Raw genomic sequence first — 56726 nt, forward strand, 5'->3', positions numbered from 1 at the left:
TCCAGGAAAATTCCCATACTGGGCCGTAGTGTTTCCCACGCGCCATTTCCTCATCACAGTTGTTCCATGTCCCCCAACAGAGCTGCTGGTGGTGCTGGGTCCTCCACAGACAACAGGTCTTGGGAGTCAGCCCAACTGGTCAGTCTTCCCAGCTTGGCCCAGTCTCCTCACTTCGCTGAGCCTCAGTTTCCTCATGGATAAAACGAGGATTATAATACTTGCTTGGCAGAGTTGTTATAAAAACTAGACATAAAATGCGTGAAGTGTCTAGTACAGTACCTGGCACATAATAGGTGTTCAATAAATAGTTATTAAAAATAGAGTTCAGGATTCTCTTTCGCTTTCATTATTTTCTCATTTGCTAAGCCCTTGCCCGCTGAGAAGCCTGAGGCTCAGAGAGGGGGGTGGCAGCCAGGTTCCCACAGCTCCTAGTTAGCAGAACCAAGGACTTTGCCTGAAGTAACCGTTCCAAGCTTGGCTTCAAGTCTGGGAGCCAAAAAATGGCTCCAGATGTGGAGTGAAAGAGAAGAGGGCTGAGGTGGGATTTTTATCTCTTATGGAGAAACAAGTTCTTGAGATGATCTAGTCTGACAATGGGATCTTTCACTTCTAATCCTCAGAGGCCAAGTGTAAATACATAAATAAATAGTGTCATTTAGCCTCACCAGCGAACAATGACATCAAGACAAAGTAAATGCGTTGAGACAACAGTGAGATATCGGCTTTCACCTGTCAGATGGGCAAACATTGCAGAAAGGGGACTCACTGTCACGCCACTGGTGGGACCCAACTCTCCTCTTGCCGGTTGGAATGCAGTTTGTAACAATGTATCAAACATTTTAAAATATGTATGCCCTTTGGCCCAGCGATTTTGTTCTGTGGCTTTACCCAAAGAAGTTATTGGAAAATTATACCAAGATAAGTGTAGGGATATTGACTGCAGCAGAAAATTGGAATCACTTAGAACATCCAACCGTCTGAGACACGTTACATGAAGTGTGGTCCATCCATGTATTGGAATAAATGTCACGTGTCATTAGGAATGCTCTCATACCCTCGTAGGTGGTGGTAGTAGTGGGAAGATTTTCCATGGGTGGCCACGTTCCCCACCTTGCCCCAGCCTAGTGCTAGATTCTTGGGTGTTCATTTTATAATTATTTTATTACATCACACTCTTACATTTGATGCATGTTCTAGTGTATGTATGTTGTATTTTATAATACGAAAAGTGAAAAAAAAATCTGTGACAGATTTTTTTTTTCCCAAATGCAAAGATGTATGGTTATGTGGGGAAAAAAAAGCAGGTTATAAAAAGTTAGTATAGTATGAGAGCATTTTTAATTGGTGGCATCAAAATACTATTCACACCTATAATAAATGCTATCATAATTTTTTAAAATAGATATGTACACACCCATGCATACACGCATACCCATAGAAAAGTGTCACGAAGGACAAGTATCAAATATGAACAGAAATTATTTTTGGGTGGTGGTTGGTTTTATTTCAATATTGTGTGATTTATTTTCTTGGATGTACATATGTATCTATGCAGTGAGTGTGTTTCTGAATTTTCTCATAGTTCTATATGGGACATTTATTTCTGAAACATTTTTTATTTTTTTATTATGAGAGTAACGACCATTTCTATAGCATTTCCTAGTTTATAATATGTTCAGGATTCCACCAGGGCCCACAGATGCTAAATTACACTAAAAGTAAAGTCACCATCTACCGGGACAACTATACCTTTCAACCTGATATAAACCAGGGATGGTCTGTTTGTTTTAGGCAGACTGGGAGACTGAGAATCCACTCCGCCCCAGGTGTGATTCTGGGGCCCTGTCCCCGGCGTCACCTGGTAGGCCTGCTGGGACTGTGGCAGCCATGTTTTCTCTTCTCTTGACACTCCCTGGTTGTAATTCCTCCTCCTTGAAGATAGTAGTTATCTAGAAGTTTCCATAAGGTGCAATGGCCTGCTCACGTCGCCAGCATCCTGTCCAGCAATGATGCAGTCTGCAGGTGATGGGGCCAGCTTTCCAGCCCTGGGTCAAGAGTTTGATTGCTTTGTGCTACTAGATAGTTTGGGCTTCAGTTTCCTGATCTGTGAAATGGGTCTAAAAGCACCAGCACTGCGCACAGAACAGGTGGGACCTCCCTCTGCAAAGTCTTTATGCTCTGCATTGGCATGAAAGAGTGTTATGTACCAGCCTGTCCACCTGCTGGGGCAGCAAATTGAACCTGGTCAGGTTTTAAGAAAGGACTTGCTGTTTTCCTCTCCCACCCCTCTCTTCTTTGTTTAGGAACAGGGCAGCTATGCCTTGATCTGTCTTGGACCTTGAAAATAGCATTAACTCCTCCTGTTCAGCCCACGCTTCCCTGTACATACACACATCTGTTGTCTCATTCCTCGTAATTCACAGGATGAATGCTTGCATCGTGTCCCCTCGAGTGGGAGTCAACTGTAGAACCCTCTCCTCCTGCATTGGATCCTGGCAGTGGTCAAAGGCACACATTGCTAGAATGCTTGTGTGGGGTGAAAATTTCAGTCTGTGTCCAGAAAGAGGGAGCAACAGGCCCCTGAGAATCAGTGCTGCCGCTGAGCTGTGGTTTAGGAGACGCTTAGCAAAGGGTGAACTTAAGAGTCACTTTGGTTTAGCTTCAGAAAGCAGGCGAGTGAAAAAATAAATAAGGCAGTGGCCTTGCCTTCCTAACTGTCATAACATTGAGCAGGATAATTTATTGACATTCACACCTTGACTTTCAATTTATGGAATTTACCACCAGCTCCAGCAAAGAGGGCTGACAGAGATTTAATTTAACATAAGAAATGCAAAGTCATGTGATGGTCCTTCTATAACCTGGTTGAGACCTACATTTCATGATTGCTACAAAATTCTTTTGCGTTTCTTCAGCCTGGCCTCAGGTGATGGTGGACTGGAAACCATCAGTCAAGAGCCGTAGGGGAGAGCTACTCAGGCTCAAGTCTAACTTCTCTACCCACAAAGACAATCGTTGGCTCTGAAAGTCAGTGAGCACCATCATGGGTAAGGTCAGTGCAGCCTCGGGAGGCAAAAGGAGCAGATTAAATCTTAGAAAATGCTAAAGAACCATCCTATCTCCTCAACCTAGATGAGTGATGACAGTTTTAAGCCACTGTCTGTGCATACATTCAAATATTTGTCCTTCCTTCCCATTCTTTCTCCTTCCTTCCATTCAATTAGCAGACATCACTGAAGTCTTGCCTGCCTTGTGCAAGACAGAGGAGTGGCTTCTCCCCTGCCCACCTCTGTCCCCTCCCCCCCTCCCTTTGCAGGGAGCTCTGCCCTGCAGAAGTACCTGCAAAGTCACAAAGGTGTGAAGCTGCCTGGCATGACTGGGCGGGGCAGGTAGCAGGTTCAGCTGGAAGGTGAAGTTGATGTGGTGCTGGAGGAGACAGCCAGTCAAGCCAGGGAAGGTAGGTGGAGCCTGAGGGGCCAGCGATTTCAGGATGAGTAGTGGACAAGCATGCATGCTGGATCCTCAAAGCTCCCAGGCCCTCTCAGAGAACATGAGGGAAATGTCCCAGGGTTCTGCCCTCCCCAGAGATGAGGAGCTCTCTAACTAATGGACCTAAAATTACCTGACAGCCTTCTGGTTTCAACTAGCAAGGACCCACCTGAGAACAAAGCCAACATGGAGTAAAACCGATCTGGGAAATACTGAGAGCTAGAGAGACAGAGGCCTGGCGACATCGGGCCCTGGATCCAGCTATGCCTGAAACCAGTGCTTCTGCTTTACTGCTTCATGAGCCAATAGGTATGCCCTGCCTTTTATTGCTTAAGCCATCTGAAATTATATTTATGCGTCCTAACTAACAAATAGAAAAGAAAACATGCCATGCTCTGGGGATGAGAAGGTAGTAAGGCTGTATTCCCCCATGCCTAATCTAATGGCTACCTGCTTCAAATATCCCTTTTTCAGGAGGCCTTTTCCAGACCATCGAGTGTAGGTGAGACTCTTGGGTCATAGAGCCCTCTAAGACCCTATCTTCTTACCGAACATTTGCAACAATTTTTGTAATTACTTAGTTGTGCCATTTTCTATTCATCCCTGTATCCCTAACATCTCGCACAGTGCCTGATTGTAAATGCTCGACAATTAGTTATTGAATCAAAAAAGAAGTGAATCTAGATGGAGAAGAACAGGGAGGTTTACCAAAGGAGGTGACATCTGGCATGGCCTCGGAGGATGGTGAGTCAGTCAGGATGGGCTGAGTCAGGCTGCCGTGACAAAACCCCTGAGAATCCTAGTGGCACATGGCAGCAGGGTTTATTTCTTCCCCACGTCACATGTCCATTTGGGGTCAGCTGGGGGCTCTGCTCCATATTTCCTCCCTCCAGGCCCCAGGGGATGGAGCCCCCACCATCTGGAGTGTATCTCGTAGCTGTGGCAGGAGTAAAGAGAGCGTAAGGCACGTGGGGTGAATCACACACTTCCATCCGGAAGTGACACAAGTCACTTCCACTCTCCATTGACAATGCAGGTCACAAGGATACACCTAATTCAGAGAGGGAGGGGCCAGAAGTGGAATAGCTGAAATGGGTGGTGAACAACCCACGTGTTTTCCCCAAATGAGTGACATCTCCATTGGGGGGGGGGGGTCTTTCTAGAAGGAGAAAACAGTGTGGTCAAAGATTCAGAGGTGAAGACGTGAGGGGTATATTCCAGGGAAAGCAGTGAGTAACCCAGGGATGGGCGGGAAGAGGCGACAGAAGTCTGGACATGTGCGGGGCCATGTTCATTGCCGTGCTGGAAGGGGTTGGTGACCTTGGCAGGCAACAGGAGCAACGGAAGGTTTAGTCAGGCAGGACCTAGGATTGAGGTGGTTCAAGATGACAGCCAGGCACGGGATGAAGGGAATTGGAGAGGGCCGATGACAAAAGTGGGGCAGCTAAAAAGCCAGGGCCGGGCAAGAGCTGTGTCATCATTGCTGCCAATATGCTACAAATATTTGTTAAATACAGATTCAGCATGTACTGGGTTGAATCTTGTCCTTCCAAAATTCATTTCCACCCAGAACCTCAGAACCTGATCTTATTTAGAAATGGGGTCTTTGCAAATGTAATTAGTTTGGTTAACATGAGGTCACACCGGCTTAGGCGAGGCGCCTTAATCCAACAGGATCGATGTCCTTATGAGTAGAGGAGAGATACGGACACAGAGACACAGGAGAGGAAGCCATGTGAGGACAGATAGAGACAGGAGGGACGCAGCCACAGCCAAGGAAGGCTGAGCATGGCCAGCAGCCACCAGAGGCTGGGAAGTGGCAGGAAGGATTCTCCCCTAGAGTCTTCAAAGGGATCAGGGCCCAGGCCACACCTTGGTCTCTTACTTCTGGCCTGCAGGACGGGAAACAACACATTTGTTTTGTTTGAAGCCACCCAGTTTGTGGTAATTTGTTACAGCAGCCCTGACAAGTTATGACACACCAGCAGCGAAGAGAAACTGATTTTCTACGGGGCAAAGTATACACCTCTTCATTTATGTTCCCAAGTGAAGGATTTATTCTGTACCTTGAACATAAGCTAACGTCTAACCACTTTTGGAACTGCTTTCCTTTCGTAGTTTTCCCCACTGCTCACAACTAGGTATTATATAGGTCAGTCATGCTCTCAGAGGACGGGGAGAATTTACACAGGTCCACAGATGGAGGTCCTTCCACTAGGGCTCCTGAAGCAAGAAGGAGCCCTTCCCTCCCAAGAGTGTCCGAGCAAGGCTGCATAACGTTGGGAGAGGTCAAAGAGAAGCACTTGTTCAACCAATATTTACACAGTATGTGTATGTATCAGATACTGTGCAAGATATCAGGGGAGATGGGATATAATGATGTCGACGATGGTGATGATGATGGGAAGGGAGACTTGAGAAAAGTAGGGTGCGAAGGCTACTGTTTTTCCTAACCAGCTAGTGGAATTATTTGGCCAGGTCCATGGGGAAGTTGATAAATTAAACACTGAAAAAAATAACAGTAAGGGGAGATAAGAAAATGGAGACCATGTGCATAGACACTTATTTAGAGAAGTCCGGGGATGAAAGGGTGTGAGAAATTGGACTATAGTGACTGGAGTGGGACTGCAGATCGAGACAGGATTGGTCTGGGGGGGGGGGGGTCATGGATTGCAGCAGATGTGTACTTGTTGATTAGAATGATCCAGAAGAGAGGGAGCAGTGAGGGGATTGAGGGGGAGCCCAGACCTGGAGCTGGGAGATGCTGGTTTTTCAGGGACACTTTCTCATCTTAATAGGAGGAAGCAGAATATGGCACTGCAGCAGTGGGCTCATAAATTGTGGTCGAACTATCCTATGGCTCCTCTCTCCTGTTTCCTCCATGTGTGTGTGGAGGAGATGGATGCACAGAGAGGCAGGGTAACTGCCTAAAGCAGCACAGCTCCAAGTGCTGAAATCAGGTGTTCTTCTGCTTGAACTCCAGCTGCCACTTGGGTCTCTCTCAACCCCGAGTAACTACACACTCCAAGAAATAGGGTTAGGAATAGATGATCCCTACGGTTCTTTCCGTTCAAATAGTCTAAGATAAAGTTTAAGGTGTTGCTAAATAGAAATTTCCAGGGGATGTTAGTCTGGAAAATCCAGTCTCATCCTGTGATGGGTTTGCAGCATGTGTGCATTTACAAAGCAGTGTAATTCTATTGCTGACCAGTGAGAAAGAAATCATTTGAACAGCTCAGTGCAATTGCACCCGCATTTGGTTCCAAGAGCTTCTGCTGCCGCAGCTGGCCTGGCCAGAGGGGACCTGGAGGTATGGGCAGCAATCAGTTCCTGGGGAGCCACTCCGTACATTGAGCAGCCTCCACTGTGTGTGCGTCCAGGTCCGCACCAAAGTCAGTCTTTCCTAGAGTGTGGCCACCTTCGGTAAACACACAAAAACGGCTGCATCTGAGGCTCAGTGGAAAAAACACTCCGTTGCAACAATGATCGGCTCTGCGGGACCTAGGATAGAGGGAATATGAGATCCAGTGGCACCTTTCTCAGAACTTCACCAAGCTGATTTGGACTTTGCAAGGATCTCCTTTCACCCTGGTTTTAGAGCGTCGTCGCTGCACTGAGAAAATTCTCCACCATACCAGTTCTTCTTTTCTCCCCCCGTGCCTGTGGCGCCTTCCCTCCCTGCCCCCTAATTTATTTCTGTTCATCATCTTCTGGAAATTCAGGGTCCCTAAGCACAAAGCCAGCCTCCCACCGGGCCACTTTGGGGCCTCTGACTGCAGGTCTGGGCTCCCCCAAAGACATCCTCAAGGGGGCAGGAAGCGGCCTTGCCAAGCAAAATGCCCTTCTCCTGCCCCCGCAATAGGGTTTGCATTTGTTACTGAAGGAGCAAGCAGCCTCCTCCATGCTTTTGAACTTGACCCTCTAAATCTTTGGCAGGTGGCACACCACAGGTGTTCAATAAATATTTGTTGAAAACCAAAACAGTAGAGGTAAGGGAAATGGCTGTATATGAGTAGGGTAAAAGACATTTGTCATACAGATTGCTAGATCTGGGAGGGCCTTCAGACAACAGAAAACAGAGCGGCTCTGGAGGAGGCACACTTTTGGTCATTAGCATATCCCCATGTCTGGCATGGTGCCTGCACATAGTAGGTGCTCCATCCAGTTACGGAATGAATGAGCTCACCTGACCCTTCTCCTTTGGATGGGGTAATTGAGACTTAGGGCTGCTAGACTGTGCCCCTGAGGGAAAGGACTTGGCCTTTTCAGTCCTTTCCCCAGTGGCTGAGCATGAAACCTGACTCGGAGCAGCAGCTCAATAACTATTTGTGGAATGACAGAATAAGTAAACATCAGGGCCTAAGGAGGCAAATGGGATGCACAGAGGAGGGCCAGGTTCCCTGCTTTGAGCAAAGCACGGAAAGGTTCATAACCAGTCAGAAGAAGGAGGGGGGAGGAGGGACACCTCAGCCTGCAAATACAAGGTTGGGCAGGGTGTCTGGGGACAATGACAAGGTCCAGGCCTGGGGACAATGACACTTCTTTACTATACAATGACGTTCCTCCAGTGCAGTGGTTCACACCAGAGCTGCACATTAGACCTACCTGGAAAGCTTTGAAAACACCCCAATGCCTGGTCTGCACTCCCTGAGGTTCTGTGTAAACTGGCCTGAGAGTGGGCCCAGGCGCGCACCTTTTTAAAGAAAGTTCGGCTGGCTAGCGATTCTAATATGCATTGTGGGTTAAAAACACAGGGGCAGTCAGTCATTAAGCAAAAAACGAGACAGCAGAGGACAGCTAAGGGTGGAAAGGTTCCTGCTCCTTACAAGTTCTGGGAACTAGAAGAGGAAGGAGTGAGAATACTCCCAAGCCAGGCTCCTGGGGGAGGGTACTGGGGGAGGGGGAGAGAAGGCCACCAGGGTGGAAATGGGCGGGTAGGTTTAGAACTGGGGGGGGGGGTGGGGAAGGGGGGGCACTTAGGCAGTGGGATGAGGTGAGCAAGACGGACGAGGTTAAATGGGATCCTAGATTTCTGAGGAGAGCTGATGCAACAAGGAGGGGACATGGAGTGAGAATCGCAGGGCGCTGCTCCCCTGGGGGCACAGGAGACAGCTAAATGGGATTCCGGAGTTAAGACCTGAAAGCAGTGCGGGAGTCATCCGAAAGGGATATCAGCTCATGGCGCAATGACACTCGGAAGAAGAAGCTTGGAGACGGAGGTGGGAGCCACTGGGACACACTGAGGTCCACATGCACACGCCTGAGGGCGCACGTGCATATGCACACGAACGCATGCCCCGCGCACACACGGCCGCTGCACACGCCGAGGCCCTGGCCTTCCGGGCGAGGGAGGGGCCAGCAGAGTCAAACCGCAGCCGGAGCCCGGAGGTCCCTCCCCGCCGCGCCCCTCATAGGGCTTGCGCAACAGGCGGCGGCTCCGGCGCGCCGCGGCCACACGCTGCCTGAGCTGAGCCAGGCTCGCAGGCTGGAGCGGGAGGAGCGCCGCGGAGGAGGGCGCGGGCAAGGGGTGTGTCCCGGCGGCGAGCAGGGCCTGGGAGGGGCGGGGCGGGGCGGGGCGGGGCGAGGCCCCTCCCCCCCGAGGCGCGGGGGCGGGGTCGTGGTGCCTATAAATTCTCCCTCCTCGCGGGTATAAACAAACCTCGCCTGGCTCTCTGCTGCGGCTTGTGAACGCACGCCCATCCTCGCGACTCTCCTTAGTTGCCGCCTGGCACCGCCAGCCTAGCTCCGGCTCCTTTAGCCTTTCTCCCTCTACCTTAGGTAAGGACCACGCCCTCTCCTTGTGGGGCGGAGTTGGGTATTGGTGGCCCATGGGTGCTGCCGCAGCTCCGGGACCGCGCTTTGTGCCCCCCCCCCCCGGAGCTACAAGTGCGCGGCAACCCCGTGGCGCGAGCGCGTGGAGGGCTTTGGGGCGCGGGCACCGCTGGAGTGGGGGGTTTCAATTGAGGAAGAAGAGGAAAAGAGACAGGTCCCGGCTCGTCTTTCTCGAAGCTGGGGAGGGCTGGAGAGCCGGCCGGGTCGCACCTGGATCGCGCTTCCCAACATCGTCCCACAGTCAGAGCTGGCAGTGCCGGCCAGGGAGCGCGCTGGAAGTGAGAGCAGGAATAGGGCCCAGGAGTGTGTGTGATACGGGTGGGGTGTGTGTGTGGGTATCGCTGGAGTGGCGTGTTTGGGGAAGGAGGGATTGCGCGCATGTGTGGAGCTGGAGACGAAGCTGGGGAGGAGGCGTGGGTGTGTCTGGTTCCCAAACTGAGCTGGAAAAGATACGCATCTGCGGGGCGGGGGCTGATTGAGCCTCAAAGCCGGGGTGATCGTGGTGTGTGTGTGTGTGTGTGTGTGTGTGTGTGTGTGTGTGGTCTCCGGTGTGTCACAGCGCGTACGACACGCAGAAGAGCAAGTGCCTGTCAGCGCTTCTGGTTAGGGTGTGTCCCCCCATGTGGCCCCGGGTTGGCGCTGTGGCGGCGCTGGAGAAGTGGCGTGGCCCAGAGGGGTCTTGTGGGCAGCTGGTGGCCCTACGCTGGCTGGGACTAGGAGTGGCGTCATTTTCGCCTCCGCCCATCCTCCCCCGCTTTCCTTCTCTCTTGCCTCCCTGGCCTGCCTCTCCTGCTCTACAGGGGGGTATAACAGCTGGAATTGCTCGGAGGTGGACGTTTCCTGGAGATTCGCCTCGGTCTCTGATTCAGCCTTGGGCAGGGTGTTTGCGATGTGGCAGATTCTGGGGTGGGGGAGGGGAGGCGGGAAGGCGCTGTCACTGCCACTGTCCAATTGGTGGCCGAAGCTGGGATTTAGTGGATCCTTTTCTTAACCCTTCTCCCCGCAAATTCCCCTACTCTCCTGTCTGTCCACTGTTCGCAGAAGTCCGTGCAGGTCAGGAGCAGCCACACCAGTCTGTGTGGCTTGGAAGGGGGAGGTGCCTGGCAGCCCGTGGGGGAGGGCCGGTTACCTTGTGCCCAAGAGCAACTCTTCATGGATACCCTGCTCACTTCAGTTTCTTTGGTTCCTATAAGTTACTGGGAAAGACTGAAGATTCAAAGAGAACTCAGCCAGTGACCACACAAGAGGGCTTTCATCTCCTCCTACTGTCCATCAGCCATACTTAAGCTTCTCCTAAGCCACTTCAAAGGAACAAAATATCTAAATACTTGCTATGAAAACCTAGTTTCAAGGCATACTTTCCAGCCCAGGCTCTTCCTGTATAGAAATTCTGACTCTTGACTGAGTTTCCCAAAGGTGAATTGGAATAAGCAAGGTCCAGAGAGAACAAACCCCAGTACCTGCCTTTAAGGGGCTCACCAATGGGGGTGTGTGTGCAGGGTAAGGCACAGACCACAATCCTGGGTGCTAAGTGCTGGGGTGGCACAGGGTGGGAGGTGGGGCTAGAAGGAGGTAAAGATGGTCAGGAAGTGATGGGAAACCTCCGAAGAGACAGTGCTCTGGTACATGGAGTGACATCTAGGGTGTCCCCTGACATGTGACTTCTTAGTTTTGTGGTACCTTATTTGCCACTGCAGGATGAATGAGCTGGAGGTGGGTGAGAGGGAAGTTTTGTGGACCTCGCTGTATAACCTGGCACCTGGTCCAGGGCCTGGCCCTTGGGAGAAGTTCAAATACATGCACTGAATGAATTCTACGGCTTCTTCCCCAATAATCACTCAGGTAGTCGCTGGTGATAGGGTTGGATTTGGCTTTCCAGGGAGATCTTGGAGCATCTGTTGGGGTTCCCTCTCCTGAGAGGGAGTTCTCCTGGGATGATCTGCAAATCCAGGATCACTGACCGTTGGTTTGATCATTTGGAATGGACTTAAATTTTCACACAAGTTCCTGGTCCAACTTTTTCCCGTTTTACAGCTGGAAACTGAGGCCCAGAGCCAGGGAGCAACTTGCCAAGATTGAGCTAGAATTGGAATTCACTTCCCAGACCCCTCTCCAGGGGTCTCCTGGTGGGAACTGAAAGTTCTATCAGAGGGGTAAAAATAAATTGGATCTTGACTGAGTTTCTGGTGAAGAAACTTTCTAGACAGAACATGCGTGATTTTTTCTATTTGCTTATTTTTAGTGTAAATCAGGTGTTCTTAAGTGATTAACGAATCAGTCTAGTGAGAAAGGGCTGCAGCCCCGCTGAATGGTGGCTGGCTGGATTCAGGCTGCCCCCTCCAGGTTGAACTGGAGATCTGAACAGCACTGCCCCCACCCCACCCTGACCCAGGGTGCTTGGAAACCTGGCCTGAGTTCCCCACCCCACAGCGCAGGATGGGAAGAAAGATCCCATTGTGTTTTTCTGATAGCGTGAAGCTGCGCTTCTATGGTGGGACCCAGCTCTAGAGAATCCCATCCAAGGCATTACTCAAGTTCCCTGTGCCTCAGAAAGGAAGGAAGCCAGGGTGATGACTCAGCATCTAAGATTCTAGCAGGGAGGGGGCAGGGGAGGGGCAGGACTGTTCTCCTGATCAGCTGCCTGCCCCTGCCCCTTCATCCATGCAGCAAGAGCTCTGCCTGGGCTACACTGGCTCTTTGAGTGGATGAGGAAACCGAGGCCAGGAGAATTTAAGAGAGGTGCCTGTAGCCACATGGCTGAAAGCTGGAGAGCCAGGCTTTGAGCCCAGAGTATCCAATTTCAAAGTCTTTGTTCTTTCCCACAACAACATGCTGGGGTGACTGGAGAACTGCTAGAATGAGAAGTGTAGACAGGTAATTAGGAGCTCAGTGCCTCAGTTTCCGTTCCTATAAAATGAGAATAACGTACCCTGTCTCATCAGGACGTGTAATATTGAGTTCATCCATGTTAAAGAGTTGAGAACAGTGCCCAGCATGTGGGTACGCCATGTAGATGTTTGCTGTCAATAATTTTCACAAGGGACATTCTCAAGGCATCTCCTTGGCAATCAGTGTCAGGGACCTTTGTCCTAAGAACTTACCCAGGCCAGTGAAAATGCCTGCTCATGCTGGACTCATGTTTTGCTCCTTGAGGTTCTTCCAAAAAGCTCAGCTTCTGCAGATTGCATAAAAATGTCCTGGGAATCTTGTCTGAAATACAGATTTCTAGGCCTGGTCTCCTGATACTCTGATTCCGTAAGTCTGGCATTATTTCAGAGCTCTCTGGACTGGGTTGGGGTCAGGGAGTGCTGAAGGTAGCCAGAGTTGAAGACATCTGCTCCAGAACCATGGGAGAGGAAAAAGGAAAAGAGTGGCCACATGTCATATACCTTCTGAGCTGCTTCCATGAACCCAGGGTTCAGCAATGAGGTGCTCTGCCAGTGGCTATTATCTAGCTAAAGTGCCTGCGATTATTCAGTTGAAGTAGGAGACATTCTTCCATTTCTCAGGTCAGAAAACTGAGGCTTGGGCAGGTGACTTGCTTATTCAGTATCCAGTGAGTGGTGTCCTATCCCTCGTGAGCTGCCTGGATCTTCCTCTGCAGCGTTGCCCTTCAAGGACCTGTTTTTGGAGCATGGACTTGGTCTCCTGGATTCATTTCAGGCTGCCCTTCCTGCCTCCTGGTCTCTGGTTCCCGGCATGCCCTCCTAGCTGTCGCTTGTCTTTACATTTGAAAACAGGGACAGGCTAGATGGCAGACTGCAGCAGAACACTCACTTGGCCTCCTGCTGGGCCAGCTCAGGCTTGTTGAAGGAGGGGGTGCAGAGCGGTGGGGGACTCTGGGTGCATGTGGAACCCAGTGCTCCAGGGTGGGCATCCTGTGAGAAGAGACCTGGTCCTCTCGGGGGAAATCCTGGGTTGTCTGATTTCACACTACAGAATGGAGCAGATTACAGAATTCCGGTCCACAAACAGTTATGTGTTTGACCCAGACTTTGACCTCTCGCCTAATGTTTACTGCAGACCTGCTCCTCCCCCTACCCTCCTTCTTTAGGATTTTTCAGCCCAGTGAGATATTCGTCCAACAGGTGGGAGGAAATGAGAGTCCTTAGCAGTCTGAAATGCCCTGTAAGGGAGTTCATCTTTTATTTTTTACAGGTTTCCTCCCCTTAAGCCCGTGGAAACTTCCATCCAAGTATAAATTTTACACCCATGTGCAGCTTGGGTTAAAGAGGTGGGTGGGGATCAGGGCTCCATCCCTCAGCTCCAACCTCTTGGCTTTGAGAAGGTTCTAGGCAGCCCTCTCCGAATGTGGGTGCAAAAGGCATTCTTAAGAAGTAGGTAATTGTAAGGACTCTCCCAGCTGGGAACCCGTACTCTCTCCCTTCTTTTCAATCATTGAACTTGCCACCTTTCCCCAGACGCCATCCCTGGCTTTCCCATCTGGGCTTCAGGCTGGGTTGGATCCCCTCCATGTTCCCATGTCCTCCTTGGATCATTGTGGGCTGTGTCTCTCTACGCACCCTTTCTCCCATTAGGCCCGAGGGCCTGGCGCTTAGTAGGCACACAATTAATGTTGGGCAAAAGGAAACCTCCATTTATGAAGGAAATGACTTGGACGATCTTCTGTAGGAAAGATTGGAAGGCCACCCAGAGGGTCGACGCAGAAGACCATTTCGGGGAAGGGTCCCGTCACGGTGGCAATTGTTCTGTCTCACGGACAACGGGTTTTGTAGGAAGAATCTATCTCCACTTCCTGTGCTAACCCTGGTTCCAGTTGTGTGCTTTCCAGAAGTGATCTCCCAGACCATCCAATGAAGCTCACGCTTGTCCCACAGATTCACAGAAAAATCCTGTAACGTGACCAGTGTCCTCCTTTGGGCTTCTGGTTCCACTTCTCCCCTCAGACAGTCGGTCATCTTTTCTCTGCTAAAACTCCTCTGAGCACCTACCGGAAGATCCCGGTGGTTTTGCAGAAAAGAGGGTGGGTCGTGACTGCTGGCCCCTCCTGCTTCCTGTTATTGTGTCCCCAGACCCTCCCCTGGCCCCTCTCGCTGGTTCTGAGCTCAGTGGAACACAGAGAAGTTCCGTTTCAGCTCCAGGCTTGTCCCCAGGGAATGAGAGCAGCTGGCTTGTTTTTTGCCTTCTCTCCAGTGATTCCATTTTCATTCTTTCAACATCAGAGGGATCTTTGAATGCTACTGATTTCAGGCTCCGTGCAAAGCACTGGGGCCCTCCAGGAATTCCTAGTCTGGTTGTCTTCTCAGTATTGGCATCGTTCCATTGAGTTCCAGCGCCCTATTCTTGACTTTCCTTCCCCTAAACTAGAGCACTTTCTCGAAGGTCCAAAGTGTTGACTAGGTTGATTATATAAGAAAAACACAGAGTTAAGGCTGTCAACGTCCTCAACCTCCCCAGAGCCATGAGATTCAAAAGGTCCAGAAAACATCGAGAAAACCCATGAACTGCCTTGGAGCTTGATGCCAAAATCTCTTTGGCAAAGAAAGGACAAAACAACGCATCCACAGCAAGGCGGGGTACCCAGGGTATACCCCAAGGCTATTTTCTTTGAGGTAAATGCGGACGTGGGGCTGTTTTCTGGAACCTTCTGGGGATTGCTGGACTCCGGGATTTCTGTATTCGGGGGAGATGCTAAGCCAAACAGCTCCAGCACACACTGATCCCCTCCCCGCCCCTCTTTTCCATTGTCTTCTATAAAGAGCCAGTGTGCTGGAAAGAACACTGCATTCATGTGGCTTTGACACCAGGCATGCTGCGGAAGGGACAAAATCTGGGCCACTTGCTGACAGTCACAATCGATGCAAAGTTGTCAGCAGTCTCCCCGGGCCTGCCTCTGTCTCTGCTTCCCTGAAGGACTCCAGGAGGTTATAGTCTGCCCCCCACCTCCACACTTGCACCCACATCCAAGGACTGAGTTTTCCACCTTTCCCTTGGTGGTGAGGAGTCTAGGCCTTTAGGAAGTCATGTGGGCCTTTGCTTTTGAGCCTCGGGTTGCCCATCTGTCAGCTGCAGTGACAATACCCACCCTCTCCTAGGGGACTCCTTGACGAACACATGGAAAGACACAGTGAACACTCTTCCAAAGGATTAAATTTGCGCTATCAGGAAGGTGCTTTGTGGGGGGAGCTAAAAACAGGAACCCTCCTGGATGCTGTGAAGGGAGAATAGAAAATCTAAGATGCGGCTTTTGCCCAAAGCCTGGCCTACTCATGGTGGATCACTGGTGACTATGGAGGGAGAAGCAGGTGACACCCCCAGCAGGCCCATACAGGACAAGTCTCCCGGTCACGTATAGCCCTTCCTTAGAACATTCTGCCTTAGATCCCTTCTGACAAAGGGAGGGCGCACACATGGTGTTTGTGCATATTTAGGGGAGCTGATGTCATGGTCAACGTCACCCTTTAACGTGGCTTTAACCTGTGCCAGCTTGATGCTTTGTGACTTGGGACACATTTCTTAACCTCTCTGTGCCTCAGTTTCCCCTCCACTCAAAGGTGAACATGATCGTGCCTACCTCCTGAGGGTTGCTGTGACACTCAAAAGAAGTACAGAGTTTGGAGCCCAGAAAGTGCCAGCACGGTTGCCCCTGTTGCTGTTGCCTTGGTGTGTCTGTGTAGGATTTCCCTGAAGCCTTCTTCCCATGGCCACTCGTGCTGGGGTGGGAGCATCCCGGAGCTCCCAGCACAAGTCGTGGAGGTTTCTCTTTTGGGTGCCCCCTCGGTCCTACCTCATGGAAGTTCCAGGGGCCCAGGAGACCTTACTGCAGAGGGTGTACAGATAGGTGCCCCTAGACAGCGGGGTAGAAGAGTGCCAGAGCTGGAGGGAGGCTCCAGTCTTACAGACAGGGAGGGGTCTGAGGCCGGGAGCAGGCCAGGGACTTCCAGATCCGCAGGGCTGCAGGCAGAGCTGAGCTGGGTAGCGCCTTGGTGAGACCCCCACATACATGGCCCTTTTGTCCTTGGGCAGCACTTTCCCACCTAGGCTCCCATCTGCCCAAGTTTCTTATGGACCGTGTGATGTCTGTGGAACACAGGCTGCATATTTTACAGAAGGAAGCAGACAGAGACCCAGAGAGGGGATGAATAACTGGGTCAAACTCATGTGGTGAGAGAGTGGCAGGGTTCCCATGCCCTGACTCCACAGCCAGTGTTCTGCTCCTCCAACAAGGCTTTTGAGAACCGCAGGCCGTGTGTGTCCCCTCACTCCCCCAGTGACTGGTGAACAATTCTCATGTGGCATCAGACTGTCCGAGAATCCTCTGTAGACAGCCCTCCCAGTCTTTGGGGTGATGGTCTTCCCGTCTCCAGGCAAATCCCAGCAGTTAGCTTCCTCTGGAACCTAGGAGGTCCAGCTAATTGCTGACTATCTCCTGGGTCTATTGAACTGGAAAGGTATTTGCCCAGGCGGTTGGGCCTTCGTTACTCATTGACCAGCGTTGCTATTGGAGACGAGACTCACATGGTGGTGCATTGGCTCTGATCACTGGAAACCCATGTGGCATTTGCTGAACGTCTTCTGTGTGTCCCCTTCCTTGCAGGGACACTCTGGGGCTAGCAGTATATTAGACACAGGCTGTGTCCTCATAAATGTCCCTGGGTCTCTGAGGCAACCAGGAAAAGAAAGTGCACTGATTAAATAAGCAGCTATTGACCAGATTTCATGTGCCACTGTTTAAGCCCCACTGCTCCTCGCTGGGAGCAAGAAATATGCCTATTTTACAGATGGGCAAACTGAAGCTACGAGGGTAGATCGCAGTGTTAATAAATGGTGAGCGCCCAGGTCTCACCCTCAAGTTTTCCCCCATCTCCTGGCTACCTTCCACTTCCTTGACATTGGGTTTCTCTGAGTTCCTTCTGGGGAGGGCAGGTGGGAAAGGAAAAAGGGTGATAGGAGCCAGTCTGGCGCTGGTATGACTTGGAGGCCAGTTTCTGGCACAGAGTGGGGTTTTCGCAGGAACCCTGTCCTGACCTAATTCCTGTCCCTGCACGATCGTGCCTGGTGAAGCGGGAGGGCTGGGAGTCTGACCCAGGGCTGCCTCCCACCCACTGTGCCCCATGTGGCCTTGCCCTGTCACCCTGTCTGCTGAACATGGGCTTGGCCCTTTTCAGTCCGACATTCTGTGCAGGGGCTTTCCAGGAGGCGGAGGAGAGCGCAGGGCCTGGCATCCAGCGCTCGGCTTCAAACCCAGGGAGAGACCTCGCTGAGCCAAGCAGGGCCTCAGGTTGGCTTGTGGAGTGATCCCCTGGGCTTCAAGTGGTGGCCGGCAGGGGTGAGGATGGGGACAATAGCCAGAGCACCCCAGACCAGGTCACCTCCCCACTGTCCCTCCCTCCTGGTGCAGGACGTCATAGTCGCCTATGAGGTAGCATCGACTACTGGAACGACTTCCTTGAAGGAGCCTCAGGTCTTGGGGTTGTAAATTTGAACCCCATCGAGAAAACTTTTTGAGGGGAGAGTGTGGCAAAGAAGTAAGTGTGAGCGTCAGAAGCCTGTCCACCTCTGCCACACCATCTGTGCTGGCCGTGCCAGCTCAGGACAGTCACTCACACCCCTGCGGCCCCAGCCTTCTCCTTGGTGGTGGTGTGTGTGACAGAGTGTGTGCATGGGCACGCACACTCGTTTAAATAAGAATTGTACCGAATAGATATTCTCTGGATTCATACCCGGAACTGTGATTCCCAGTCAGGGGCGATTTTGCCCCTGGGGGACATTTGGCAAAGTCCACAGACATTTTTGGTTCTCACAAAAGGGGGTGTGTACCTCTGGCATCTGGTGGACTGGGGCTGGGTGAGGGAGCTGCTAACCCTCCTATAATGTAATGCCCGCCTCCACCACCAGGTGACCTCCCCCAAGGTGAGCAGTGGGGAATGGTGCCCAGGAGATACAGCATTTGGGGAGGCCACATCCACCCTGCCCTGCAGGAGAGCGTGGCCTCCTGGGGTGACAGGACTGTTACTCCTGGCCTCATGGGTGAGTGGGTGTTGGGGGACCCCAGGGGCGGCATCTGCCCCATGAGGCTGTGAGCTCCATGGGGCAGGACTGGCCATGTTCCTAACTTGTCACATAGTAGGGCCTTGTCAACAAAGCTATTATTGGTACTTTGGCACTTTGCTCAGTGCTGGGTATATGAGAACCTAGTACATTCAGGAAGCAACCTCTGCATTCTTCCCCCACTTGGTGAACTCCGATGGTCGCAGGCCAGGTCTTCCAGTGTGGGGGAGTGGTGGGGGCGCAGATGGCAGGGAGGAGGGGAGATGAGGGCTGCTGGGGAATGAGTGTCAGGCCCTTTTCCCTCGCTTCATCCAAAGCATGTCAGCTTTATCTTTTTGTTTTCTTTTGCTTTTTTTTTTTTTTTTTGTATTTCTATATTGAATTGTCTTCTAAGATTTCCTTTAGCTAAACAGCTTTTGAAACCAAAGTTTGCAAAGTTCTTCGGTAGAGGCAGGGGAAGGGCTGGCCCTCCACTGGCCCAAGTCAGTAGGATGGGGCTGAGGACAGCCAGCGGTCTTCCTGCCCAATGCTGGCTGATCACCAGCAGCTGGGTGGGGGTGGGGGTTCAAGGTGCAGAGAGCTCGCTCTGCAGCCCTGGTTCGGGCAGCTTTGGTCCTTGCGGGCAGTGACCTAGTTCCAGGTCCTGGCCGAGCTCTTCCTGCCAGGACATTTGCACTTATTAACAGCAGGCTGCCCCAGGCCCGCAGCACCGCCCCCCCCCCACACACACTCCCCCAGGGACAAAAAGTACAGGTGCTTTCTCTGCTGGATCCAGTCTCCCTGCAGACGTCGGAGTCCCAGGGCACTTCCTGGATGCTTCTTGGTCTAGCCCAGGGTGTCTCAGCCTCAGCCCTGTTGATGTTGGGACCAGATAATTCTGTGGGGGCATGCAGTGCACTGCAGGACGATTAGCTAATTATCAACATCCTTGGTCTCCCCCCACTAGACGCCAGTCGTGTGGCCCAGTCATGACAGATAAAAAGGTCTCCAGACATTACTAATGTCCCCTGAGAGACAGAATCACCCTCGTTTTGATAAAGATTGTAATAGTTCTCAGTGGCCTTATCTCAGAGCCTCCTCATGACCTTGAGCACGAGGAGGGGCTCCGTGAGGCCCCCTCCAGCTCCAAAATTCAGGGATTCTCAAATATTTAAGGGAGACGGGCCATTTTTCAGCCTCTGCCGCAGGTAGTCTGGGAAGCTGAATTGTAGGAAGGAAAAGAAAGTGCGGGGTAAAGAGGTGTCACCAGGAGCGAGTTCGGGAAATCACGATGGCTGGAATCAAGTCCTTTTCTGTTCTGAAGGAAGATGAGGGCGCGGGTGGAGGCTGACAGTCTGTCGTCGTCATAGCATCCGGAAGTCAAGGAGAGCTGACCGGACCCGGCAGATATAAAGCCTGGGTCTGAGTCCCTTACGAAGTGGACTTGTTTTCAAGGTGTTTCACTCACGTGGATTCGTGATCATTTAAGAGTGAGTTTAAGTAGAAGCATTGCTGTTAAGTTGCATCCGAATTGTTCTCCTACTCAGCAAGCAAGTTGTGACCCAACTTTACACCTGCTCTAATGCCAGGAGCTACAGGGAGGGCAGGGAAGTGAGACCTGTAGGCTCCCTGTCCTGGGAGCCCCTGGGGAGTATGGGGGTGGGGGCTGCTGGAGCCCACCCAGGGGACAGTGGGAGACCCCGCCCTCACCCTGGGTTCTGGGAAAGGCGAACTCCTTTTATACGCAGGGTGGTGTTGCCTGGGCTTCTGGAAAGCTCCCTGGGCTGTGTAGGCGAGGTGTCCATGGGACCAGCATCTCGGGACCACAAACATGCTGACTTAGCAAGGCCGACTGGCCTCAGCTTTGCGTGCCTCCTGCCTCCGAGCTGGCCACTGCCCAGGAGTGCTCACAAATATAAAACCGACTTTGTTTTCAGAATGTTCTGGAGCCTAGACGCCAGGGGCTGCATAAAGGCATTCTTGTGGGGCTGGTTATCTCCCGGGGGAAAACCGTGCTGTGACCTCAGCCCAGAGAGTCCCAGGGGGTCCACCCGTGGAATGCCATGTGCTGGCACCGGGGCTGGTGGGAGGTGGCCCAGGGTCGGTGCCTGCTGACCCCTGAGAGGTGTTTCACAATGAGGATTCTTGTGGGTTCTGGGAGCTGGATCTTCAGAGGTTGGGCAGCTCGGGGTCTGGGTGTCTACCCTGGAACGTCGCAGTGGAAGGAGCTCGCTCAGGCTGTGTTTCACCAAGTTTCCTGATTTAGGATTCAGAAGGTCTGTGTGCACTGGAGGGTACCTGGACTCCTCCCTCTGTCACTTAATTCTTCTCCCCGTCCTCTGCCTGTGGCACTTAGCCCTCATTCCGGGTTCTCTGTGCCTTACCGATATCGGTGGGCCCTTCATCCTTCTGTTTACCCTCCGATCTGAAAGAATAAATGTCCGTACCTCCAGCTCCCAGAAGTGTGCTCAGTACATGTCACCGCCCAAACCTTGCTCCCCGGAGAGTCCATTAAGGCAGCGTTCCACCAGCTGGAACTTTGCCCCAGGCTCACTCTGAGGCTGTCGTCTGCTGGCCCTTCTCCTGCCTGTGTCACAGCCAAAGGGGACCTCCTCTGGACCACTTGCCCACTCTCCCACCCTCCCTGCTCTCTCACCCTCTGCTTTGGCTCAGAAACTGCTTTTTGCCTTGAAGGTCCTTTTGCTTTGAAAATCCTGCTAAGCGTTCAGTCCCGTCAGACCCCTGGCTTGAGGTCTTTCCGCCCCCTGTGCCTCGTCACCCCAGCAAGTAGCAGACAGCCCTGCACAGAGGTGGACACGGGGTATCTGTGTGGACACCCACCCCTCTGTGGGGACTGCTTTGAGGGTGAAGCTTGTGCCATGCGGGCACATGGTGGGCTGGTCTCCTGTGCCCTTCTGTCCCCTTTTGGTTGTCAGCCTGGGGCTGCCTGACTTTGGGAGCAGCATGTGCGTCTCCTAAAATGCAGCAAAAAATGTTTTGGGTGTGGTGGTCGGGCCTGGACCGGACGCGAGGAGCTGGTGTTGTGTTGATCCTTTTCATTGGAAAGGCGGTTGTGTCCCTAAGCATCAAGCTCTAGTCCCCGGAAGTCTATTGCCCGGCCCCCAGGGACAAGGCTGGGAGGGGGCTGTGGGGAGGACAGGACTTACCACCTGTAATGTGCGATGCAGGAGGTAAGAGCTGCTGGGCAGAGTGAAGACTCGTTCCCTGGCCTGGGATTTGCTTCCTTTGGGAAATATCTCTCAGCAGGAAGTGCTGACCCCCTGGCCTTTGTCCTCTCATAGGCAGGTGACAACAGAACTATGTCTCGGGAGCTGCAGGATGTGGACCTCGCCGAGGTGAAGCCTTTGGTGGAGAAAGGGGAGGTGAGTGGAGATGCTCCTGGCTAACCCCCATCACATGCACACTCACACATGGACACACGTATGTGTGTAACGAACACATGCATGGACACACATGCACACATACATGTGTCCACCATTCCCTTGTTTCCACAGGTCACCTTGTCCCAGAATGCAAAGGGACAAGAGGTACCTGTTCACGTCCCAGCTTGGCCACTAAGTGCTATGACACCATGGGCCAGGCCCCTTGCTCACCTCTCTGGGCTTTTCTGCCCATATCTCACTGATCCCATTTGTAAAGCAAGGGCATTGAGCCAGATTTCCTGTAAGCATCCCCTACTGCTGATCCTGTGGTTCTAGAACCTGCAATAGGAAGCCCACAGGCTCTATCTACACCAGGGTACCTGTGTGTTATGATATTAGTTCTCTGCCCGAGGAAACTTGATGAAACTGACCGACCATCTCTCTTATCTCTCCACAGACCATCACCGGCCTCCTGCAAGAGTTTGATGTTCAGGCAAGTAGAGGATGTGTACTCTCATTCCCCTTCCCGACTCTCTGTTCTCTCTTCCCTTCTTCCTTCCATTGGCTCGAAGTAGATCACTGTGCAGACATCGGGGGGCTTGGGGAGAGAAGGAGCTACTTTCCTGTGCTCAGATCCTCCCTCCCAGATAGAAGCTGGTTTGAGTTCTGGCCAAGGAAGCCTGTCACTCCTTGTAGAAGCAGGATGGAGGCACAGCCCCCGTTAACCCTGCCGAGCTGGGCAGAGCTATGGGGCATGTGCCGAGGGGGTGGGGAGGCATTGGGTGGGCTTGGGACCCTGTGATGGGAGGGAACGGAAGCAAAGACTTGATGTTCTTGGCTCTGTTTAGGAAAGTGAAACTAACCTTCTCTGTGGCTTACTGGCTCCATCCCTGCCCAGGGTTGGCTTCAGGGCCCTGGCGGGGGGCAGTCTTGAGATTTGTCCAAGAACAAACTTTCAGAAGGGTGGGCTGGCCTCTTTTGGCTGAGGACCAGGTCAGAGCCTCAGTAACTGTAAATCCTGGACTCTTTAATTTTCCCAAACTTTGCATGGGCCCCAGGCTCCGGAGGTAGAGCACAGTGGGGTCTCGTAGGCTCCCCCAAGAAGAGAGAGGAGAGGAGAGGAGCAAATGCAGGCCAGAGGCAGGCTGGTATGCTCACCTGAACCTCTCCTTGCACATCACACAGGTATCCACGGCTTCCAGCCCATTCTGAGCTCTGCATCTCTATCCTCTATTCCACCCCTCCCCACCCAGAATAACTCTACTCTTCCTTATGAATTTCTTATGTCAGTGATTGGCCCACCATCCATCCAGAGGCTGGGAATCTTAGCATTGACTTTGGAAGGAAGGGGAAAAAGTGGGGAGGGGATGGAAATGTTGGCTGGTGCGAGATCGTGGTTGGCTTGAATACGACATGCGAGGTGTGTGGGCTTTAGTGTGTTTAAGCGACATCCTGGCTGTACCAGGCTGTTCCTAGAGCCCACCCTGACCTCAGGGACCCTGTGGGACCTCTAGGGTGAGTCCTAGGTTTTGGCCTCTGTGTGACCATTTGTTCTTCTCTGAGGGAGGCCAGTGTGTCCCCACTGTGTAACATTGAGTTGTTCAGAACACCACGTGCACCAGCCAGGCCTGAGACACCCAGACAAGCCGGAGACACCCCACTTCACCCTAATAGCCCTATAAAGTAGGGATCCTTGTCTCTATTCTCAAAGCTGTGGAAACTGAGGTTCAAAGAGGTTAAGCGTGCCTGGCCCTTGTTTGAACAGCTGGCATGGCGACCTCTGGGCTTTGGCCGTAACCCCGCTTTTACAGCCTCCTAGCACTGTGTGCATGGGCCAGTAGCAGGAGGCCTGACCCGAGGGCTAGTGGCCATGATGCCACTTCGGTTAAGATAGGCACTGGTTTGGCTTGAGGGTGCCACCGTGAGCTGGCATGGGCACTGCCTACCCGATGGACGTCCTTCTAACCTGGGGCCCTTATGCCTCCCTCACTGTCTGAATGTCTGGGACAGTCAGTGGGAACACCTGGGGCTGGGGCAGGTCATTTCTACCCCAGGAGTTTGTGATTAAAAGCAGCTGAGCATAGAGACGCCCTCTCATCGCGAAGGAGCGTCTCTGACTCATCAGCTCCGAGTTGATGTGTCCTGACTGTCCCAGCTCTCCATGCGTCTACAGTGGATGATTTCAGACCAGGGCTGGCTTCGCCCCATTTTATGACTGAGGAAATTGAGCCATCAGACAGTGAACCTTGCCACACTTAGGTGACAGCTGAGACAGCATGCCATTATGAAAAAAAAATAAAAAATAAGCATCTTTTTTTTTTCTTTTTCCTTTTTTTGGAGTTACTCCCACACAGATTTAATTCTAACTGACCCTTTCACTCTGTGTGCCCTTTTCCTCCATCTATAAAGTTAGCAAAATTACTACTTTGGAGCACTTACTATGTAAGCACTTACTTATTAGAAAAGTATGCTAGGTACTTTTCTAATAAGCATGCTGCATTTCATTTCATTCAGCCCCGTTTATTCAGCCACGATGTGTCTCTGCAGTGCTAAACTGGAAGGGCCACGCTAGACCTTATGGACTTAGATTTCAGTTCACCTTTGTACTTTCTATCAAACATCTGGTCGCGCAAATAGTCTGCACCATACTTTGATGGGCTAATGTTTAACCCACGGAGGGTGAGCTGATGTGGGATTCTGGAGTCAAAGTGCCCTCATGGGGACCTGCTTTCCTCTACTCGCTTAGAAGGTTCTTACCGCCCATGGAAACCGGGCCCTGTCTGGCCAGTTCTCTGGGAGTCGAGTTTAAGGAGTCAGCAATACCTCACTATATGTGACCATAAACAGCTAGTGTTATTTCTTAAAAAGTGTTTTGTGTTTCAGCATTTTCATTAACGCAGACAGACTCTCTCTTCCTTTCCTAAAGTAGTCGAGAATGTGTGTTTGAGTGTGTGTGTGTATTTCATGAATCATATACACCACTGCCCAGAGCTCGGCAGTGAAAAGCTGCTGGAGGGGTCTGCCTCCCAAGCCGTTGGGTTGTCTATCTCAGGAGGCAGCCCAGCTGCCAGAGCAGATGGCATTGTGTGGCCTTGTCCTTCCCTGGGTGACATCACCTTAGGGTGCGCAGTTCATTTTGGCCTGGGTGACATTTTAGAGCAAATCGTTGGGTGCCCAGGCATGTGAGGTTCTGCCAGCTTCTCTCAGGACTCTACTTTGGCCCCTTGGAAAGGCTCTGGAGGCCTCAGAGCATGGGGCTGGGGGCCTGCTGGACAGAGGTGCTGTGGCTGCAGGAAGGACACGGTTTGACCTGGCTTGGCAGGGAAGGTTCTGGCATCAGGTTCGAGGCAGTTGTGTTTGCAACTGTAATGAGTGGAGTAGGTGGGAGTATTTTGGGTTCTGGCTTATTTTCTTGGGCTGGAATTCTAGAATCCAAGAATATCAGAGCTGGCAGGTGTTTTCTGATCCAGCCCTACCCCTTCTGCCTCAGGTGGGGAGGCTTGCTTTGTTGAAGGCCACTGAGGGGAGGGGAGGGGAGGGGAGGAAGCGAATAAATAAATATTTGCATGTCCACTCATTGTCTTGGCAATGGCTTCCTTACCAAGGTGGGGAGTGCTTCCCTCCTTTGCAGATGACAGACCAGTTGGGAGATGTTAAGAAACTTGCCAAGGGATACTGTTGAGCTAGTCCTACATTTCGGCCCATTTGACTCTTAAATATGTAATAAACGTGGGAGCCGGAATAGCTGACTTCTTTTGAGCACTGACTGTATACCTGAAACTGGGCTGACCTCTTTCCCTGTATCATCTCATGTAACCCTCACAACAACCCTTTAACAGAAGAATGATTGCTATCCTCATGTTATAGTTGAAGGGTGAGGCCCAGAGAAGGTTTAGGGCTTTGCCAGGTGTCACTCAATGATGAGATACATGACGAAATCTGACTTGGTCTCCACGTCGGAAGCCGAAGTCCATGTAACCAATGGGGGAGGGTGGCATAGTTGAGTCCACAGCCATCATTCTTGCGATGGCTTCCAAATCGCCTCTCCTATTAGATTTGCTGTGTCTCACTCCTTCCACCTGGGTCTTTAGTTATTCAGATGGTTTGATTTGATTTGGTTTCCAAGGAATCTGTGTTTGTGTGCTCACCAGGGCTCTCCTGGCAATGAGCTGATGTTACCCGCAGGGCCTCGGTGTGGAGGGAGCAGAGGGCCTGGGGCAGGAAGGGTGGGGGGCAGGGTCTCCTGAAGCCGGGCTCCAGCTCCGGAGCTCCCTGTCTGGTAGAATTGGGCCAGGGGGACATCTGATCCCTTTTGGGGGCTGGAAGTGGGGCTTATTTCCCCCTCCCCCTTCTCTTGGAAGCGGATCAACTTCCGAGGAACATGGAAACGGTAACCTCTTACTAATTTCTTGCCACACAATTGCTTCATGTTTTCATGTCCCCTGACTGAAGGTGGGCAGAACTCAGAGGCTTGGAAATCCTCAACCCACACATTCCCATCCCTGCCCTCCCGCAGCCGCACTTCCCAGGGAGGCCATTGGGACTTAGAGCAAATCCTCCGACAGATGGTAGTGGCACTCATCTGGGTCGATGCGAAATGAGGCTTTACCTCTTCTGTTCTCTGTGGGCTTTCTAAGAATGTCCTTCTGGGGGAGTGGGAGAGGAGTGCCCCCCCCCAGCACCCCCATGGCGGGACTCCTCTGATTGTCTCCAAGGTCTGTTCAGTCCAGGCCATGAGGCTGGCTGGCCGAGTGTAGACAACCATCTCCTGGGGTCACAGGACAAAAGCAGGTTCAGGTCAGCTCTAGCGTGACTAGCCATGTGTCCTTGGCCAGTCGCCCGGCCAGTCGCATGGCCTCCCAGGAGCTCAGGTTTCTAACCTGTAAAAGTGGAGGGAGTGTCACTGACCCGGAGGTGTCGTAACATGAAATAAACAGCCTCAGACTCAGCACGCAGCCTCCTCTGCCCTCCTCCTCTGCTCTGGGAATGGCCATCACCCCACTTTTTCTCTTGGTGCCCCAGTTGCCTGCTGCAGCCCTGGGGTTTGGGTGAAAATCGGGGTGTGGAGGCCACAGGGCCTATCTCAACCATAACTCTACCTACAGCGTGTGCCCTCGGGGTGCAAAGCTTTAGCCCACTCTGCTGGCTGTTCCCGTCTGGGAAATGGCTTTCTTGGCTTTATAGTATTTGCTCAGTAAGGGGTTGACTGTCCTTATATGCAAATACCGTTGTCTTCCTTCCGTCCTTCTTGATGTGCTCCTTACCTAATGGAAAGGATAAGATCAATGGCACTGCCAGGCCTACCCCTCAACCACTGTGGGCGCAGGAGAGGAATCAGGAAGCTGGGGGGGAGGGGTATGTTATTTCACAAATACATGGTGGTAGGCAAGACCCTGGCATTTTCTCTTGAGCTTCTGGTCTCACGAGTTGCCTCTTAATTAACGCTGCGTCTGCTTAGCCCAAATCAGCTTGCTTTGCCTTGTCCCAAAGGGTGCCCTGTGCCCCCAGGCTGGGCCTTGACTAAAGCGTATTAGACTGAGGGGAGGGGCAGCCCAGCACCCCAGCTGATGTAGGCCCCTCTTAGAGTCCACAGCCTTCAGCGTCTCCCCAGGGCGTGTTGAACAGGCGGATTACCGAGGGAGCTGGTCTCAGAGCTCCCTGGGTCATCCCACCCAGTGACTTAAGCCATTGAGGCTGGGCCTTGTGGCTTCACAGTAATCGTGTCTGGGACAGGCGTCCATAGCAATGCACATGGAGGGACACACTGCAATTTGCAAAACCCTTCCCCGTTCCCACCATGGGTTAGTCTTGGGAGCCTCTCCATGACCAGATGAGCTTGCTACTGACCTCATTTTATAGCTGAGGGAAGGAATTCTCAGAGAACTCTGGTACCTTGGCCGAGGGCACAGGGTGGTTGTATCATTAACGTTCATAGCATTCAACAGTGTCCTAAACAAGGAATGTTCGCTGTATTTGCTGACCTAGAAGGCCTAGGACAGCAGTTACGAAAGCCACCCAGACTCAGACTCCTTCCAGCTTCCTGCTCTGTCAGCCTGAGCATGGAACTTTTGTCCTCATGCGCATGAGGTGGCTGCTGAGTCCCCAGGCATCTTATCTATGTTCCAAGTAGCAAGCAGATGGAAGGGTGAAAGGAAAACATCAAAAGGCTCAGTTTGACCCTGCAAAAAATGTCTCCTCAAAGCTCCAGCAAGTTCTGCTGACATCTCATTGGCCAGAACCAAGTCTTCTGACCGGTTTCGGCTACAAGGAAGATGGGGAAGGGGAGAATTTTATCAGGCACATTGCTGGGTATTCTGTCATAAAGAAGGAAACAACAAGTGTTTGCGAGGCCACCCAACATAGTCGGCTGTAGTTCATTAAGCTCCCAAGCCAGAATTGGCAGCCAAAGAGATGAAACCTTTGAGGACTTCTGAGGGGTAGGTGCTGTTTTCACCACCTGCCAGCTTACGAGCATTTTAGACAGTAGGAATGGGTGCCGTTTTACCACTTAGCAGCTTACCGGTGTAGACTGCAAATCTCTCCGCTATGAAACAGGTATTTGTCCTTGTTAGGTGCTATAAAGAAAAGAACAAGGGACTGCACGTCACATGTTCAGCGGGTGGCAGGAAGGGCCTCCCCAAGAAAGTGGGGAGCCTTTGTGCTGGGGCTGTCGCCAGTCTGACACACCTGAGGCACATTTCTGCAGTGTGGGGCTCATGCACATTTGGGGAGGGGCAGATGTTAATTCTCTATTCTCCGTGTCAGTGTATCCCAGGACGTGTGTGCCCCGCGGAGGTGCTGGGGAGATAAAAAGCCATTTGCAGTCACATCAATGGGGGACCTGACTTACTGCGTCCCTCTTTAGAGAGTCACAATACACGTTACCTATTAAAGGTTTCCTTTCTTCATGTGACACCTGGCACAGAGTGTAAAACAGATGTCAAAGGGCACAGGATTTGGACTGGGACAGTCTCGGGTTCTGATCCTGGTGCACCATTCCAGCTGTGTGACCTTGGGAAGGTTACTTACCCTCTCTCGGCCTCAGTCTCCTTATCTGTGAAATGTGGACAGTCGTTACCCGACAGACCCTGAGTACCTGCTGTGTGCAGGCACCTATGCCAGGGCCCAAGGACAGAACTGTAAACAGAGGCAGCCCCTGTCTTCTTGAACAGATTTAGTTCTGGTTCTGCAGCTGTATGACTGTAAGGCCTCCAAAGAGGTGAGTCCACATCTGTTACCCACCCCACACCGGGGGCCGCTGGCGAACCCCTGACACCACCTGGAGCTGGGTGTCCCATACCTGCCACCAAGGGGGTGCCGAGGCACCTCATTAGAACCCTCTGCCACCATGTACTGAGGACCCCCTTTTCACCAGACCACAAGATTATCTCCTCCGGAGCCTGGGGTGAGGCGACTCACTCCTATTGTACAGGTGTGAACCCCGGGCTCAGAGGGGTTGGGGAAGGGTGGCACGTGGATTTGAACCCTGATGTCCCAGGCTGATGGGGACACCGCCTGGCCTGGCCTATTTTTAGAGAGTGCCATGTAGGTCAGCTGGGGAGACAATAGAGAATGTGGCCATTGTTCCTACGGCGGCTTCAGGACCAGGGCTGGGCCCAGCAGATGACCCGTGGCCCCCACTGGGGGCCGGGCCCTTGCTCCATGGTCTGGATTTTTCCAGTGCTTATATAGAGAGGAACAAAGTGCCGCAACCTGAGGGGGATGGGGGACAGGAAGACGGGGGTGCTCTGTGGTCAGGGGGTCTCATTTTGTTGGGGTGATAAAGCAGGTGGCCCAGGAGGATCCCTGTGCTGGGGGTGGGCCTGGGTACTAACAGGGAGCTGAGGTTCCCTCCATACTGTACCCTATTTACACCCATCGCCATCACCTGGGACACTCACTTCCCGGTGAGATTCCATTATGCTCCCATTTCACAAAGACACCGTGGTAGGCTGCGAGATGCGCCCCGTTCGTTCCCAGCTTCAGTCTAGCTTGCTTCAGCCGTCTTCAGAGTGACGGCCAAGGGCGGGTTCCTGTGAAAAACACAGATACTGTGCTTTCCTGCTCTGGAGGTGGAGCCTGAGAATTGGGGTGTATTTCTTTCTTTGTTTTTGAGTTATGTTCCTCAGATTGACAACCATTGACCTCAAAGGATGGGGAGCTTACCCTGGTCCCCCTCCTTCCCCGACCCCAAAGCCCTTTCCTGGGTTAAATCCTCTTTCCTTTGGTCAAGCTTTCCTTCCCCTTCCCTCCCTGACTCTGGGAGAAGGTCAGAGATCTGCCACCCAAAGCCCAGTGTTCTTGTGACCAAATGAGAAGGGTCCTCAGAGCTCCCTCAAAACAGTTAAGTGTCTGCAGTCAGTATTTATAGCCACACCGACACTGCAAGTCCCATGTAATAGGCCCCTGTATCTATTCTTTCCCCAGGAGCAGGACATTGAGACTCTGCATGGCTCCATTCACGTCACGCTGTGCGGGACCCCCAGGGGAAGCCGGCCTGTCATCCTCACATACCACGATGTGGGCATGAACCGTAAGTTTCTAGGAGCCACAGTTTACTTGTGAGCTTGTTCCTGCCGAGGGTGGCAGAAGAGCACGGTAGGAAGGGCTGGTCGCAGGGCGTCTGGCTGTTTCTCTTTTGCTGAGACTTCCTGGAGCTGTTCTGGGAAGAAGTCTTGCCACAGACTGGAAGAGTCTGGAATGCACTGCATGGGGGCACGGCATTGTCTGGGTGCCTGGAGCTGCTCGGAACTCAGGGAGCCCCCACCATCTGTCTGTGTGACAGTGACTTCTTTTAAGCAACTGTACAATGGTTTTTAGTATTTTCACAGAGTTGTGCAACCATCATCACAATCAATTTTAGCACATTTTTATTACTCTGAAAAGAAATCCTATCCTCTTATCTATCTCCCCCCACCCCGACACCCACACCCCGATCTCCCATAGCCCCCAGCCCCTGGCAAACACTGGTGTACTTTCTGTCTCTAAAGATTTGCCTATTCTGGATACTTTATCTAAATGGAATCACACAAAAGCTGACTGGTTTCTTTCATGATGTTTTTCAAGGTTCATCCACATTGTAGCAGATATTAGTACTTCATTCTCTTTTGCTGAATGACATTCCATTGTATGGATGTACCACATCTTGTTTATGCCTTTAGTTGATGGATATTTGTATTGCTTGCACATTTTAGCTATTCTGAACATTGCTGCATCAAATGTTTAGACTGTGAATTCTTAAGATTACCAGGAAGCGTTACCACATGTGGGTTCCCCATTTTTCACAGATGGGAATGGAATAAGATCTACTCACTGTTAGCATGACACAGAATAGAAGTGAATCTTTCTGTGATGATTCAGAAGGCACCGCCCTTCCTGGTCCAGTGATCTAAACTTGAACATTGCACCCTGGATGCTTGCTTGAGTTTTGATTGACAGACTGCCTGATTTACATTTTTCTCCTACAACGTTTTAGTACCTTGAGGCTGGGGATGATGTCAGCTACTGAAAACCATTTTTCTCCTTCACTCTGATGTCTCTTTTTCATTGCTTCTTCCTCTGTTTGTCCCCCCGTATTCATTATGTACCAAATCCCATGCTAGCTACTTTGATAGAGATCACTTTATGTCACTGAACTTTGACGAGGAGGTGGAATTGCATGTGATGGTGTTATTCCCCCATTTTAGAAAGGCTCATTGTTAGTTAATAGTAAGCTAACTGCCATAACAAAAGACCCAAGACCTCTGCGACTTAACACAATACATTTATTTATCAGTTATGTAACAATTCAGTGGGCATTCTGTGGGAAACCTTCCACGTGGTGATTCAGGGATCCAGCCTCCTAGCTTTTGCTCTGCCATCCCCTGTTGCCTCAGAGGCTTCTGCTGGCCCCTCTGCATCAGGAAGATACATGATAGGAGAGAGGGAAGCTTAGAGGATTGAGTAGCAGGTGTTAGGAGGAAGTGGCGAGCATCACATGCTATTGGCCAGAAGCTGATCACATGGTTGCTTCTAATTGCAAGGGAGGCTGGGAAATGTAGTCCAGCTGTGTTCATGGGAAGAAAAGGGAAATGGTTTGGTGACCACTGGCCATCTTTGCTTCAGGCCCTCAATAATTAGGAGACTCATCCAAGGCCATGGAAAAAGTGGGAGGTCCAGGCTTTATCTCCTGTGCTCCTCCTTGTTTGAAAATCTCATGTGCCCTGACCAGTGTCTCTGATGTGAGGGTTTAGGAGACCCGGAGACGAGAGTGTCAGAGGAGCAACCTCACCTCACACCAGGGCCGTGACAGCCATGCCTGACTGGGAAAGAAGCAGAAGTCCTCTTCCAGTGCCAACTGGACGTTTAAGATCGTCCACCAGCCCGTGCAGTAGCGTTTATTGACCATCTCCACCTCCACCGCCACTCCCTTTCCCCATGACTTATTCTTGCTTTTATCACCAGAGGAAAGTGGGACAGGAGAAAAAAAAAAGATAGGCATTCTTTCTTGTGAGTCCGTTTCCTCCTGCTGAATAGGAATGAAACAAACAAGACAAATATGCTTTGCCATCGAGCAACCCAATTCATTTTGTCCTAACTTCTTCCTCTCCTCTCTCCCCTGCCCACTCTGCAGACAAAACCTGCTACAACCCCTTCTTTAACTCTGAAGACATGCAGGAGATCACCCAGCACTTTGCCGTCTGCCACGTGGATGCCCCTGGCCAGCAGGACAGTGCTGCATCCTTCCCCATGGGGTAAGGTGGGGGTGGGGGGCTCATGCCCCAAGAGAGGGAAAAGCAAAGTCTTGCAGAGTAGAAACAGGTGGTGGTGGTGTAGGCATTCAACTGGCTTTTGATTTTTTTTTATTGCAGTAAAATATGTTCTGTGAAGCCAAGTCGCTGATCTAACCTTCAGCCTCCATGATATTTGTAAACTTTATATTGGGGGAAATCATAGCAACCTCATAGAGTTGTTGCAAAGGTTAAATGAGCTTATAATGCTCAGCAAATGCTGGGGGTGGGACCTGGAACATAAGAAGCCATCGATAAAAGGGTCACTTTACAAAGTGAAAGGGGGAGAATTAGGGATGGAGAGCATCCTGGCTCAAAGGAGCGGGCTGGTGTACACTGTGGGGTGCTCACAATGAGGGGCTACAGGGGGACTCCATGGGGAGTCTGGGCGCAGGTGGCAGGTTGCCGCATGGCCCCTGCCCCTCCAGTGTGCTCTTGTTGGCATTATTCATTGCCACCGGGATCTGGGCTCTCGCTAACTGCCTCCATGTGGCTTCTCCAAGGTACATGTACCCCTCCATGGATCAGCTGGCTGAAATGCTACCTGGAGTCCTTCACCAGTTTGGGTAAGAGTGAGCAATCCAGTCCCCCACCCGCTGCAGAGAGGGGTGACTTCTAGCTTCTGTCTTTCCTTTGGCCTTGCTCTGGCCTGACCACTGAAATGTAGGTTAGAGTTGAAAACTCAGGGAAGGAATTTGCTTGTGCACACTGTTTGTCAGTCTCTTTGCTCCAGTCTGCTCCTTATAAGTTGGGCTTTTCTCCTTGAGGGATGACATCACCTGATGACAGACACCCCACCCATCCTTTCCTGCCTCCTGTTCTGTCATTGCTTTCTCTTTCCCATGGAACATTCTAGAACAGGGTTGCCTGAGCCCTCAACTTCTCTCTCCAGGACCTTATTGCTCCTGTGCTCATTTCCTTCTCACTTGAGCCTTTCGTATAATGATGATACCTCAGTTCTTTCCCAATTTATTTCATTCCAAGTTTTAGAATTCCAAATAAAGCTGACGAGCGGGAAGAAGTAGTGTAGGAATGGGCCTTCCCGTAAATGTCAGATGGTCTCTCAGAGCCTGGACTGCAGTCAGGAGAGAAATGAGGAAAAGAAACAAGTCTCTCCAAGGTCATGGCCTTCTGTGAAGCCATAAAGCATGATATATTTCAGGTCATGAGGGCACATCTCGGCAGCATGTTCCCACTTTGTCTAGCTTGTCAGCCTCCCTCAGGGATGACCAGGACAGACACGGGGTCAGCGGGAGACGAGGTCCCTTAGGGACAAGGAGCTGGCAGGTTGTACGAGGGCTCTTAGGGCTCCCAAGTGCTCGTTCCTCCTGTGACGTGAGTTTTTATTTCTGTTTCCAGGCTGAAAAGCGTTATCGGCATGGGAACTGGAGCCGGCGCCTACATCCTCACTCGATTCGCTGTGAGTTCCTAGGCATATTTTAAAAATAAATTTTAAATAAAATTAATTCAAGATGAAGGAAGAACAGTGGAAAAGCATCACAAATCCCAAAAGAAAAAAATAAATGGCCCATCATTCCATTTCCTAAGGGAGAGCCGCAGTTCACATTGTGGTGTGTGGTCCAGAAGTATATACTTGTGTGTGTGTGTGTGTGTGTGTGTGTGTGTGTGTGTGTGTGTGTCTGTGACGCGTACATGCTGACATTCTTTTATCATCAGCTTTGTGCACTTAGCATGAGGTCCTCACATCACTGAGGATTCTCCTATGCTACTTCTTTGAGACAGCTTTTGTACTCAGGGAACTCTGGGATCCTGACTAATTATAAACAAGAATCAGAGATACATGTGTTAACCTGACAGTTGTCACATTACTGTGGGCCCAAGGCAGGTGCTGCTGGATCCTTTGTATCGGTGCCGAACAATTGTTTAAAAATGCAGTGATGCTCATTTTATTCAGTCATATGTATTCTGCCTGCTCATTATTTTCTGGACTTTGCTAGAGGTTAAAAATGCTGACATGAATACACAATGATCTGACTATGTAGATTTGGATAAGGTCTTACCTGTATCATGTACGTATATATGTGCATATATTCTAGAAGTAGTAGGACCCTTACTGATTGCTACAGAGCATGTATGTGCCTGTCTGATTATGAGGTTGATGGTCTGATAGGCCCATTTCACAGCTGGGAGAGCTGAGGTCAGCGAGGTGAAGTGACTTATCCAAGGCAGGTCTGCCGAGCACTTGTAGTTCTGCTTCTCCTATGGCTTACTCTTTTTGATCCTTCGGGGACCCAATCCCATATCTACTGAGCTGGAACCTCCATTTTCCCCAGGGGGGGGGGGGTTGCTGAAGACTCTTGAGAGCAGCAGCCTGCTCTGGTGGCTCACACAGGCCCTTTCCTGGTCTTTCCTGCATCTTTGGTTTGACTTTGGTCTATAGTATCTCAGTTTGCTGTGCCGTCTCTCTTACCTCATGTCTTGAATTGCAGCTGAACAACCCTGAGATGGTGGAGGGTCTGGTCCTCATCAACGTGAACCCTTGTGCAGAAGGCTGGATGGACTGGGCTGCCTCCAAGGTGAGTCCAGGGGCCTGGGCCAGGCAGCCGGAGTCCCAGCATGCAGCGGGCAGGTGTGCCTGCCTCTGCCTGGAGTGGTGGTGGCCCTGAGATCTCTCCTAGCCCCACCCCTCCGTCACCCCCACTCCCCACGCCCAGCTAAGAAAGCAGGTTTCCTCTGCTTTGCTTAGAATAGTAACCAGGACCTCAGCAGTTTGCCATTCAGATTTCAAAAGAACACTGCTGTCTAAGCCAGCTATACCTGTGGGCCATGGATCCCCGAGCCAACTTTGACAAGTGTAGTCTGGGTTAAGAAGTATTTGCTGGGGACATAACATCTGCTGGGCTTTGCTCTAGATGCTGAGAATAAAAAGATGAGCAAGACAAATGTCTCTAATCTCAGGAACCCACATATTATTAATGAAAAACAAATATGTATTTGATACTGACTATGCCACCTTGTTTAATGACAATAGTAATTAACAAACATGTAATGGGTGGTTATCAGGTGCTATTTCCACTCTCCGTTGCTGTGTATGCATCACTTCATTTAACCCTCATGGTGCCTCCAGGAGGTGGGGTTGTCATACCATTTCCAGAGGGGGGAGCTGAGGCTCACAGTGGCTCAAGAAGCTAAGGTCACACAGATCAAGGCAGAAGGAGAACTGGGGCCGAATGCAGAGCCCTTGGACCCGTGGTCCTTGGGCCTTCCCTCCGTGCCGTGCTCACCCCCTCCCTGGGCTCCCTTTCAGCAGGTGTCCGGTGCTCACCTTGTCCCAGGCACAGAGGGGGCAGGACCTGTCCCTGCCTGAAGGACAAAGGGCCTATACTGTCTCGGGAAGCTCTGCTCTGGCTGGTGGCCTAGGCTTCCTTGTTTATCTTTTTAAAATAATTGCCGTGTTTTTTTTCTTGTTTTTTTGGGTTTTTTTGTAAAAGCCCCAGTATTTGCCAAGGAGGTAGGGAAACTGGTCCAGCTGAAACAGGACAGAGCCTTTCAAGCTGGGGTCCTGGTTTCTCATTTTGAAAGGGTGCTTTTGCCAAGTTTGGTGGGGGGGTGCTGTCAGGGGCAGAGGGATTGAAGGGGTCATGCCCCTCTCTCCACCTCCCACCCCTGTCCTGGCCAGCCAGTCTGATAGGCATTTCTGCCCGGAATATTCTGCCAGAAGGCAGGAGCCCTTCCCTCCTGCTTGCGTGACATTCAGGAGCAGAATACACTGCCTGTTTTTTATTTTATTTTCCAGCAAAGGAAGTGACATTCCAGTCAGCTAGTTTGGCTCCTCGGTAGCTATTCTGAGCCAGACGTGGAGGGCTGGGGACATTGGCCACTGGCTAAAGTGGAGCCTGAGAAATGTTTGCGGGGTTTAATATCTGCAATATCCTTCCTTTTCAACCCCAGCCCTGGGAGAAAAAAGGTGTCAGGCTTTGGGGTCAGATCCTGTGACGTGTGCCGCTACTTTACATAATCCTAACCTGGATCTGTGACTTGGAAGTTCCTCGCACCCCAGGTTACAGATGAGCAATCTGAGGTCCAGAGGCTCTGCAGCCTACACAGGGTCACACAGCTGGCATGTGGCAGTCAGGGGTCAACTCAGGACTCCCGCCGGTCCCTGCCTGACACTGAAGTCGGTCAGCACACATTTATGGAGCTTCTGCTGTATACCTAGCATTTTTGGAGCTCCTGCTGTATATTTAGCATTTATGGGGCTTCTGTTGTATACCTAGCATTTTTAGAGCTCCTGCTGTATATTCAGCATTTATGGAGCTCCTGCTGTATGCCTGGCATTGTCGTTGGAGAGAAGTAAAGAGGAAAAGGTCGTCAGTAACCTCAGTATATTCAGAGAGAAGAAACTAGCTTGAGGGGAAATCTGGAGGCTGAAACAGGAAGGGTAGTTTGAGGTAAGCAGATCCTGGGGTGTAGACTAGGGGAGCTCCATGTTTGTTTAGAAACAAATGGACAGGGCCCTCCTGGTTGAGGACTTGCTGCATAATGGAGTAGAGAAAGCTAGGAGCGAGCTGGTTCTTTGTTTAGCATGCTCCGTGCATCTTCTGTGCCCATGGCTCTGAGAATAAGGAATGAATGGAGACCTCAGCTGCCTTCTAGAGGCCCCAAGTCCAGTAAGTAACCAGAGACAGGTAACTGAGTTCCCATCAATAGGGCTTCCTCAGACCTGAGTGCCAAGGGACCCCAAGGGCCGTGGGGTTTGGCTGACCTCGTCTCACTGCTGCTGATGCCTGCTTCCTAACTCCACCTGTTTTTGTCCTCCCCAGATTTCCGGATGGACCCAAGCCCTTCCAGACATGGTCTTGTCCCACCTCTTTGGAAAGGTGAGTAGCATGGCCAGGCATTCGGTCATTCACTCTGAGCAGTTGTGTGCTGCCAGGCACATAGGGCATAGAGACCAACAAGACATGAGTGAGTGGGCGCCACGTGCTGATACCACCAAATAATGTGACATTATTCATAATCACCAAGTCGTTTGTTCTCTTTTTAACATGTCTTTTTGAACAGTTTGATCGAAGTATAATAAACAGCACATACGCAAGTGTAAAATCTGACTAATTCAGACTGGGTTGGAAATACCCCTCAGTTGCCCAGCTAGAGGTGACTTGCCCTGTTTCCTGTGCGGTGGCCTACTCACCAGTGTCTGCTCCCGAGCTAGAAAGTAGGACCATGTGAGGTGTGATCGTATAATACGCCAAGGAAGTAGATATTCCGTCGTGCAGTTGTGAAGTGTGTCATGCCTTTGGTCCTTGCATTGGTTTCCTGTGGCCGCTGTCACAAAGGACCATACACTACATGGCTGAAAACAACAGAAGTTTATCCTCTCACAGTGCTGGAGGCCAGAACTTTGAAACCAAGTGTTGGCCAGGCCACACTCCAAGGGAGGATCCTTCCTCGCTTCTTCCGGCATCTGGTGGCTTCGGTGTTCTTTGGCTTATGACCTCCATCCAGTCTCTGCCTCCATCTTTGCATGGCTTTTCGCTATGTCTGCTTCAGATCTCCTTCTGCCTTTCTCTTATAAGGACACTTGTCATTGGATTTCAGACCCAACGGGATGATCTCATCTCAGGATCCTGAACTTAATTACATCCACAGAGACCTTTTTTTTCCAGATGACATTCACAGGGTCCTGGGACTTGACGTGGACAGATCTTGGGTGGGGGAGGGGGGCACCGTTCAGCCCGCTGTAGTCCTCTCCTCTTTTATGGTTCATGTCACAGTTTGTGATACACGTTCTCCACCTTGAATATATAATCTGAACGTGTAGGAACACAGAAAACAGTCAGAGCCAGTTTCTGAGTTTCCTTGGAGGAGGGCTGTCAAGTGCAGGGTGAGAGCCAGGCCTGACTGTACCCTATTCAGTGTATCTTGGTACCCCACGTTGCTGCAGTTGTGTTTTGATCTGAAACCCCAGCATCATTCCTCCGGCTATTTTTCCTTGAACAGCCAGTTGGCCTCTTTGTTGCTTAAATGCTCGTGGACTGTTTTGACGATAGCTCACGCTTGACATCGGCCCCCCGGCTTCCTCCTGCTCCGGCTCTGGTTGCCTCTGATCACATCAGGCCATTTTGTGAAACCTGCAGCATCTGTCGTACCAATGAGAAACAGAGCCAGTTCCTAACGTGTGTGTTTGTCCCAAATGACGTTCAGGAAGGAGCCAGGGAGAGGGGAGGCTCTGGCTGGGCCTCGCGAGCATCAAGATCGTCCTTTGCGGCAACTTCCCATTACATGCGTTGGATTTGTTTTCAAGCCTGAAAAACTTATGTTCAACTCTCCCTATTGAAAAACGATAATTGCTAACAGTTGCCTTGATGGTTACTGTTTACAAAGGGCTTTCCAAAGTCTACCACCTCTGTGAAATCCCACAGTCTGATGAAGTGGGTAGTAGTGGATCCGCCTCTTTTTTTTTTTTTTTTTTTGAGAGAACTGAGGCTCAAAGAGGTTAAGGCATTTGCTTAACACTGGAGCTGTGGGAGAGGAAGAAACTTTCCTCTACCCTCAGGGTTCTTTCGGTTAGTCTAATAATTAAATAGACATGAGACACATTAGCAAGAGAAAACAACCAATTTAATTACATACATATGTGTGGGAATCCCACATATATGAGAGGTTCAGAGACAGGAAGGGGACACGGGTATATAAGACATTCTGAGCTAGGGAAGACAGTGGGACTTCAGAGGGTAATTGCAGGGAGAGCACGTGTCCAGTAATTATTAGTTTGCCCTGCTCTATAGGTAGGTAAAAAATAATTTCCAGTGATAGCTCTTATCATGGGCCAGGCTTATAATTTAAATTCTTCTAGGTAATTAAGGGAGGGGTGGGAAACAGAAGTTTCTCTCGCAGGGTTTCAGTTGCTTTTAGTTTAAGATAATTCACATCCCACTGAAGCACATCTTGGGGTGGCTCTCTCTGAACCCCTGAGATCAAGCTCCAGATCCAGGCGGACTGACTTCTCATTTAAACTCCAGAGTCATGAGCCCAGAAGGGCCTGTGTTGCTTGTCCAAGTTTGCGTTCCTTTGTGCTACTCGCTGAGAGTCGGACACCAGCCTGCATCTGGGGACTGGCTTCCACTTTCCTGACGGTTTCCTTAGTCTCCAGAGCAGTCCTGTGGATCAGGCATCATTATCTTCACTTTGTCCCTGAGTAACCTGGAGCATGGAGAGGGTTGTGAGCAGCCCAGGGCCACAGTGCCAAGGAAGGACGTGTCTCCCTCTCTACATGCAGGAGGAGATGCAGAGTAACGTGGAGGTGGTCCACACCTACCGCCAGCACATCATGAATGACATGAACCCCGGAAACCTGCACCTGTTCATCAACGCCTACAACAGGTACAGCTGCCACACAGCCACGTGGCCGCCATGTATACCGGGCGCCTCTTGTAGGGCTAGAACAAGGGGTGGGGGAGAGAGAGACCATGCTATTAGTGGAAGACGCAGCCCCAGAATTTGAGCAAATCGAGTATTAGGTGCCTCCTGCAGTTCGGAGCACTTTGCAAGGAGCTGAGCTACCACTCCAGTCCACTGGGGATGCAGAGATGAGTGGGATGCAGTCACGTGCCTGTACCCATGGATGGCCGTAGGAAAGGGCAGATGGAAGGAGAGCTAAGAGAGAGAAGCAGAGCACTGGGGCATGAGAGGAACCCAGGGAGGCTTTGGAGGCGGGTGAGTCATTCCCAGGAAAAGGAAGACCTGCACACAGCCTTTGGCAAGGGTACAGCCCTTTTATCCATAGCTAGATGCTGGTCTGGAGCTCAGATAGGGAAGGGGACAGCTCAGGGCCACTGACAGAGCCCACGGGCTCTGTCACTCTCTCCTCCCATGTGAATAATGTGACTTCATGAAGTACATAGTGTCTGTAAGAAAGTCCAGTGCTCGTTTCCTTTTATCATCCTCCCAGCCTCTCAGGGAGGGAGGGAGCAGTAAGGTCCCCAGTGTGTGGCTGAAGACACAGAGGCTGTGCCATGGATTTGGCAGACGCTTTCTGAGAATTAGAGTGGGTCAGGCTGTTTGCTGGGCAGTAGGCGTATAGCAGGGATTAGCAACCACCCCCAAAACCCCATACACTGCTTTGCCCTCATGGAGAACATAGGAGTCAGCTGCTTCCTCCCAAAAACCCCTGTGATGAGGGTGCTATCATCACCATCATTTCCTGCTATGGAAATGAAGGCACAGAGAGGTTCAGCATTCTGCCCAAGGTCACACAGCTAGGAAGCAGGGGAGCATGATTTGAATCCACCCTGTCTGGCTCCAGGCCATGAGCTGGAAAAGGGCATCTCGTGTTGGGAGCTGCAGGCAGCAAGAGGCTGGGTGTATATCTGCAGGGGAGAGTGGTGGGGTGGCCGGGCCTTACCCTACTACAGTGGGAAACCACTGAAGGGTTTGAAACCATCAGGTCTGAATTCTAAAGGGATCATTTTGGTTACAATGATATATAGACTCGGAGATGGGGGCAAGCGTGAGACTCAGATTAAGAGTGGAGGCTGAGACCATTTGGGGCTGTCCGTTGGTCAGGTGGGGGCGCTGACAGGGCCATGGGAAGTAGGGACCCTCTCTGGTGGAGGACATGGTTTGTACTCCTGTAACAAGCAAAAAAATAAATAAAAGCACACGTTAGGGACCATGCGGTGGGCTCCATGGGAAATGTCCCTGAAACCACTTGTATGAACCCCAGAAGGCTGTGGTGTCCCGAAAGCCACGTGACTTTGCACAGGCTGACGTGTGGGTGGTTTGCTAGCACCCGGATGGCTGGGCTCAGGGGCAGGGTCGGCTGATGTAATGGTGCTTCTGTTGTCTGCAGCCGGCGGGACCTGGATATCGAGCGACCGATGCCAGGAGTGCACACGGTCACCCTGCAGTGAGTTGCTTTTCTCCCCCTCCCTGTCTGGTTAGCCTCGCTCCCGTTTGCGGGGAGGGTCTTCTTTCGGAGTGCGGGAGGGCTACCGCGCATGCGCTAGGCTGTCACCATCAGCAAGAACGGGGCGTGTCCTACACAGGGGGCTGGGCACGGGCCAGACTCACCCTTCGTCTCCCTGGGCGGGTGCCCCATTCCCAGGGTGGCCCCAAAGCCTAGGTTTGGGACAGAATTTATTAAGCACCTACTGTATGTCAAATACTGTGTTAGCTGTGCCTCACAGAGTTTGGAATAAGACTCAGGACCCACCGAAGTAACCTATAAAACTAGGTGGAAAAGACAGTGTTGGATACAACCAACTGTATTCCACCAGTAGCACCTGTGCCATTTTATATCGTTCCTTGAGTGACCCATATTATTTGACACCTGAACTTGGTACATGCCCTTTCCTTTGTCAGGCATGATCTTTTTGTCTCTGATCTTGATTGCTGGCAAAGTCCTACTCATCCTTCCTGGAGGAGAGGGTGCTTGAAAAATAAACACCAGGACCTAGATATTCTTTAGCTGAAATTCCTACTATGGTGTAAATGATTACCAACCCATTTTATCCTAAGAACAAAGCTGAGGGTGGAGGGAAGACAAAGGACAAAAAGCAGAGGGTACTGGGGAACCCAAAATGCATTGTCTTAGTGTGAGCATCTTGAAATGAACCTGTGTTAACTCCGCCTTCTTTCCCTGACCTCAGGTGTCCTGCTTTGTTGGTGGTTGGGGACAGTTCTCCTGCCGTGGACGCTGTGGTATGTAGAAATGAACTACTGGTGTCTGTGCTTAGTTTGACAGTGCAGTCTGGTCGACTTTATCTAAAGTCTCCCTGCCCACTTTCTTTCCCTTCTCTGCCACCGTCAGGGCAGGTAATGTCTTCTAAATGCCATGTTGGCCTTTGGGCGGAGGGCCCAGCCACCAGCCTCTTTCCCTGGTGACAATCCGGCCCTGGTTACTTGGCAGTGGGCCCTCAGTCTCCTCTCCCTGCCCCCTCACTGCTGAGCTGCCGCCCATTGGCTTGTTTCTATGAATGTGTTTTTCACTTGGCTTCCTGGCCAAGACGCTCTCCTCCCTTTTGGGAGACCTGGTTGGTGCCTGACGGTCTGGCAGGAGAAGAGGCACCCAGGAGCTGGGCTTAAGCAAGGCTTTCTGGCTCATTTCACCCCTTAATTTCCACCTGTGACACTGTGGATGCTAATCAAGGACTCCACCTTTCCAACATCCCCATAGCTTGGGACATGAGGGACTTAGGAGCTATTAAGCAGAGTCCTACAGTGGGTACATGCCGTGGGCTGCACAGCGGGTTCTGCAAATGTTCATTTAGTAAAGACCTGGATGTCTTAATGAATGAGTTTCTTGTGATCTAACCCACTGGCCATAATCATAGGACACATCAATAGAGATACATTGTTCACCAAGGCAGATGATAGTTCTGCTGTAGGGATTTTGAACATCACAGATTACAAGTTGGTATTCTGCCTAGTTCTATATACACTGGTAAGAGGGTCATTGACAAACCGAAGAGAGAAACCAGCTTGGTGGGGGTGATTTCATATGAAGAATAGTAGTTGGGACTGGGGGTGTTGAACCTGTACAATCACTGGCCATTTATTTAGCAAATATTTCTAGAGCATCTTCTACATTTTAGGTATAACAGCCCCTTTAGAAAGACAGTATCCCCATTTTCTTGAAGAGGAAACTGAGGCTCAAAGAACTTGTCCAAGGTCACACAATAGTAATAGCAGGGCTGAAATTTTAAGCCCCAAGTGTTTCATCCCAAAGCCCGTGTTCTTTCCTTTGTGCCAATAGGGACACTGGAGCTTCTGATGATGGTGGCAGGGAAGGGAGAAAGGTTACGATGTTAGCTCCAGGTAGAAAATTAACAAACCTCTCCTCCCTTTCCTCATCCAGGTGGAGTGCAACTCAAAATTGGACCCCACAAAGACCACTCTCCTCAAGGTACAGGGGAATGATGAGCGTTTACATTTGTTCGTTCTTAGGAGCCCCTGTGTGTTCTGCACACCTGAGTTGTGCCTGGTGGAGGCAGAACTGGTAGTCAGAAACCACAGAAATCATTATTTAATGTGTCTGCTCACACACATCTATTGGGTGCTGGCTGGTAACCCAAGGCTGCCAAGATGAGAGGGTCCCTCCCTGGGACCCCAAGAGTCTGCAGGCTACTGCTTGCAGCTCTTGGGGTCTGACCTTGGGACTGGGCTGTAGGACACCCGGCCTCGTCTGCTCTCACTACCTCCTCCCAAAACCATCCTCACCCCCTCCTCGTCCTGCTGCCGAGGGCTCCCGAACCCGGGCACTGCTCATCTCCACTTCTGGGTAAATGCCCACAAGTGCCTGGAGTGGCTTTAACTAAGGGCTGATGCCTTTAGGTTTGGTGATTTAATAGGAACTCAGGGAGTTAACACGTTTACCAAGGGTGGGCAGTCAGGAACCCGCGGTCTTGTCTAGCAGTTTCTTTCTGAGGGAATCTATAGAGAGAATGTGTGTACAGGGCCTCGTAGAGTGAACACTTTCTGGCCAGACAGACCCTGGCAGGAACCTTGCAAGTTCCTCAAGCTCTGTCTGACCCAGTTTCTGCCTCTCAAATGAGACAGTCATACCTTCCAGGGTTCTTGGAAAACAGAGGGATACTATCTACAGGGATAGCACAGTACCTGGCTTATCAGAAGCTACAAGTCAGGGTTGCCAAGAAGACACAGCTCAGTGCTGAGCCAGGTAGTAATTAAAGCAGCCTTGCTAGTGAGGTTGGGTGTTTCCCCACCCGTAGTATGCCCAGTCCCCCCTCTGTGGGGCAGGGCAGTGGGCAGGGTGGGCGTCCACGAGGAGCTGATTCACAGAGTGTGGATTGCCTCTGCTGAGGTGTCCGGCACTAACCACCTTCCCTCTCTTCTAGATGGCAGATTGCGGTGGCCTCCCACAGATCTCCCAGGTGGGTCCCACCTGTCACCACTCCCCAGGTGGCAGACATGTACCTCTGACCTTTTCCCTCTGTTCCTCCTCGTCCCCCACATGGCTGTGACATCCGATGGCACTCTGTGGCCGTGTTACTGTTTATAATGGTGCTTGCACATGAGGACTCCTTTGATCCCCCAGAAACCCCTGTAGAGTAGATGATTCTGGGGCCCACAGGGGTGAAGGCATCTGTGCAGTAGACACAGCTCGGTGGAACAGACCCGGGTGTGCCTGAGCCCCAAAACCAGAGGCCTTTCCCGTGGTGCTACAGCGAGCTCTAGGTGAGGAAGAGATCAGTGCTTTGATCAATTCCATGTGGCCCCCGCCCATTTCAAAGGTTGTCTGATAGGAAAAGGAGAGTTGGCTCTCAGGCCCCCAGCGAGTGGATGATGGGATGGCTTTGAGGTCCATCTGGGCAGAATGAAATCTTAGCAGCTGGGCCACGCTCTTGGTAGAAAACCGTCTTCTGTGTGGGGTATTGAAGAAGAGGCTGAGTGACCCTGGGGACAACCTGAGCAGCAGATTTCTGCATCAGGCAGGTACTGGGTCTTGGCTCGTTGCTATGGGTCCCATCTCACTGCAGCATTTTACTCAGAACTCGGCACAGAACCGTGGGCACAGTGGCCTTTGGTGGCTCTCTTAGCCTCCCGTTGCCTGTTTCCACAGTGTCTCCCTCTGCTCCCATTAGAAAAGAACAAAGATATTTTGAACATTTTGTCTGCTCTGGTGTTCTGCCCATTTGATAGCTGGGAATAGCCAGCAGAGCACGGGATGTCCCAGTCGCCTGAGGGAACAGATGGGCTCCCAAGTAGAGCCCTGCTTAGGTGTGACTGTGAGTTACCTGCACGTGATGGAGCCACTTACCCATCCCGCCAGCTCCTAAGACTCCTGCGCAGGCAGCGTGACTCCAGGACCTTCCTTAGGTTGGCTGGGGACAAAGGCCACCATTTTTCCTTCTCTCTCCTCCCTCCCTTCCTCTATCTCTTTCCCTTCCTTTCTTCCTTTCTCTACTTGAAATGAGAACAGATCTAACCCTTGCCATAACTAAAACATGGTTTAAATGTTATGAACTAGCCCAGGCTTCCAGGAGATGAGCCCAGGGAGGACCAATTACTGTGCAATCCCTCCCCCTTCCCTCACAAGTTGGGCATATGTTTACAAAGGGTGTTCCCATCCTTTATTCCATTTGATCCTTGCAACAGTTCTTAGAGATAGAAGAGCTAGCATTGTATCGCAGTGTCGTGGAAGAGGAAATTGAGGCTAAAAGATGGGAGAGATTGCCCATGGTCTCCTAGGGGAGCTGAATTTGGGCCCAGCTATTCTCATTCCCAAGCCTACACTCTTGTTTCCCTCAGCCAAGCCCTCCCTAACTCTCTGCAGCCCCAACCTGCAGCTCTTGTCACTTTCTTACCATTGTCACACAAACCCCAGGGGGCAATTTGATCACAGCCTCTCTTTTAAATGTCAGTTGGCTCTTTGCAGAATAGTAGCAGGAGTTGGTGGAGGTGGGTGGGAACAGTGCTTTGGCTGATGACTTCTCAAGGGAGAAATGAGACAGAGGAGAAGAGACCCAAGGCAACGCATTTGAGGGTTGGAGTTAATTAGACTGTGAACGTGGCCTTTACTTGAGCATTCACTCCCAGTTTAATTAAATTTTTGAGAGCAATTGGTGGAAGTGGGTGTTCTCAGCATTCCCAACTCATTTCACTTAAAGTTGCCCTGTTGAATGATTAATTGGTTTGTCTGTCCAACTACCTATCTGTCCATCCATTCATCTATCTTCTCTGCATTTCTTTTCATCCATCCATCCATTTTTTTCCCTTGCTCCCTTCCTTCCAAAATGAATTTAAACTTTTTCTCACAGCCAAAACTCATTTCAGTGCCTATAATGACCCCATAATCTTTCATTTACTTTTGTGTATTGTCCTATCAACACGTGGTGGCCGTCTCTCTTGGGCTGGGCTCTTTAATGAAAGTGACCCCGTGCACAGCGCCATGTGGCCATTCGTGGTCTAGACCTCAGGGGACTGACTGCACTGTCTCTCCTCTTGTCCTGCAGCCGGCCAAGCTTGCCGAAGCCTTCAAGTACTTCGTGCAGGGCATGGGATACAGTAAGTACTGCACTTCCCTGCAGGTGCTGGGCTGAGGGGCCGGGGTGCAACCTGGGAGTGAGGTGCCCTCGACTGGGTTTAAGTGAGTATTCTGCATTCATACCTGGGAATATTTTTAGATTTAGGGGAGGACTATCCCCTTAAGCACCAAGGAGACAACAAACAATGGAACAATGAAAATCTTTTTAATTTTGACTATACGCTTTCCTACAAGACTGCTAGTTGCAGTGATGGTGGTGATGGTGATGGTGATGATGATGATGAAAGATTATTAATAAATCCTTTATTTTCTTCTCATTTAATCATCACAATAATCCTATGAAATACTCTTATCCCCATTTTACAAATGATGGAACTGAGGCGTTAGAGATTAAGCAAAGAGCAGAGTGAGGTTCTGTGAAAATCCTTCGAGAACCGTGGAGCTCAGAGTGAGTGGGCGATCAAGTTGCTTATGTTCAAGACAGAGGGTGTCTTCACTAAGTCATTAGATTTGGGAGTTGAAGGACTAATAGCAACATAATTCCAGGAACTTGCTGCTGCTGCGTTATTAGACACAGCCCTTTTTGAGAAATACAGTCCCATGACCCAGACAGACAAAGCCAAGTTTAGGCATCTGTCGGATGGTGCCCATAGTTGGTACTCACTGGTACGTCAGCGTGGTTCTGGCCCTGATGTGGTGCTTTTGGCTTTTTCTGCCTACTTCTTGGAATTATAATTTATGTGCCTGTCTTTGCTAGGAAGTCTCTGTACTTCCAGTCTCTCTTGCTTTTTTCTTTGAGACTTAAACTCTTTGCTCATTGAAAATAGTAACGGTGTGCTTGGTAAACTGACCACAGTATTAAAATTGGCCTCAGCCATGTTTCGTTTCTAGCAAGGCTGAGAGTGGATGAGCCTGATTTATATACTTTGGGCAAGATCCATGTCCCAAGGTGCCCTCTTCCAACAGAAAACATCTGCCTGTGGGTCTCCTGCTTTTTGAGCTGCTTTCCCTGTGGGAAAGTGTGCAGGGAAAGGCAGTTAGGAGATAGCCACTGGACAGCCCGCATTTATCTCACAGGGCGTGAATCACAGCTCGTTTGTCTTGGCCTTCCCTGGGTTTGGATTTCTGCTTTGAAAGTGTATTTTAGGGAGAAAGGAAGTGAAAGGCAGGCTTTATTTATTCCCCCAAATCAGCCGAAGCATCCTGCAGGTTAAGGGGAAGACAACAGGAAGAGCTCGACCAAAGAGAAAGAAAGTGATCCTTTATTGAGCATGTACTCAAGCTGGCAGGTCAGGCGTGACTAGCCCTTTGCATCCAGGACACCATCCTATGGTTGAGAATGGAATTCTTTACAGCAGTGATTAATTCTCTGTGTGAGACTCTGCCACAGAAAGCCAACCGTGTGTCCACTGAGTGAATGATGTCACCCTACGTGCCTGAGAATATTTCAGCTGCCACGGTGTGTGATGTCCATTATTCAACGTGGCTTTGCAGTGAGGCTTCAATTAGCTGCTGTATTGTCACTGCTGCAGCAGTGACAAATCGCCACAAACAAGGTGGCTTAAAATAACAGAAATTTATCTTCTCACAGTACTACTGTTCTAGAGGCTATTAGTCCAAAATCAGGAAATGGGCCGGGCCGTGCGCCCTCTGAAGGTTCTAGAAGATTCCTTCTCTGCCTCTTCCCAGCTTCTGGTGTTGCTGGCAGTCCTTGGAATTCCTCAGCTTGTAGCTACATCACTCTGATCCCTGTCTCCATCTCCACACAGCTTTCTCCTTGGTGTGTCTGTGTGTTCCCTTCTTGTAAGGACACCGGCCACTGCATTAGAGGTCATCCTAATCCACGGTGACGTCACCTTAATATATCTGCAAAGACCTTCTTTCCAAATAAGGCTACGTTCTGAGGTTCCAGTGCACATGAATTTTGGGGAGACACGATTCCACACAATCCATCTTGGGGGACCATGCTGTCTTCATTCTACTTGATCAGCCACCTGCCATGTCCAAGGGCATTTTAAACCCCAAAGAATGGACAGTGCCCGTGATAATTCCCTGGGAGTTCACGGGCTTCTCGGGGAAGAGATGACACTACAGCTCTGCCACAAACTTGCTGTGTGGCCCCAGCTGACCTTGAGTGTCCTCCCTAGACCAGTGCTGGTTGTAGGGTCAATATTAGTATCCCCGTTTTATAGATGGAGCCAGAGGGCTCAGAGAGGGGTGCTCCCAAACTCGCACAGCTGTTAAGCAAGTGGCAGAACTGGGATGGAGACTCACCTCTGAGTTCCAGGCACTACGTGACTGCAGCAAGCGCTTACCCCATCTGAGCCTCGCTTTCTACCTGTGTGAGTGATACAGCAATGACAGTGCCCAGTGGCTGGATTACTGTGAGGATGGATGGGACACGTAGGTGCCCAGCCAGGTCGGGCACAGAGAAGGCACCATTGCTGGTGTGCAGGTGCCCATCCCTTAACTGGCCCTCTCTCTCCTCAGTGCCCTCTGCCAGCATGACCCGCCTGATGCGGTCCCGCACAGCCTCGGGCTCCAGCGTCTCGTCGCTGGATGGTGCCCGCAGCCGTTCCCACACCAGCGAGGGCAACCGCAGCCGCTCCCACACCAGCGAGGGCAACCGCAGCCGCTCCCACACCAGCGAGGGCGCCCGTCTGGACATCACCCCCAACTCTGGTGCCACTGGGAACAGCGCCGGGCCCAAGTCCATGGAGGTGTTTTGCTAGGCGGCCAACATGGACAGCCCCCCCTAGACTCTGGGATCGCTGTAGCTGCCCCCTCCTCCAGCCCCTTCCCGTCCCCTACCTGCCACACCGCACGTAACTCGGTATTAATCCAAAGCTTATTTTCTAAGAGTGAGCTCTGGTGACGACAAAGTTAGATGGGGTTTGTCGAGGGCATCCTTTCCGAGCGCAGGGCAGGTGGACCAAAGGAAAAGAAGCATCTCAGCATCCTGTTTTCATTAATGAGTGGCCTTGTGGCCACCCTCTCACCAGCCCTCAGTGACACCCAACTGTTGAAAACAAGAAAGAGCGGTAAACACTTAATAAATCCGAGCCTTAGGCTGACCTGGGCATCCTGGTTCTAAGGGGCATTTTGTCGGAAGCCCAGCCCACCTACTTCCTATTTCCTCTCCAACTAAAGAAACACTGACCATTTTGTTTTTGGAAACAAAACTCATTTCTGCTTTGGGGAGGAAGAGAGCAGCGAATCGTGGGTTACTCTTTTTACTGGGTAAAACAGAAAGCGGGAGAAAGGTGGAGTTTATGTGGAGACTAGAAGAGTTTGGAAAAACAAATCTACATCGTTAACTTGAAATGATTTTTAAAGTTTGTGCATATATACACTTTGTAATGGCGAAGTATACAAGCCTGCTTTTCTGGCTTTTTTTTTTTTTTTTTTTTTTTTTTAAATAGACACAACAAAAGCGGGCAACAAAATCCGGTTTTGCAAAGAAATGGTCTCAGCAAACATTTGGATTTAAGGCTTTGGCTCTGCTCTCTGCCTCCTCCTCCACCCCAAATACATGAATGAGTGATAATTTCATTCCTGGAGAAGATAACTTAGATTGGCAGTTGCTTTCCTTGAAATGGGGGGACATTCCAAACAGGAGTTAAATCCAGCTTCCAATCTTTGATAACTGGGGTTGAATCTGACCTTAAGGGCCCAACGTTTCCGACCTGGTAACATTCCTGGATCATCAGATAGAACCGTGTGCTCTTGCACAGGGTGGGGATTCAGGCGGGGAGTTGTGGCTGAGAAGATGGAAGGATTCTGGAACGTGATTTCCATGCTCTTTCCTTCCCTCTCCCCTGCCCCTCTAACCTCCTTTCTCTGAACGGGGTGGCACCACTGACATGTTGGGGCAGCGTCAGCGTAGCTGTCAAGTTCCTGTACTACTGCCTTTTGATTTTCATTTTGGCTAACCGTGGATCTTATAAGGAGTTTGATCAGTGAATGGAACATTGTGAATCAGTTGCTGGGACCTCGTGGTTTCTGGGACCGTTAGAGTTGGTAGAAGGATGTAGTCAAGCCTTCTAGGTAGCTTGAGGGGTAATGACTCAGTTTACCTGCCACCTACCCCCTGAGAGGCTCCCCCTGACATTGTGCAGAAAGGGCAACGGTCAGGGCAGGAGTAAATGAATCGAGACAGGAAACTGTTGTGGACAAGTCTTTCCGGAGGACTTTCTTAATGAGATATTTGTATTTATTTCCAGACCAATAAATTTGTAACTTTGCAGTGGCTAGTGTCTTTCCCTCTACCTGAGAGATCGTGTGTGTGGCATTGCAGTGTAGGGACGCGTCTGTCCTTACCTGGGACCTCCTGACACCTGCCCCTTACCTTTGCTTTAGAGGATCGCCGTCCAGTAAAAGCACAGTGTGAGCCACAGATGGAACTTCAAATTTCCTAGCAGCCACATTAAGAAAGATAGAAACAAGTGAAATTAATTTTAATAATGAATTTCATTTAGCCCAACATATCCAAAATTTTACAATTTCAGCATAGAATCAGTGTAACAATTATTAAGATACTTCACGTTCTTTTTCTTCATACTAAGAAAACCAGTGTGTATTTCACATCACAACACATCTCAATGTAGATTAGCCCCGTTTCAAGGGCCCAGTAGCTTGGACAACATAGTAACAACGGGATAGAGATTTTCAACCTATAATTAGAGGGAAACATTTTTTTTTTTTACACTTTATTTTTGTTATAGAAACGTATGTGGACAGACTAGTCCTTTTCTTATACCCAATGACAACCACTGTAATGCTTGTTTCTACTGAAGAAAAAAATGTAAACAACAGGCTTTAGTATAACCTCCCGTTTTTATTTAAACTTTTAATCTAAGATTAGTTTAAAATTAACAATTGCAAAGATAGTACAAAGAGCTCCCATATACCCCACACCTAGTTTCTCTTATTATTTTACATTATTATGGTTGTCTCAGGGTCTCAGCTCCCGCTCCCCACATAAGAACGCAGGACATGGTGAGGCCAAAAAGGAACACCGACGGAGCCATAGATAGGGGTTCACACCAGTATTTCTTTCTGCCGGCTGGTTGGAGACACAGGAAGCAGGAGCCACACGATGCTCAATCTGCCATCTGCTTCTCTGCCAACCAACCAACCCCTTTGCTAACTGCAATCCGTACTTGCTAGCTCAGCCACGGCAGTTATATCAGTGGCTAATGGCTAACCGGTAACAGCTGATGGCCATCTACTACCCGAGCCAACACCTTGCCACATGAGGCCGTGAGCCTGGAAACTGCTTTTTGGGACTCTGTCCCCACACTCCACCCCTACAGGGTCTCGCCTCACAATCTACGTGACAAGCATCTTCCGCGAGGGACCCTGTGCATTATTAGCCTATAGGCACCTACAGATAGAAAGAAATAGCAGTCTTAGGAACCAACAATGGCAAATTCCTTCCATCTGGGAGGATACATGCTAGCTTCTCGTCCTGGGAAAGGAGGGTCGCTGCCACTGGCACCTCTCCCAGTGGTTTGTGGTACCAGATTTTATGGCAGTGCTTGGGGTCAGTTGCGTAGTTTCAACATGTAACAGAACAGGGGACCCCATAATAGGCCATAGTGAGAGCACATAAGTTCCCTAAAAGTCATCCCGGCATCGGGACCTCCATATACCACAGTCATTTGCGGTGGCCACTCAGCCACCACCCCTGGCGTCACTTGCAAATCATGGGTCAAACCACCCCCCATGGGGCTATCAGGCCCAACCACCCACTATGGGGGCTTTTGACCTGCCTGGGCCAAGTCCATTGCTGCCGTTCCCTTGCTTTCAAGCATGTGGGTGCTGGCAGCAAAATGTTCCCATTTCTGCCATAGCCTGGCTTTAACAGAGTCTCACTTGTAACCTGTAACTGAATGGGAGCGGTCATTCGATGTAGCAGAGCTTCTACTGGTGCAGGCCCTCCCTTCCGTGGTCTCTCATTCAGGACTCTCAAGACGTCCCACAGACGCGAGGCCCAGTCACGCATCGTGGGAGGGTTTTTTGACACCCAGAGGCCCTGCTTCAAAAGGCTGTTGTAGTGTTCAATCATGCCAGCTGCTTGTGGATTGTATGGGATATGAAACAACCATTGCACGTCCATCCCTAGAATATATTCTGGAATGGGGTAGACATACACCTTGTAGGTTCGGGGGGCGGCGGGGAAGTCTTCCTATACCCAGTGGTAAGGAAACAGCTTTTACAGTCACAGTCTTTCCTCCTTAGCCGTCATTGCAGACTGCTGGTCCAGGGAACAGGTCTGGGTTCCCATAAACAAGACTGCAGTCTGTGCCAGTGTCAACATTAGAAGGGGACCAGTGTATGGACAGTTCCACGTGGGGCCTCCGGATCCCGCTCCTCCCCTCTGACTGGGTACTTTGCCCCTGCCTGCTCCCCCCACCCCAATCAAGCTGAAAGGAGCAGCCTCAAGCAGCCCCGTGAAGTCCTGGAGGGCCCTGGGTCGCACTTTCCCTGACTTCCCCTTTGGGCCTCGCTGGAATTGCTGTTCCAGATGCAACTGTTTCCAAAGTTCCAACAAGAGTGCATTGGGTTGTCGGTTTGTTTTTCCCTGATCGACCCCTGCTGCCACGAGATCACGCCACATCTGTGCGCGTGTTACTCTCTGAGGCCTGCGACCTCTCCTTACTTTTGACTTGGGGTTCCAGGCCTTGTCTTCTCAGCCCTCCTGTCTTAACTTCCCTGGCCACCGGCGTTTAACATCCCCAAGGCAGTGGTAACTTCATGGATCCGCCGCCCCACATAGGGCGTAAGAATGGCAACCAAGGATCCAAAAGCACTCGCAGGTGCAGTATCCAAAACCAGATCTCTCATGCTGGCTATAAAAAGCTCGTCATCCGGCCCCTGCATATTAGGGTTGAACATAGCCTGTCTCATACCCATTTCACGGATTATTTGCGTAAGTCCTGTATATGACTGCCATTGACTCACAGTGTCTGGCAGCTCGCCAGCCTGTCCCCATACTGTGCGTACCCCAGCAGTGAGCCTCTCCATTAGAGAGTGGTTGCCCTGGTCTTGGGCCAACCTATGGCAGTTCTGTAACCTTTGTCGCAGGGATGGATGCACTCTCACGAAGGCTAGCTTTTCCATCTCGCCTGGGGAGCAGAGAATGCTGTCTGCTCCCTCATCCCATAAACGTAATAGCCAAGCCGAGACTGGCTCTCCAGGGCGCTGTCGGTACTGCCTCCCCAGCTCCTGCAACTCAGTGGGAGTGTATGGGGTGTAGGTTGTGAACTCAGGCAGCAATGCTCCGGGGCCCAAAGGTTGCTAATGTTTTACCTTTTGCTTCAAGATGGGCCGGGCGTGGGGGATGGGATCTCTACCTCAGAGTCTCCACTGTGGGGCTCCTCCTCTAAGAGGCGGACCCGAGCTTCCAGCGCCTGCCACCAGGACTGCTGGTCCCGCACCTGGGCTATTTCCATAAACACCTCTTCCATGCTAGGACGCAACGTGGCGAGAAACATCCAGCCCACACAGCCAGCTATACCCTTCACCTCCTCCAGCAACCGCTCAGCTAGAACCTGCAGGGCCCTCTCCACACTGGCCAGAGAGCCGTCCATGTCCTCCCACCCCTCCTTGGGGGTCCAACTCCTGAGAACAGTGGCCACCGGACACGATACACTGTGTGGGGGCCACCTGTCCTCCTGCCCAGAGTCAGACACCATTCCTACCTGGCCGGAATCCTGCTCGCCATGCCAGGTGTCCGATTGGGTGGTGGCTTCGGTGTAAAATGTCTACAACTCTAGGAGCCCACGGCAGCAACAGACCACCAAAAGGAAGATGACGCTTGCTTTGGCCAATAGGGTGGTGTGCCATCCGGAGGCTTGAGAGGACCACCAGTTCACCGAGGGGTCACGTCTCTCCCAGGCTGATTGCGTTTCCTGCTCCAGGCACTTCTCCTCACGGGCTTCCCGAGACTGAGTGTTCATACACACAAACTGCTCCACCGCCCTTCAGAGAGTTCTGGCCGGCACTGTACCCTGCTCGCTGTGCCATGTGTCATGCAGGGACTCTGGTCCCACTCCCTGCACAAGAATGCAGGATATGGTGAGGCCAAAAGGAACACCCACAGAGCCATGGATAGGGGAGTCACACCACTATATTCTCACTGGCGGCTGGGTTGGAGCCACAGGAAGCAGGAACCACAGGATCCTCAACCTGCTGTCCGCTTCTCTGCCAACCAACCAACCAACCAACCAACCCCTTGCTAACTGCAATCCGCCCCTCCTAGCTCAGCCACGGCAGTTGTATCAGTAGCCAGTGGCTAACTGGTAACAGCTGATGGCCATCCAGTCACAGCTGATGGCCATCTACTACCCGAGCCAGCACCTTTCCACGTGAGCCCGAGAGCCTGGAAACTGCTCTCTGGGACTCTGTCCCCACAATGGTACACTGGTTACTATGATGAAATCAAGATTGATACATTGCTATTAAGCAAGCTCCATACTTGATTGGGGTTCCACTCATTTTTTTCCTGTTGTCCTTTCTCTGTCCCAGCATCCCCTCAGGAGACCACAGTACATTCAGTCATCATGTCTCCTTCACTTCCTCTGGTCTTTAGTTTCTCACACTTACTTTTGATGACCTTGACCGTTTTGGGAAGCACTGGTCAGGCATTTTGTAGAATGTCCCTCAATTGAAGTTCAGATGATTTCTCATGGTTTAAATGGGGTTTTGAGTCTTTGGGATGAAGACCATGGAGGTGAAATGCCATTCTCATCACATCATGCTCAGCGTGATGGGTCGACATGACTTATCACTGATGAGATTAACCTTGATCACCTGGCTCCGGGAGAGTTTGCCAGGTTTCTCCACTGTCCAGTTTTTCTGTTTTCCCATACTCCTTTCGAAGAGAGACCCACACTTAAGACCGCCGCCACCACCTTCTTAAACAGCTCTCATGCTGTTATTTATATTGGTTTTTCTTTACTTGCCTTAAAGAGCGTCTTGGAGATGTGTAATTAATTGTAAACACTTTCAAGGTCTGAGTCATAGAGCAGCAAGTGGTTGTGCCCTGCTGTTTAGGAAATAGATTTGGAGAGCACAGAAGGGTGAGTAGGCATTCCCAGCTGAGGGGGCAGTGTGGACACCAGCCCGCAGGAAGGAAAGTGGGTGCCTTTGTGAGAAACCTGTAATACAGACCTGGGTAGGGGACTATGTGCTGTGCCTGGCAGGAAGTGAGGCAGAAAGAGTTTAGATGCATACAGTAGGATACATAAGATTACAAAAGAAACCACTTAGAGTGAAGAATAACTGTCCAAGTGTTGCAATTGTATGACGTAGTAAAATGTTCTTTATGAATAAGTTAAAAAGTAATGTGGAGGAGACAGGTGTCAATATAATTTCAAAGTAATGATGAGCATAATATCTTGGACATATGCCACAACTGTGCTATGAAAAACGTGATTTTATAACTGGTGAGATTAGGATTTGCTGCCTACATTTAGATAGAGGAAAATGCTAAATTGCAATTGGAAGTTAGTAAAAAACAAAGATGCATTTTCTTCCCCCGTCCAAGTGCGGGGCCCCTGAATTCTATCCATGGATTCTTGGTCTGAGAACCCCAGGTTAAGAAATCGTGCTTTAGGTGCAGGAGAAGGAACATGTAAGCCCCTACTTATTTAGCATTCTCAGTAGGTGCCGTTTCTGTGCACGAGTCAGAATAAAGAAAGGCAGGTGATGGAAGAGCCAGCAAGTAATCAGCAGGGTGTGGGTGCAGACATCAGCTTTTGGGGAAGGGGTGGTACACAGGCCCGTTGGACCTGTCACCATCAGCTTCCTGGAGCTCAGACTTCCACCAAGGGCGTGAATTGTTAGAGGTGTTTGCAGGTGTGCGATGCTATTTAGAGATGGTATGTGGAGAGGCTGTTTGCCAGCTGGGGATCTATTTCTGTTCTGGCTGTTTGTTTTGGTTTTGATGCCCTGACACGTGGGTCTCAGCTGGGAGACCAAGAATGCACGGAAATCAAGCACCTGCAGGATCTGTGGGGACAGCCGAGGCCTCCATCTGCCTGTCACCTTCCTTGTCACCCCTTCTCAGACACAGCTTCAGAGGTTTGAGTCATTGGGTTGGTTCTTACATACGGCCTAAACCCACTTACCATGTTTCCCCGAAAATAAGACCTAGCCGGACCATCCGCACTGATGTGTATTTTGGAGAAAAAAGTTAATATAAGACCCGGTCTTATATTAAAACAAGACCGGGTCTGCAACTGGCAAAAATAAATAAATAAATAAAAATAACTCTCCAGATAA

At 50.8% G+C, this 56726-nt stretch overlaps 1 protein-coding gene across 1 annotated transcript; it reads left to right on the forward strand.

Annotated features, from left to right (window-relative positions):
* Positions 1 to 9112: 9112 nt before the first annotated feature.
* On the forward strand, positions 9113 to 50682 carry NDRG1 (N-myc downstream regulated 1). The gene is made up of 16 exons (XM_019724134.3): positions 9113 to 9267; positions 21615 to 21695; positions 22153 to 22188; positions 30123 to 30228; positions 32308 to 32428; positions 32968 to 33030; positions 33824 to 33884; positions 34915 to 35001; positions 37249 to 37305; positions 39708 to 39811; positions 41280 to 41336; positions 42079 to 42130; positions 43287 to 43334; positions 44287 to 44322; positions 46405 to 46456; positions 48927 to 50682. The coding sequence occupies exons 2-16, from the start codon at positions 21633 to 21635 to the stop codon at positions 49166 to 49168; spliced, it is 1185 nt and encodes a 394-aa protein (XP_019579693.1). The 5' UTR covers positions 9113 to 9267; positions 21615 to 21632; the 3' UTR covers positions 49169 to 50682.
* The last annotated feature ends 6044 nt before the right edge of the window (positions 50683 to 56726 follow it).

The sequence above is a fragment of the Rhinolophus sinicus genome, chromosome 6 (genome assembly GCF_057876585.1).
Source record: "Rhinolophus sinicus isolate RSI-liver-muscle chromosome 6, RSI-T2T, whole genome shotgun sequence".
Lineage (NCBI taxonomy): Eukaryota > Metazoa > Chordata > Mammalia > Chiroptera > Rhinolophidae > Rhinolophus > Rhinolophus sinicus.

Bases quoted from the DNA above. Each gene is read 5' to 3' on its own strand.
- NDRG1 (XM_019724134.3), top strand. From the start codon at position 21,633: ATGTCTCGGGAGCTGCAGGATGTGGACCTCGCCGAGGTGAAGCCTTTG. The intron at 41,337-42,078 runs GTGAGTTGCTTT...CCCTGACCTCAG, and splicing joins GTGCACACGGTCACCCTGCA to GTGTCCTGCTTTGTTGGTGG. The intron at 43,335-44,286 runs GTACAGGGGAAT...CCTCTCTTCTAG, and splicing joins CAAAGACCACTCTCCTCAAG to ATGGCAGATTGCGGTGGCCT.